At 35.5% G+C, this 72,089-nt stretch overlaps 2 protein-coding genes across 2 annotated transcripts in view; both read right to left on the bottom strand.

Moving 5' to 3' along the window:
• Nucleotides 1-32,216: 32,216 nt before the first annotated feature.
• LOC136043061 (inhibin beta A chain-like) lies at nucleotides 32,217-55,459 on the bottom strand. Its single transcript, XM_065727964.1, has 4 exons — nucleotides 55,382-55,459; nucleotides 52,935-53,171; nucleotides 36,822-36,960; nucleotides 32,217-34,078 (listed from the first exon to the last, which is right to left on the bottom strand). The coding sequence occupies exons 2-4, from the start codon at nucleotides 53,130-53,132 to the stop codon at nucleotides 33,351-33,353; spliced, it is 1,065 nt and encodes a 354-aa protein (XP_065584036.1). The 5' UTR covers nucleotides 53,133-53,171; nucleotides 55,382-55,459; the 3' UTR covers nucleotides 32,217-33,350.
• A 15,066-nt stretch (nucleotides 55,460-70,525) lies between these two features.
• LOC136043043 (ubiquitin carboxyl-terminal hydrolase 19-like) overlaps nucleotides 70,526-72,089 on the bottom strand; it is a 34,640-nt gene continuing 33,076 nt past the window's right edge. Inside the window, exon 4 of the mRNA XM_065727948.1 lies at nucleotides 70,526-72,089. This exon is cut by the window's right edge and continues 472 nt beyond it. The gene's annotated coding sequence lies outside the window, so the exon portion shown is untranslated.

Here is a 72,089-nt window from a genome sequence, read left to right on the forward strand (position 1 = left end):
ACTACATATAAGAATTTGTTTTGTTAAATCTATGCAATATCTTGAACTGTTTATATAACTTTTACAAAACTTAAGTATATATTTTTTAACACGTTTTTAAACTTTTGATAACTATGGGCTTGGTTTGTTCTTTACTAAGCTGCTAATTTGGCTGAGATGTTTAGCACTATAACGACAGGACGGTAAAGCTTTGGTTACTGTTTTTCGGCCATTTAAATTTGTATGGTTCTTTTTCCACGCTTCTTAGCATTTTACAATTAAAGAACCAAACACTATCAACATATGGATAGTAAGTTCTTTTTATTAAAATCATCCTGATAATGAGACGAATCGCAAAAAGAAAGAAACCCAATGCCAATTTCTACTTATTACGATAAAGAGTGTGAACTCTGTTCAAGACTCTGTTGTGTTGACTGATACTATGTTTATAATCAAAATGTCTGAAGTTTCTTGAATGCGTCATAAAGAATTGGTTTGGCGCCTATTTCCACAAAGATAACCTATTCGGTGTTTTACAACCAAGACTGTTAAAACATGTCAGTAAATATATGTCTACCAAGGTTCCTGGAAGGGTTCTTAGAAACAGAAAATGATTCATAGCTAGGACTCAAGTTAATCAAGCTTAAGACCATCATTAAGTTTATGGAATTATGACAAACGGTCTTAAACCTGTTAGTGGTTTAGGAACTGGCACGTACGCAGGGGGGCCTTCGGGCCCCCCCCCCGAAATTTGTGAAATTTTTAATTTCCCCATGCTTTTTTTGAGATTTCTGGCAGAAGTAGGACATTTATTAAAAATCTAGATACATGTGTGAAGCCTTTTTGGGAGGATTTTACATTATGCAATTATCCGGTCAAGTCACTCCCCAATTATTAACCATTTTCTGTCTAACTTTTTACCCTCTTTGAAGTAATTAGCGATTGTTCTGTTATTTTATTTTGTAAAGAGAGTTTGCTTTTCACAGCAAAATAGAATTATCCTTAATATTAGGGCGTTTATCCCCCCCCCCCTTTCAGAATAAAGTACAGCTTTTAATGGATCAATTTTTGGAAACTATCATTTGTCATTAAAATCGACGTTTTCGCTATAAAAGAACTACACCCCACAGCACCCATATTGCACAGTTAATTTCCCTTTCAGTGGGATATAATAGATTAATCACTGGTTCTAAATCGCTATGAACATAACCTGAGCCTAAAACGTACTTTTGAGGCTTCAGTCTTCTTCCCCCCCATCCGCTACAATTCTACAGATTAAAGTTAATCTGTATTTTCCGATACACGTGCTTTTTGCATTTATTTAGTTACTAAATAAAAAAAGTGCTACTTTATATCTGCTGTTTCGAAGGTTTTGGACCCCCCCCCCCCCCGAAAAAAAATTCTTGCGTACGTCTCTGTTTAGGAACAACTTCGTAAAGAGTAAACCACGGCCAAAAGTTTCGTTAGAAATGCGTTTTAGTGAGAAAAAGTTGTCATTCCTAGCATATTCCCGAATGGTAATTGTTATTTTGATACATCTTAAGGTACTTGTGTATTATCCTGAACACTCTCAGAAAGTGAGGTTAAGTTAATCACAATGTAATATACCAGAATAAGATGAAAATTTAAGAATTTAGCAACAAAACTATAGAAACTACAACGAAGAATTATGGAAAGCTGGCTGCCCAGAACGCACTGCATTAAATACCTAACCTAACCAGTAACCACCACTACATGTTAAATATTTAATTAAAATATACCTGCACCGTAGTTTTTCTCACTAAGACAAAGCTAATTATAATCAATTGCAGACAGAAGAAACTGTTTTTCTAAGATTAAACAGAGCAAGCGTCATGTGTGTGTTCGGCATAATACACAAGTACCAATCTTAACAGTAAAATGTTATTTTGAAAATAAATTTATATGAATTATGTAAAACAGCTTAGAGCCCCTCCAATATGACATCGGATGGAAAAGAAGAGTACACCATTGGAATTGTCAATCTAAAAAACCCTATAGGGGATATTTGGAGCCCCCAACCTTGAACAAAAAGGAAAATCACTTTTATCATGGGTAGTCCCCAAATGGGATGGAAATCCCAAATGCGAGTTTCTTTTGGGGATGTCAATAGAGAAACTTTAAATAGATTAAGGTAGAATAGGAGTGGGTGTAGCTGTGTTGGACTCAAGAGGCTTAGTACTGCAGTGAGCTGTTATGAGTAGTGCAGTAGCATTAACAGTATAACTAATGTCCTCTTTCTTTTTTTATTACCGCTAGCGTGGCACTGGAACATCATTGATTGCAATTTAAGAGCTCATTTAAAAGCTGATTTTTATACCTAATCGCTTTTTATAAATTCGACTATATAGCGCTATTATAGGGCACCCAAATATACACTTTGGATGACATTTCTTGAATGGAAAGGATGGGAAAATGATTGAGTACTATCATAATTTTCATTGTTGAACACCCTAGCCTGAGTTTTACAGATTTTCCTTCCAACCACCCCTCAATACGTTTATAAATTGTCCAGAGAACTAATAGGCTACTGCAGAATCATAGAAAGCTGGTTAAGCTCTCCATTAAAAGTTATTTTATATCTGCACAGTTAAAACTGAATATATATATATATATATATATATATATATATATATATATATATATATATATATATATATATATATATATATATATATATATATATATATATAAATAAGTTGTTTGTGTGTTATGTCTGTTACACTATGTCTGTTACGCCAGATTGTGTCTATATATATATATATATATATATATATATATATATATATATATATATATATATATATATATATATATATATATATATATATATATATATATATATATATTGTTGAACACCCTAGCCTGAGTTTTACAGATTTTCCTTCCAACCACCCCTCATACGTTTATAAATTGTCCAGAGAACTAATAGGCTACTGCAGAATCATAGAAAGCTGGTTAAGCTCTCCATTAAAAGTTATTTTATATCTGCACAGTTAAAACTGAATATATATATATATATATATATATATATATATATATATATATATATATATATATATATATATATATATATATATATATATATATATATATAAGTTGTTTGTGTGTTATGTCTGTTACACTATGTCTGTTACGCCAGATTGTGTCTTATATATATATATATATATATATATATATATATATATATATATATATATATATATATATATATATATATATATAAGTTGTATTTATTTTTGTGTTGAGTGTTTGCATATGACGTCTGAAAAATAAAAAAGAAAACAAACTAAAGTGTAAAACTGGGAATTGCATAAATATTTCGAAATATTTTGACAATAGATTAAAGTAATTCCAAAACCTTAAAACAGATACTTAAACTTTTTCAGCATATCAAAGAACACTATTGTTGAGGTTTCAAGTTCCTATGCATAAAAATGTGGAATTTTGCTTCTTTTTTTTTCTCCAGGAGATCGGTGACAGATGCGTGTTTATTTGTTTCTCTTTTCTGAGGAGGGATCGTATCCAACGAAAGGACCTAGGAAATAGGAAAAAAGGGTCATTTCAGTGAAAACTGAAAGCAATAGTGACCTTTTTGAGTTGCCAAAAAGATTATGCCACGGAAAAGTGGTTTTTTCGGCCATCTATGATGATTCCAATTTCCATCAAGGTCACTCACCTTCTGGGATGCTACCCCTCTGTTTTGAAAATCAGGCATTTTTTTTCAGGCTCGTAGATATTGGTGGGAAACATGAAACTTAGTAAATCTTATGTATTTGAAATGAGCATCAAGTGCCGATTCTTCTGATGCATTAATTTATATCATTTTGTATCTATTTTTAGAGTTTCGGCTTCTTTAGCCCAAGTCACTCCATCTGTTTGAAACACAATGCTGACTTCCCAAAAAAGCAGGATTTAATTTTAAGGAGGAAAAAAATCAACAATCAACCTAAAGAAATTATGTATCTTTAATGTATATTTGTGATTTTTTTTTTCACTTGGCTACTTTGGATAAAGGGGGTGGTCGTATTACATTCGGAAGAAGCCCATTCTATTAAAACCGAAATTTCTAGAGCCATTTTTAAGAATTAAAAGTGATCGGAGGCCAACTAGCCTCCTTCCCTTACCGTTTTTGCTGCCCAGCCTCCCTTAACCCGTATTCAACAGTCGTATCAGAGGGTCGGAAACAAATTGTTTTTAAAGAATGTTTTCATTCCTGTAATTTTAAGAGTTATGGTTTTTGTGTAGGTTTTGTTTTGAAAAATATAAAATACTTGTCGATCCGAATTCATATTGGAGGGGCTCTAAGCTGTTTTACGTAATTCATATAAATTTATTTTCAAAATAACATTTTACTGTTAAGATTGGTACTTGTGTATTATGCCGAACACACGCAAGACGTTTGCTCTGTTTGATCTTAGAAAAACAATTTCATCTGTCTGCAATTGATTCTTGTGTAGACCAGAGATTCGGGTGGTTTGGTTTCTTGGTATCCTGCTTGATGAGAACCGTTCGTTTAGAAACCATAAAGCCGTGATTAGGGCTAAGGTCTTCCAGAGTTTGGGCATCATTCGAAAACTTAGAGACACATTTCCTGGATCTATTCCGAAGCTTCTTTTTTTCTGCCTTGTCCATTCATATGTTTCTTATTGCCTCATTAAATGTATGTCTACTTTTTCGTCTACACTGCAGTCACTTTCTGTCATGCATAATAAAGCAAGGCATATGGTTATGGAAACCAACCGTTCCTCACCAACACCGCTCTTAAGTCTACAGTCTATTTGCACTATTTCTTGTGCTTCTTTTGTCTGTCATCAGCTTCAAGGCAATCTTCCAAAAAATATCTTCAAAAACTGCTGTGTTTATTTCTGATTCAGCTCCATATAACCTTCGTTCTTATATAATATATGTATTCTGCCTACCCCTAATATTCGATCAGATTTGCATCCCCTCATTCCTTGTCAACAGGTCTGGAATTCACTACCTTCTTCAGTACAGAGATGCTACTCATTTGCGGTTTTAAAAAGGATTTTTAAGGATCATTTAGTAAAGAATCAAACAGACTAACATTTTGTTTTTGTTTGATTTTGTGTGTTTTTTTTTGTTTTGTTTTGTTTTTCTTTTTTAGTTTCCCTTTTCATCTGAGAGCTCGATGTCCCCTGAGTGTTTTTTCATGGTGTATGGTTGTCCTCTCTGCGCCTTGACTCCCAGGTCTCAGGTATGTTCTCTTTTTCATCTTATATGTTATTTGGCTATCGTTCTCTTTTTTTTTGGTTGTTGCTTATATAGTATTTTTTGTATCCCTGGCCATGGAGCCTTTCGAAGTGGAAAAAGAATATTGTATTTCCATTTTGTATTTACTGGGGGAATTGGTAAAGAAAAATGTCTTAAAAAACGTCTTAGAAGGTCTTGAAACGGCTTGAAGAAAACACTCCCTATGATGTAACCCTTACGTTTGCATCTTGACTTGCGGCCCCTGAAGGTCTTTCCTGGCCCTTGCAAATTTTTTAAACAATGAAAGAAACTATGATGTAGTGTCTACGTTTGCATCTTGATTTTGGGGAGGGGCTCTGGACCCTAAAAACTCCTATTACATATTATCAAAAGAAATCATTTGCATAAGTAAACAAACCGCTATTACGTAGCAACCAAAGAAATCATGATTTGGCAGGGCGCCCCCTGGGGGTTTTTGCCTTCACCCTTAAGTTTTAAGCATATCAATCGAAGAAAATGCACTTTCTGTTATGTAACAAACACCTGTGTCTTTTAGGAAGCATTCTCTATAACGTAACAAGCACCCGCGTCTTAAGGAAAATTAGCAACACCTGTGTCTCGAGGGGATGGCCGTTAAATTTCTTCATGATCGTAAATCATTAATGAAGAAAAGAGAAGTGGCTATGGTTCCTGTGGAATAGATTGAACCGTCACTACTTGAACCCTAATGCATACATGCACCCGGGAAATCGTATTGTATATTCCCTCCCACCCAAATCCCCCAATTTTTCTTCATCTAAAAGAAAAATCTTACATCCACAATCTTTCTTTTGAGTCTATTTTTAAATAATAGCTATGACTCATCATGCCAAGACTCTTTTACAAACGCAGCTATCCCCCATTCCAGCAACTTTTATATAATGCAGTCTATTTTCATTTGTTTAAATATCTTCCGTCTCTTAAATATTAATAATAGTGGTCTCAGACCCTGGGAACAACCTTAGGAAACTGCACTTTGCAGCTATGGTGCAAAAAACTGTTATTTTGATTTTCTTTGATGTTTAAAGATGAAATCGCATGGTATATACCCTTCCTACTCAGCCCTCACCTATTTTTTTCGTTAAAAAAAACTCGTATTTTTCTGTTTTCATTCTGAGGTCAGTATCACTATATTTTTTAACGAGTACTTAAAGACCATCATACTAAGAAAGCTCAAAAAGACTGATTATATTTTCTTTCTTTCCCTATCTAATTTTGAAGAATCTTTATCTTCCCCAAAATACCCATCACTAGGTTTATTAGGGGGCCTAGAGGGTTTGAGATGCTCAGAGACAGGCTGATGGAATAAATGCGGGGTGCATAAAAGGCTCGTAGAAAGACCGAGATAGTTTTTAGCATCCCCATTATTTTATTGACTTATACGGCATTTAAATTTTCTTTTGCCTCTATTTTAAAAAGTAATCATTGCTAGCTCCCCGTTCACAGGGCCGTATAAAAGCCCACCCAAAATGTTTGTCCGATTCGTCAAAACGTAACAAAAATGGTCATAAACAAATTTTTGATGTATTTTTGAAGTTTTTTTTACCCCTTCCACTATAAAAATCCTTTTGTAAAACCCAACCAAAAAAACCTGGATACGGTCCTGCCAGTTCACATCATTTTATTCACTTAATTGGATATTTTGATTCTTCTTTGTTTCAATTTGGAAAAATTACCAATATTTAGTCCTCCCAAGACCCGTAACGCAGTTATATGCACTTCTTCCACTTAATCTACTTTTTGATAGCAACGCGTACTGCGGTCCCTCCTTGGCATAGAATTCCTCAAAATTGCAAAATATTTATATTTTACCGCTGCAGTTTCTCCCCTTCCTCCTTCCACATCATTTATTCGTATAATATGAAGCTCTATTTTCTGAATTTTATTCATATAGAAGATTAAAGCAACAATTACTCTTTATTCTACTAAGAGACCTATCTAACCTGATACAATTAAAAAGAAACCCTCACTCTCACGAGGACTGATTTTGCAAATCTCTTATTCAAATCTAAAATTGAATAATAATTATCCCCTTCCTTCAAGCACCACGATTTTTTATATGTGCGTTTTAATCCTCATTTTCTTCGCTAGGAGCTCTTTATCCTGAAGTTTTTATTTATTATCACCTGAAACAGGATCTCTTTGTTTGATAATTCAAAATCTTCTTCTTGGACTGGAATTTCATTTTGGGTGAAAGCTCTGCTAGCATTGGGTATAAGCTGGGCTTCTATTTTCCTAATTTGGTGAGTTGCAATGTCCACAACACTCCCATCCTACTCTTTATCCTTTACCTCGTTATTTTTAGTTTCTTGGATAGAGGTTCAGTCTCATCTGTCTTTTCTTCTTCTATTTCACCATAATGAGTTCTATTGATCTCCTCTAAATCTGTGTGGCGAAAAATTTTGCCATCCAACTCAATTTGAAAATAAGCAACAAAGGGGTCTTCATTACCCTTGGTATTAGCTTTGTTGGGCTCTCCAGAGAATTTATCCATTTGTAAAAGTATATTTGTTGAATGTTCACTGGTAAATTTAAAACTGAATTTAATTTTGGTCTTCCCAGAGCCTATGCAAGAGTAGATAATATGTAATGGACAATGTCCAAATTTTGAGGAATTCTAAGCTGATTAAAGTGAAAGCAGAGCAATTACGAGTGTTGCGAGGCTCTTAAGAACAGGAAATATCATTAATAAACTACATTTGATTTGAAAGAACGGTTAAAATCCAAAGTAGTAGGTAGATAGTATTGGGGGCTAGTGATATTTATTTTTAGAAAACGGCTAAATGAAATTAAATGATTACATATTATATAAAAATTATTTGGTGGGGGAGGGTAGTGTAGTCAATGTCCTAAATAATTTGTTATTTTTAGGCATCTAGGGGGTGCATTAGGCAATTCTTTTAAAGGTGAAATCAAGTGAAAGAAGCTAGCTTTGGGGTTATAATTGAATTTCAAAAACAGAGACAAAGCAACAAATAAAAATGTAATATTAAGTCACAAATCATAGAAGTCAAATGTCATATTGTCATGTTAACGGGAAGGGAAGCCATTTATTATTAATTGTTTAAATAGAGGCAAGTGAAAAATTAGAATTTCATACTAAATGAATAATGTGACGTGGAGGTGATGGGTCGAAATGGTCTCGGCATTTCAACGAGCAGGTGCTCGTCATCATTCCATCAGCCTGCCTGTAAGCCTCTCAAGTCCTCTGGGTTTCCTAAAATCGTGGTGCTTGAAGGAATGGGATAATTATTATTCAATTTTATATTTGAAAAAAAGAGATTTTTAAAATCAGTCCTCGTGAGAGTGAGGGTTTCTTTTTAATTATATCAGCCCTCTTAGTAGGATAAAGAGTCTTCTATATGAAGAAAATTCAGAAAATAGAACTTCATATTATACGAATAAATGATGTAGAAGGAGGAAAGGGAGAAACTACAGTGGTGAAATATGAATATTTTGCAATTTTGAGGAATTCTATGCCAAGGATGGAGTGCAGTACGCGTTGCTATCAAAAAGTAAATTAAGCGGAAGAAGTGCATATAACTGCGTTACAGGTCTTGGGAGGACTAAATATTAGTAATTTTTCAAAATTGAGACAAAGAAAAATTAAAATATCCAATTAAGAGAATAAAATAATGTGAACTGGCAGGGCCGTATCCAGGTTTTTCTGGTTGGGTTATACAAAAGGATTTTTAGAGGGGAATGGGTAAAAAAAAAACTTCAAAAACATATCAAAAATTTGTTTATAACCATTTTTGTTACGTTTTAACGAATCGGACAAACATTTTGGGTGGGCTTTTATGCGGCCCTATAAAAATCCGGGGAGCTAGCAATGATTACTTTTTAAAATAGAGGCAAAAGAAAATTTAAATGCCATATTAAGTCAATAAAATAATGGGGATGCTAAAAACTATCTTGGTCTTTCTACGAGCCTTTTATGCACCCGCATTTATTCCATCAGCCTGTCTCTGAGCCTCTCAAACCCTCTAGGCCCCCTGATAAACCTAGTGATGGGTATTTTGGGGAAGATAAATATTCTTTAAAATTAGATAGGGAAAGAAAGAAAATATAATCAGTCTTTTTGAGCTTTCTTAGTATGATAATTTTTAAGTACTCGTTAAAAAAATATAGTGATAATGACCTCAGCATGAAAACAGAAAAATATGAGTTTGTTAAACAAAAAAAATAGGTAAGGGCTGAGTAGGAAGGGTATATACCATACGATTTTATCTTTAAACATCAAAGAACATCAAAATAACAGTTTTTTCCACCATAGCTGCAAAGTGCAATTTCCTAAGGTTGTGCCCAGGGTCTGAGACCGCTATTATTAATATTTAAGAGACGAAAGATATTTAAACAAATGAAAATATACTGTATTATATAAAAGCTGCTGGAGTGGGGGATAGCTGCTTTGGTGAGTAAAAGAGTCTTGAAATGATGAGCCATAGCTATTATTTAAAAATAGACTCAAAAGAAAAATTGTGGATGTAAGAATTTTCTTTTAGATGAAGAAAAATTGGGGGGGATTTGGGTGGGAGGGAATATACAATACGATTTCCCGGGTGCATGTCTGCATTAGGGTTCAAGTAGTGACGGCTCAATCTATTCCACGGGACCCATAGCCACCTCTCGTTTCTTCATTAATGATTCACGATCAAGAAGAAATTTAACGGCGATCCCCTCTAGACGCAGGTGTTACTAATTTTCCTTAAGACACAGGTGCTTGTTACGTTATAGAGAATGTTTTCTAAAAGACACAGGCGTTTGTTACATAATAGAAAGTGCATGTTTTTCGATTTCTATGCTTAAAACTTAAGGGTGAAGGCAAAAACCCCCAGGGGCCCCCTGCCAAATCATGATTTCTTTGGTTGCTACGTAGTAGAGGTTTGTTTACTTATACAAATGATTTCTTTCGATAATACGTAATAGGAGTTGTTAGGGTCCAGAGCCCCTGCAAAATCAAGATGCAAACGTAGACACTACATCATAGTTTATTTCACTGTTTAAAAAATATGCGAGGGAGGAAAAATTTTCAGGGGCCACAAATCAAGATGCAAACGTAAGGGTTACATCATAGGGAGTTTTTTTCAAAACGTTTCAAGACCCTCTAAGACGTTTTTTAAGACATTTTTCTTTACCAATTCCCCCAATAAATATGAAACGGAAATTCAATACTTTTTTCCACTTCGAAAGGCTCCATGGCCAGGGATACAAGAGGGATACAAAAAATACAATATAAGCAACAACCAAAAAAAGAGAGCAATAGCCAAATAACATATAAGATGAAAAAGAGAACATACCTGAGACCTGGGAGTCAAAGCGCAGAGAGGACAACCATACACTATGAAAAACACTCAGGGGACATTGACTCCTCAGATGATTAAATAAAAAACCAAGTTTTTTAACAGAAAGTAAGAAGCGACATTAAAACTTAAAACGAACAGAAATTACTTCGTATGTGAAAGGGGCTGCTTCCTCATCAACGCCCCGCTCTTTACGTTAAAGTTTGACTCTTTCTCTTAACTCTACTTTTTAAAAATAGAAAACTTTAGCGTAAAGAGCAGGGCATTGATGAGGAAACAGCGCCATTCACATACGAAGTAATTTCTGTTCGTTTTAAGTTTTAATGTCAATCCTTACTTCCCGTTAAAAAACTTGTTTTTTTATTTAATTTCTGAACATTTTTGAATCAATGTATGTTTCGATTTTGGCTCTCCGCAGACGAATAATTAAAACGAAATTTGCATATATATTTTTTTGGCTAAATGGCTTTCTCATAGTTTGATCAAACGATTTTGAGAAAAAGGAGTGGGAGAGGAGGCCTAGTTGCCCTCCAGTTTTTATGTTACTTAGAAAGGCAACTACAACTTTTAATTGTTTACGAATGTTTTTATTAGTAAAAGATATACGTAACTTATAAATTAGCTTACGTAACAAACTTCTGTATTCTCATGTTTTTATTACGTATATGAGGGAGTTCACTCCCTCGTCAGTACCTCACTCTTTACACTAAAGCTTAGATTTTGTCCCAATTTCTTAAGAATGACCCCTGAATCACAAAAGCCATAGAATAAATAGTTGAAATTACTAAAAATACTTTAGCGTAAAGAGCGAGGTATGAGGAGGAGGTGAGCCCATCATATGCGTAATAATCTCTGTTTGTATTAAGTGGTTTTAATTCTGCTCCTTACTTTCAGTTAAAAAAAAAACTTTTTCGTATTTTTTTTTCATTTTTTTTTAATAATGCTAGAAAACCCTGCGCTCCCTTCATGGAAATTTTCTTCCCCCATGATAAATTCCTCCAAGGAAAGTTCCCCTAACATATCCCCCTCTTTTAAACACCCCCCCACCCCGAAACCAAAAAATTCCCCTGAAAACGTCTGTACATTTCCAAATAACCATTACTATATGTAAGCACTGGTCAAAGTTTGTAACTTGTAGCCCCTCCCACGGGGACCTTGGGGGAGTAAGTCGTCCCCAAAGACATAGTTATAAGGTTTTTCGACTACGCTGAATAAAATGGCTATCTCAGAATTTTGATCCAGTAACTTTGGGAAAATAATTAGCGTGGGAGGGGGCCTAGGGGCCCTCCAATTTTTTTGGTCACTGAAAAAGGGCACTAGAACTTTTCAAAAAAAAAACAAGCAAACGCGCATCCGTGATCTGCCTTCTGGCAAAAAATACAAAATTCCACATTTTTGTAGATAGGAGCTTGAAACTTCTACAGTAGAGTTCTCTGATGCGCTGAATCTGATGGTGTGATTTTTGTTAAGCATTTAACAAAAAGCATTTTTGCTTTTTAGGGGGTGTTTTCCCCTATTTTCTAAAATAAGGCAAATTTTCTCAGGCTCGTAACTTTTGATGGGTAAAATTGATTCTTTTGATGTAACTATTGTTATAAAAATTCCGTTTTTTAGAGTTTTGATTACTATTGAGCCAGGTCACTCCTTACTATAGTTCGTTACCACGAACTGTTTGAAAAAGAAAAGAAAAAAAGAAAACAATAAAAAAAACACACAAAATAAAACAAAAACGAAATGTTTGTCTGTTTGATTCTTTACTAAATGATCCTTAAAAATCCTTTTTAAAGTCCCAAATGAGTGGCATCTCTGTACTGAAGAAGGTAGTGAATTCCAGACCTGCTGAGAAGCAATGAGGGGATACAAATCTGATCGAATAGTAAGGGTAGGCAGAATACAGATATTATATGAAGAACGAAGGCCACTCATTTGAGTCAGTTGATAACTCAGTTGAGTCAGAAATAAACACAGGAATTTTTGAAGATATTTTTTTGGACGATTGCCGTGAAGCTGGTGAAAGACAAAAGAAGCACAAGAAATAATGTAAATAGACTGTAGACTTAAGAGCGGTGTTGGTGAGGGACGGTTGGTGTTCATAACCAGACGCCTTGCTTAATTATGCATGACAGAAAGCGACCGCATTGTAGACGAAAAAGTATACATCCATTTAATGAGGCAATAAGAAACATATGACTGGACAAGGGAGAAAAAAAGAAGCTTCGGATCAGATCCAGGAAATGTGTGTCTAAGTTTTTGAATGACGCCCAAACTCTGTGAGACCTTAACCTTAATCACGGCTTTATGGTTTCTAAATGAAAGGTTTTCATCAAGCAGGATACCAAGAAACCGAACCACCCGACTCTCTGGTCTACACAAGGATCCTTGTGACACCTGAAGGTGTGTAAGCTGAGGAAAAGCTATACCAATTTGAGAACAAATTAGAAAATATGACTTAACAGCATTCAAGGCCAAGTAAATCGCATTAAACCATGAAATAGCTCTCTCAAATATTGCCACAAGTTTGGACTTGTTGTCACATTCCATATTCTCAAGGATTCCAAAGGTGGTGTCATCAGCAAAAGCAACCTGAAAATCTTCATTAGAAGTAGTATCGGAACACGATCGAGCATCAGGATGACACAGCTTGCAGCACGCCTGAGGCTCGGTGTTTTTTTTTTGTTTTTTTTTACCGCCGAAGTCAGATCGTTAACATAAATCAGAAATAAAATGAGGCCAAGAACAGATCCCTGAGGGACGCCATAATATACTTCAGAAGGGCTCCGGAAGAGCGGATCAATGGAAATAAGCCTACCAAAAAATATGAATCGAACCAAGAAAAAGCGGTTGATCTTATACGCGATAGTTGATGAAATTCAAGAAAGCTGCGCAAGCATGCTCGGTAGAGAGACTCACTCGGAATCCAAACTGGAAATCATGCAAAAATGTTTTTTCATCCAGAAAACTAAGAAGCCTGGCTAGCATAGCCTTCTCAAAAATTTTGCTGAAAAAAGATAGGAGAAAAATCGGCCTATAGTTGGCAGGATTACTCCAAGAACCACCTTTATACAATAAGATAGCCTTAGCTCGCAGGAGATATTCAGGGAAAATTCTTTTCTCGAAATACAAATTGACAAGCTCAGTCAAAGGTGACAGAATAGCTGGCAGAATGCCACGGAAAACCCTTGTAGGAATTTTGTCTGATCCTGAAGACGATGATCCTTTAAGAGTAACGGCATCATTGGCGCATCACTGAAAGCAAATTACATCACAAATATTCTCTTTTCCAGTTATTACAGCATTGAATTAAAAATACATATTACACTATTCAAATTTTACTTACTCAGTTTTATTTATTATGAAAAGAATTTTGATTTTTCAATTTTGTTTGTTCAATTAGAATTAAACCTTTAGGCTCCATATAGCATATTAAACGCTAAATGCATATTAAATGTGTTCACAATCTTGAGGCAATCAAATGTTTCTCTTTGTACTACAGAAACATTACATTCAGATGCCACTGCGTGTGTGGGCGATTCTGACGGATAACAAGTTGAGCGCAATTGATGAAATCAGGTTTTAACCCAGGTTTTAAGCCTGCTGTTGAAATAGGTTCTGATCATAACTGCAATTATATAAGAAAAGGAGCGACCCAGCTTAATAGTAACCGAAACTCCAAAAAAAGAAATTTCTGATACCAATTGATACATCAAAAGAATCAAATTCTTATGCATGATTTCAAATATTTATTTTTCATCAATTTTAGTCTTATTCATCACAAGTTACGAGCCTGAGAAAATTTGCCATATTTTTGAAAAAAGGATGAAACACCCCATAAAAGACATAGAATCCTAATGAAAGTCACACCGTCAAATTTAGCGTATCAGAGAACCCTACTGTGGGGCTCATAGCTCATATCTGCAAAAATGTGGTATTTTTATTTTTTGCTAGAAGAAAGATCACGGATGCGTGTTCGTTTATTTTTTTTTGTTTTGATTATACCAACCCAGTGGTCCTAAAATATCGCTAGAGGGCTCATTTGAACTGACATTAAAAGTTCTACTGCCTTTTTTAAGTGACCGATGAATGGAGGGCAACTTGGCCCCCTCCCACACTCATTTTTTCCCAAAGTCACCGGGTCAAAATTTTGTTATAGCCATTTTGTTCAGCATAGTCGAAAAGTATAATAGATAAGTCTTGAGGATGACTTAATCCCCCATAGTCCCCGGGGGAAGGGTTGCATGTTATGAACTTAGCCCATTGTTTACTTATAGTATTGGTTCTAGGGAATCATAGAGATATTTTCAGGGGGGATTTTTTTGTGTGGGAGGCTGGGGGTTACGGTATCAAGACCATCAAAAATCGTGATTGCATCTAATGCTACAACTTAGTAAAGAACGAACCATAGCCCACTATACCAGAAGTATAAAAACGTGTTTTGAAAAAAAATATTTATCGAGAAAGTTTAGGCATTTGAATCTAATTCAAAAATGGTAATTCTTATTTCTATTTGATTTTTTCAGCATTACAAAAACACATTAATGAGAATTTCGAAAAAGAGCTTGGAGCCCATCGAACATTGCAGCAGGTAAATAATGAAAGGTATACCATTGCAAATACCACGGTTGAAAACCACCTGACTAGAGTTCCTGTCTCCTATTCAAAAACCTTATAAACGTATGTTTTTACTTATGTCTCAGTACTGTGTTGTTTTTTTTTTCTCTGGCGCTACTATTGCAAACGAACTTAAATCCTTCTAAAAACTTATTTTATTTTATGACAATTTAAAATATTAGTGTAACTGTTTCATATCCACTGTGGATCTAAGCGTTTTCAAATGATAACAAACAAGGATTGAGTATCAAAATAGGTTCCTTGAAAGAACCTCAAAACCTGTGAAGTGAACCTAACCGAAATTCAGAATTTGATAGAGTTGCAGAATTTCCCTAAAGTAATGCAATCGATTCTAGCCTCTTAAGTCTTAACCAGCACTATTTAAATATATCAAGTCCCGTGCAAATATAAAACTTAAGTCCTGTGGTGGCGCAGTGGGTTTCACCTTAGCTTGGTAATACGGGACCCAGAGATCGAATCATGCTGCAGCAATGCATTGCAGGGCCGACGCAGGGCCTCAGTAGTCAAAAAGCGTCGTTAATCTGATACAATACAAATGTAAAACTTAAAGAGTGGAAACTGGCACTAGTGTCAAAAATAAAAACGGTTAGTGCCATCTAGAGTTTTTTTCAAATTTTTCTAACCCAAAACTGCTGCAGTCCTGCCTTTTCAGGTTCTGATAACTGTGTGGTAGGGTAAATTAAGCCGAGCTCTTTCCTTAATAGTCATGCACAGCTTCAAAGTCAACTAGCCTACTTAACCCACCAAGCTTTTAACAAGCAGATCTAGGCCCACTTTTGTGCAGACTGGATTTTGACTTAAAATAATTCTTGAAAATAATATATACTGATTAATTATTAGTTACATAGGAATTTCAGCCCTAATTCTATCTAATTTTCTTGTAATTTTGAAGAACATCTTAGAAGTCTCATAAACACCCCATTCTCTTGGTCTCATAATCAGGCTGGGTGTTCTAACGGAATGATCTAAAAGAGGGCCAAATAGTTTTCAGAGGATAGTAGCAAAGGGAAAAAGTTCAGTGCATGCTGTGAATAAAGTTATAGCACAATTCAATAGGTTTGAGGATACCCAGACAGAGTTTGCTAAAACTGCATTTGATTGTATTATTTTAATGGCTTTTCAGTATCTGCTCTTTTTACTTGCAAGTTATGTAGAACTTGGAATAATTTCAGTTTTTCGTGTATAAAAGAAGTTACTTGACTTGAAATATTTTTGACCGGCCCAGAATAGCTTCGGTCAGGGGAGCTGTAGGTGCCTAAGGATAATATTGTTCGTTCGGTAAAACCTGTAAGCAATTTCAGATTGCCATTAGAACTTGAATTAATTTCCGCTCTGTCAATTAGTAAACTGGTTGACATGAATTCAAATGGAATGGTTGAATCAACATTATCAGATAAATGACCGTTTAAGCAAACCATTTAATCTGATTTCTAATTTGACTAATAAAATTGATGATATTGTATTGAACTTTACTTGAAAGCATATAAAACATAAGCATAGTGTAACTGCCTGTATCATCATATTCATGGGAATGAAAGCTTATATTGACTCCGTTTTTTGAGAGAACTTATGGCCATCTATTTTCCACTCCAAGAGCACCATGTCATTCCCACAGCATTTTGCCCCTCTCCTTTAGAGCTTAGATTTTTTTTTACTCCTAACTTTTTTTACTTATAATTTTTTTTAACTTTTGGGGGGGCTTAATACTTACATACTTGAAACAAAAGAGATTCACTTGTGATATTTTTGAAATACAAAATGAAACTGTGCAAATGTTTAACCCTAAGGCACTCTTGAGGATCAGTAACTCTTACTCAATCGATTTCTATAGTATTGAGTGTTAGTTGTACAATAGTTTAAACCTAAGGCACTCTTGAGGATCAATGACCTCTTGTACAATCAATTTCTCTGACCTTGAGTGTGGGCATAGAAGCTTGATGGAGAATCACTTAGAATTACAGACGTTTCAAAGATGTTTGGTGTTTTGATTGTTAAAATATTGGTTTAAGGAATTCCTCGTGTGGCGTAATTTTTGAGTGTGCGTATTTATTACTCAGTATGGACTTGAGAGAAGTGTCATGCTATCACTGGTATGCGAGTTATAATATACATGTTTACTATAGAGACTTGCGAAGTACTATTATGCTCCATATGAACAGACTAGGAGTCTATGACGGAGTGATTCCCCCACTCTATGGAGGTGGGAACGAAATGAATACTATTCAATATGAAGTAAAAGAAATATGTAATTTTTGGAGCTGAAGCATTGTTTTTCAAGGGGAATGTGCCTAAGGATAAACTTCTGATTCAAAAGTGCAGGTAAAATACTCCCTTATTCAATTTGGAAAATTTCAAGTGTCCTGCATATACTTATAGAACACACAACCCCGAGGTCAAGATACGATTTTTTAGTCCATAATTTCCAAGACCCATTCCTTTTTAAATATGTGTATAAGACATTCTAGGAAGAAGAAGAACAAAAGTCGTGGTATAAATTGGGACCACACGAAGCGAGTAATGAATGGTAATAAGTAGCAAATATTTTATGTATATATGCGTTTTTTTCTATTCATAACAGACTGGTGTATTATAAAACGACTTATTCTCAAGCATAAGTTGCCTCTTCAAGAGTGAGGTGGAGTTTTAAAGAGGGCGGGTGTTCTTTTAGTGTGGGTGATAATTTTTCGATATTAAGTCACACACACATATACACGATATTAAGTCACACACATAATATCCTTACAAAATAAAGAAAACCATGAAATTTATCAAGATTCAGCTAGACACAGACGCAAATACCAGCTCGCAAGTGGTGTACTAGAGTCTGAAATAGGTGAATAGGGTTCTTACCAAAGTCTGGCAGGCCTGAATTGTTTTTTTTTGTAGACCTATAGGTATGATAAAGTGGAAATTTATCAAGATTCAGAAGCAGGTGGTTAAGGAATTTTGAAAAGTCACACTACATAACATTTCCCCGAAGAAGAGAAAACCGCTCAGAAAGAACGTAAACATAAAAATAAAACTTGATGACGGGGGGCAACTTATTGACTGTTTTTAGAGTAAGAGACGCATGAAGTGGGAATTTATCAAGACTCAATCAGACATATACACTATTACCAGGCTCACAAGTGGTGTACTAGAGTCTGAAATGGATGAATTAGGTTTGTACCAAAGTGTGAGAGAAATAAATCCAATTCTTTTTAGAGTTAGAGTTATATGAAGTGGGAATTTATCAAGATGCGGAGGTAGGTGGTTGGAAATCATTACAAAAAGGTTACACACATAAGATTTTTCCAAAGAAGACAAAACAATGTAATTTTTATCAAAGTTCAGTCAGACACGTACACTACTACCAGCTCTCAGGATCAAGTCATACAAAGTGGGCATTTATTAAGATTCAAAATTAGGATTGGTGGAATTTTTTCAAAATTTACACACATAATATGTTCCCGAAGAGGAGGAAACCATTCAAAGAGAATACAAACATAAGATAACGAATAAACATAATATAGTTGATAACGAGGGGAAGCGCTTTGATTATTTTTATAATTTGAGACATATGAAGTAGGAATTTATCAAGATTCAATGAGAGACAGACGTTAGACCCGGGCTCACAAGTGGTGTACTAAAGTCTGAAATATGTGAGTTAGATTCTTACCAAAGCCTGAGAAATTGATCGGATTCTTTTTAGATTTGGAGACATATAAGATGGGAATACACATAATACTTTCCAAAAGAAGAGAAAAGCACTCAAAGAGAATGCCATAAAAATAATTTTTTTTATGACGAGGGACAACTTCTTGATAGTGCTTTAGGTAATAGGTTAGCTGTGGATCGTCATCTTTCGGATACTAGCATACAACCAAAGGGAAAACGAATAAAGGTATACTCTTCTACCAATACCATAAGCCAAATCATGTCCATATACGGAACTGTTACCTGTGTAAAAACAGTGTGACAATAGACAGCGAAATTGGAGGCAACGTCACTTCAGGGACACATTTCAGAGAGCTTGTTACCAGAAGTATTCGCACTGCCAGTTTTCAAAATAAGTTATTTTGGATAAAAATATTGAAATTGAAATATCTTTTTACTGCATTTGAAGCATGTGTAAAGGTCATTATCATCATAAAATAGATTCTTGTGAATCTAATGCATTCAGTTCAGAACAGATAGCTAGTGGAATAAATGAGGAGCATCTGAAAGGGATGAGGAAAAACATATTGAACAAAACTAAATCAAGCAGAATGGAGAGAAACTCGGTTTTAGATCAGTCAAGTAAAAAAACTAATGGAAACAATGGCACCCTTACCATCTCAAGAAAACTCAAAAGTAAAACAAAGCTATTAGAAAAGGCGGTATAGTATGCTAGAAAGGGATCAAGAAGAGCCTAATAATAAAAGATCGGGAAAAGCAGAGTCCCCCGCAGGAATTCTTCTAATTCTTTGAGAAATGACCGAGAGGAGTCATATAAAAGGCATAGGCCATACAAAAATCCGTCATCATCTCATCATTGGAAATTATCCAATTTATCAATTTATAATAGATCTTGGCCACCTCCAGAGTACTCTATGGTTATTTATCGACACTGCTTGGTTTATTCTGTGTTTTTGATCAATATTAATTGTGCACTGGAAGGATAAAAACTTACATCTTATTTGAAGATGAGAATCATCATAAGTGAAGATGAAATATCTCAAGAACATATGCATACATCATAACACTATTGTAGCATTGAATGCTGAAAAATATAAATATTTGACCTACGAGACAAGTACTAGAGGTAACACTATTGGAAACAAATGCACGCATTGTCCTGACAGTGAGGGATTGAATTTCTTTGGAGTATCAGATAAAATCAAGTTTTATGGTGGTAGATATGCGATTGTAATATTTCCTGATATGATATCACTCAAAGAGAATGCAAGTATAAGAATAATAGTTAATTAGGGGGCAACTGCTTCCCTATGGTTCTGGTAACACGGTATCCATTGATAAACCCTATCGCCATCCTTTTTTGTTAACTTTCAACTGAAAGCAAAGGGGAAAAGAAAGGAATACTCTTTTACCAAGATTATAAACCATATCTTGTCTATGTGTAAGAACTGTTACCTATGTAAAAATAATATGATAATAGACAGTGAAATTGAGGAAAAAATAAAAGGTCATTGGCTTATAACATCGCCAAGTACATTAAAAAATATTCAATGAAAAGCAATGCATCTCTGGATGTTAATAGCGTCATTTGTACTTTACAAACAAGTACCATGGTTGAACAGAACAATAAAAATGATGAGAAATTGAACATGAAATACTTCAAGAAAACATCTGCACATGATAGCGTCATGATGCCATGACACTGAGAAATTAAATTTCGTTGGACTACTGAAAAGATTCAACATTATTGATGGTAGATATATGAGAGTAATATTTTCCTAGAAGTTTATGCTCAAAGAGTTTGCAATCCTGAAATTAAAAGCTGATAACGATGGACAGCTTCTCACTTTTTGTTCTTGGTAATTTTTTTTTGTAACTTGTTACCTGTTAATAAATCCTATCGGCATCTTTCTGGTATTATTAATCAACTAAAATAAGTAAAAATAAGAAAAGCATACTCTTCTATCATTATCATAAACCATTTCTTGGCCCAGTGTCAGAACGAAAAATAATGTAGTAATAGACATTGAAATTACAGAGGCAAATTAAAAAAGAAATTGGCAGATAATAACACCATAGAAATTAAACACAAATCAATGAAAAACCAACCATCGGTAAATGTTAATAGTATCTTTTGTTGTTTACCATCAGATACAATCATTGCACAGAAAAACAGGAATGATGAAATGTGTGATGAGCTTGTAGGTGAAAACATGTTAAAGACATGAATGATCCCAAAATGAAATAAGTTTCAATTCAAGATAAAGCGCGATAAATTATTTTTTTTGAATGGGCTTGAAACTTTCAAATTTATTATGTTAATGTTAATGATATATAGTATTGTACATACCTTTGATTCAATAAGAAAATTTCACTGAATTACTGTTGTTATGTTTAAAATATTTTTTGGATACGCTAGCAACCTCATCATTTAGGATGTTTATTCAAAAGCCAGAGATGCAAGAGCAGGGATTTTCAGATACAGACACTTCTACCAGGTTCACAAGTGGTGTACTAGAGTCTGGAATAAGTGGATAAGGTTCTTACCAAAGTCTAAAAGAGATGAACTGGATTCTTTTAGACTTAGAGAAATATAAAGTGGGAATTTATCAAGATTCAGAGGCAAGTGGGTGTCAATTTTTCAAAAGTCACACATATTATATTTCCCAATGAAGAAAAAACCCTCAAAGAGAATTTTAAAATAAAAATAATAGTTGTTGACAAGAAGCAGTTTCTTGCTAGTGCTTTTGGTAACAAAGCCGTTGATAACCCCCATCAAAATTTTTTGGGCATTGTCATTCAATTGCATGTAAAAAGAAGATTAAGTGGAAATTTATCAAGATTCAGAATTAGGTGGGTCGGAATTTTTCAAATAATCACACACACAAAATATTTACCCAGAGAGAAGAAAACCATGGTATTTATCATGATTTAGTTATATACAGACAAAAGCTAATGGTGACACCATTGGAAATGTATATGTGTGTTGCCTTGACTATGAGAGATTAAATTTCTTTGGGCTACCGAAAAAATTGAACATTAGTGGTGGTGGATGTACGAGAGGAAAATTTCCCGAGAAGTTTGTGCTCAAAGAGAATGCAAGCCTGAAACTAATGGTTGAGGGACAACTTCAGGTTTAATGTTCTGGTAACTCGATACCTGTTGACAAATCATATCGCCATCTTTCTGGCATTAGTATTCAACTAAAAAAAGTAAAAATAAGAAAAGCATACTCTTCTACCAATATCATGAGCCATATCTTGTCTCAGTGTAAGAAATGTAACCTCTGTATACATATTTTGGTAACAGACGATGAAATCGGAGGCAAAATAAAAGGGGAATCGACATATAACATCACCAAGGATATAAAATACAAATCAATGATAAAAACATCGGTAGATGTTAATATTATCATTGGTGGCTTACCATTAAATGCCATCGTCGAACAGAATAATAGGAATAATGAGATGTGTGATGAGCTTGCGGGTGAAAACATTTCTAAAGGCATAAATGACGCTAAAATGAAATAAGTTCCAGTTCTAGGTAAAACACGGTGAATTGTTGTTTTTTTTGAATGGACTCGAAACTTTCAAATTTAGTATAGCGATATTAATAACATATAGTACTGCACACAACATTGTTTCAATAGGAATATTTCATTGAATTACTTTTTTTATGTTTCCAGTATTTTAAGAGTGCGCTTGCAACTCCATCATTTAGGATGCTTATTCAAAAGCCAGAGATGTAAGAGCAAGGATTTTCAGACCCATACACTATTACTAGGCTCACAAGTGCTGAACTAAAGTCTGGAATAGGTGGATAGGGTTTTTACCAAAGTCTAAGAAGGATAAACTGGATTGTTTTTAGAATTAGAGACATATGAAGTGGGGATTTATCAAGATTCAGAGGCAAGTGAGTGGGAATTTTAGAAAATATTTCAAAATAATAGCTGTTGACGAGGAGCAATTTAATGCTTGTGCTTATGGTGACACACTAGCCATTGATAACCTCTATTACCCTCTTTCGGGCATTTGCATTCAACGGCAGGGGAAAAGAAGACGAAGTGGGAATTTGTCAAGATTTAGAAGCAGGTGGGTGGGAATTTCTCAAAAAAAAATACATAAAATAATTATCTAGAGAAGAGAAAACCACTCAAAAAGAATGCAAACATATAAATAATAGTTGATAACGAGGAACACATGCTTACGAGTGTTTGTGATTACATATTAGTGGTTGAAAAACAACTATCGCCGCATTTCAGGTAGTAGCATTCAACGGAAGGTAAAACAAAGAAAACCATACTCTTCTACACCTATTTAAAATATAATTAATTTTTAAGCTAGTACAAATCTTGGGTTCTTTTTCTTATTTTGAATGAGAAATGAAAGAGGTGTATGTATAATGGTCATTATTTTCTCCCTTGTTAAAGGCGAACGTATTATTTTTGCTTATTACTTTGTTTGTAAACAGCAGTGTGAGAGTCAATTTTAAATAAACTAAAGGGAAAAAATCCAAAAATCTTGTGAAGTTTTGTACTTTGGATTTTTTTTTCTCAAAGCCAGAGACATATGGGCGTGGATAACAGTATTTTTAAATATTTCTTTCAGTCACATTCCTACTGCTACTATTCATTCATTTTCAGTCAAAGATGACGAAACCTTTCGACTATCCCAAGTGTTTAGACTTAGAGATCTATGGACTGGAAATTTATCGAGATTTAAACCTGAAGGTATTATTAACTGATTCATATTAGAATCTCTACTCCTGCCGTCTATTCATTAACAGTCATAGATAGCGACAAATTTTTTGTTGCCCCAAGTGAGCCATCTATACCAGTATAGTGACAGCACAATCGATTTTTTACCTGCACCGGGGTACCTGCAGCCTACATCCAACCACACAATTTTTCAAATAGCTTCATTCAAATTAGGTTCATTTAGGTTTACTTAGTGTGGCCAGCCACGCATGTTTATAACTATAAACACTTGAGATAGTTTAATGTTTCATTATCTGTTACTGAAAATGAATGGATAGCATTAGTAGGGACACTAAATAAAATATTTGAAATCCGTAATTCACACTCATGTGTCTCTGGATTTGATAGAGAAATCCAAAGTAGCAAGACTTCACAAGATTCAAGTAAATTTCAATACTATATCATAAATTCTATTAGTTTAATTTTTCAAATGAAACGGTTTACTTAAGAGTTCATTCCTTTGAGTTTGTTAATTATACCACTCCATTTAAATTCATGTAAACCGGTTTATTAAAGTGGGCATTCCTCTTATTAAGTGAAGATTGAATATATGTTAATCACGTCCTGGCAGGTATTAATAAGGTGGTAATTCCCCTTATTCAGTGAAGGTTGAATATATGTTAATCATGCCCTGGCAGGTATTAGTAAAGTGTCCGTTCCTTTTATTCAGTGAAGGTTGAATGTATGTCAATCATGTCCTGATAGGTACTACTAAAACGGTCATTCCTCTTATTCACTGAAGGTCGAATATATGTTAATCATGTTCTGAGAGAACTATGTGGGACATTCCTCTTATTCAGTGAAGGTTGAATATATATTAACTATGTCCTGGCAGGAATATGTTGGCCGTTCACTGTATCTAGTTGCTAAGTAAACAAGTTATACACAAGATTTATCCATGGGTCGTATTAAGGCCACACTACTTAAAATTGCCACAAATCACCAAAAATAGATCAAAACCAAAAACAAATGGAAGTTACAATAACTAACGAAGTTAAACTCAAAAGAAGCAAAAATAACATTTGTAGGGCAGAAAACCTGCTCAAGTGCAGAACGTAATTTGAACTTTGACCGTGGACTGTCAGTTAATATACATATTTGTCTTTTTCTTCTTCTTTTTCATATTTGGTAAATGACGACTTATACTTACTTACGACACGACTACCTGTCCATGGATTATTCTTTATGGTTGATTGTGTATGGCTATGCTGTTTGACGTATGTGATTGTATGGATAAGCAGGGTTAAGGCGTCTTTCAAGTACTGATCTATATTAATTACTAATGTAGGAAAACGGTCTTCCTTTTCTCCTTCTGTCTTTTTTTATATGTTTTTGCTGTTGCATTGGTGATTTCTTTTTTCATTATATACTAACATCTTAAAGTTTTAATACTTTTTATTTATTAAAGATAAAAAAGTGAGAATATTTAAGGTGTATTTTGTTTCCGGTAACGTACAAATTATGTTCTGGTCTTGAAAAGGCATGGTTGTCAACCCTAATCACGTTGATGTTTGCTCGTTTTGAGTTTGAATTGGTTTTTACGGCACTTGGTATTTACCAAGTGACATATAGTGATCGCAAATTCTGTTGGTCTGTCGGTCCTGGTTTTGCTAGTTTAGGCACTTCCAGATAAGCTAGGACGATGACATTTGGCAGACGTATCAGGAACAAGACCAGATTAAATTAGAAATAGTTGTTTCCTCAACTTGACTATCTGGGAAGAGTAGGTGGACGGTTAATTCGGAAAAATTAGAAAAAATGAAGTATTTTTAACTTACGAATGGGTAATCAGATCTTAATGAAATTTGATATTTGGAAAGATATCATCTCTCATAGCTCTTATTTTAAATCCCGATTGGATCCGGTCATTTTGAGGGCAGTTGGGAGGAGAAACCTAAAATCTGGGAAAACGCTTAGAGTGGATTAGGATGAAGCTTGATGGGGAAAATAAGCACAAGTCCTAGATACGTAATTTATATAACCGGATTCGATATATTTGGGGGATCTGGGTAGAGGGTTGGTTCTGAAAAATTAGAAAAAATGAGGTATTTTTAACTTAAGAACGGGTGACCGTTCGTGAGGCATTTTAAATTTGATATTTAGAAGGAACTCATGTCTCAGAGCTCTTATTTTAAGTCCCTGCCAGATCTGGTGACATTGGGGGGAGTTGGAGGGGGAAACTGGAAATCTTGGAAAACGCTTAGAGTGGCGAGATCGGAATGAAACTTGGTAGGTAGAATAAGCAAATGTCGTAGACACGTGATTGACATAACCAGACTGGATACACTCTCTTTGGGAGAGTTAGGGAGGTCCAGTGCTTCGGTGCTTCTGGACGTGCTAGGACGATGAAAATTGGTAGGCGTGTCAAGGACCTGCAAAAATTGACTTGATAAAGCCGTTCCCCCCGATTTGACCATCTAGGGGAGGCTGAAGGGTGTGGAAAAATTATAAAAAACGAGGTATTTTCAACTTACGAGTGGGTGATCGGATCTTAATGAATTTTGATATTTAGAAGGACATCGTGACTCAGAGCTCTTATTTTAAATCCCGACCGGCATTAAGCGTTTGTTTTTCCTTTTAAATTAATCTATTGATTCTTAGGATTTTGCTAGAACTGATGCCATATGAGCTCTTGGCTCTTAATTATTGTAATTTCTGTTTGTTTTGGGTTTCATTTATTTATTGATGGTGATTTGTGGTAGTCTTACGCTTGAAACATTATTTGACTTTATTTCTGCTCATTTTTGGTTTGGTTTTCTTTAAAAACTTGTTTCGTGGAAAAAGTTTTTTAAGCCAATCTATAAGGACGCTAATAATCCATTTTTCTAAAGTTAAGTAACTTAAATTTAAACATGTCCCCAAAGGAATTGGCTATGAACTTGCGTTTTCTGAATAATCAGTATCTGACATAACCATTATTTTTTAGGCCAAACATAAAGTACGGAAAGACACGTATTGGAAGTGGTTGAGTTCCTGTTAAAAACAAGATCTAAGACCTCATATGGTACTTGTGACGAGATCGGAAGAGCCAAGAGCTCATACGGCATGAGCTCTAGCAAAATTCTAAGAATCAATAGACTGATTTAAAAGGAAAATCAGAGGCTTAATGTCGGTCGGGATTTAAAATAAGAGCTATGAGACACGAGGTCCTTCTAATTATCAAAATTCATTAAGATCCGATCACCCACTCGTAAGTAAAATATATTTCATTTTTTCTAACTTTTCCTCTCCCTTCAGCCCCCCAGATGGTCGACTTGGGGAAAACAACTTTATCAAGTCAATTTGTGCAAGTCCCTAACACGCCTACATATTTTTAATCCTAGCATGTCCAGAAGCACCAAACTCGCCAAAACACTGAACCCCATCCCCTAACTGCCCCAAAGAGAACGGATCTGGTCCGGTCACGTCAATCACATATCTACGACATTTGCTTATTCTACCCACCAAGTTTCATCCCGATCTCTCCACTCTAAGAGTTTTCCAAGATTTCCGGTTTCCCCCTACAACTCCCCTTAATGTCACCGGATCTGGTCGGAATTTGAAATAAGATCTCTGAGACATGAATTCCTTCTAAATATCAAATTTCATTAAGATCTGGTCGCACGTTCTTAAGTTAAAAATACGACAATTTTTCTAATTTTCCCGATTTAACACCCTCCGCCGTCCCCCCAAATCCCCCAAAGAAAGCGGATCCGTTCTAATGATGTCAATCACATATTTAGAACTTTTTATTATTCTTCCCATCAAGTTTAATCCCGATCTCTCCACTCTAAGCGTTTTCCTAGATTTCCGGTTTCCAAGATTTCTGTTTCCCTCCTCCAGCCCCTGTGTCCCCGGATCCGATTCGTACTGAAAATGAAGCATATGAGACATAAGATCTTTCTACATATCAAGTTTCACTAGGATCCGATCACCCATTCGTAAGATAAAGATACCTCAATTTTCACGTTTTCCAAGATTTCGGGTTTCCCCCTCCAACCGTCCAAATGTAACCTCAGGATTTAAAAAAGGACTTTAATCCTGACAAGATTTAAAATCTCTTCGGGATTTAAAATAAGAGCTCTGATGCACAAGATCCATCTAAATATCAAATTTCATTAAAATCTGATCACCCGTTCGTAAGTTAAAAACATCTCATTTTTTCTAATTTTTCCAAATTACCCCAACTCCCCCAAAGAGAGTCAACCCGTTCCGGTTATGTCAATCACGTATCTAGGACGTTTGCTTATTTTTCCCACTAAGTTTCATCCCGATCCCTCCACTCCAAGCGTTTTCCAACCCTTTGGGTTTCACCCTCCAACTCCCACCACCCACACGTCTCCGGATCTGGTCGGGATTTAAAATAAGAGTTTCGAGACACGATACCCTTCTAAATATCAAATTTTATTAAGATCCGATCACCCGTTCTTAAGTTAAAAATACCTCATTTTTTCTAATTTTTCGAATTAAGTCCCCCCCAATCCCCTCCAGATGGTCGAATCGGGGAAATGACTTTATCTAATTTAATCTGGTCTGGTCCCTGATACGCCCGCCAAATTTCATTGTCCTAGCTTATCTGGAAGTACCTAAACTAGCAAAACCGGGAGCGACAGACAAACCGACAGAATCTGCGATTGCTATATGTCACTTGGTAAATAACAAGTGCCGTAAAATCCAGTGATATGCATTAGTCTACCGATGCTATGCATCAGTGCCAAGACGTAGAACAGCCATGTCTGAGTCCTAAGACAACCTTAGTTACTTGCGAGAAAACCTTAGTGAATTGTTGTAAAAAGTGGAAAAAAATTTGGTCCTTTGACCTAGCAAATTTCTTCCAACAGGACCAAAACTCAATCAAAAGGTCTTCCGTGCAAGCCTCTTTAAACCTGCGTTTTATTCACTGTTCTATCAATCATACATTTAGCTCCACAAAAACCAATTTCATTTTTCTCTTAATTAAAAAAAAATTCAGATACGACCTTTTTGCTATGACACGCCAACATACTATTTATTACAGGACTCGTAGAATTTATCCCGAATTACTTTAAATCGTAATCCCTATGTATTATATTTAATAAATTATTTACCTGCTTGTTTTATTTGTTTTTCGTTCCAAGTACGCGTGTACTCCGCAATGATAATTCAAATTATAATATTTGAATGAAAACGAATAACCAATAAATTACCTGAAGTATGTCAAACACAGGGAGATTATTGTGTTCTGTTTTCTCACGCATAACCTGTTGCGCAAAAAAAGATGTATGAATTACAGCATTATTACCTTGGAAAATCCCGACCAGTATTACACTAAAGTTTGGCGACATGATTTAAAAAGGAATTTTAGCATAAATTTTAAAAACACTAGCGCCCACATTGCGTGTCTAATTAAATGCGCTTTAAAGAACAAAGATAGAACAGTTACAACCATAGCTGGTTTTGGAAAATCCAATCTGAGAATTGCTCAAACTTCGGGAAAGCCAAAGCATGTCTTAAGAATTCAGTTTCTCTTTCAGGTTAATGGCTAATTCATTTTACGTGTAAATCCCGAAAAATAGGGAACACAAAGGGTCAATAGCTGACTTCTACAGTAGAAATGCTGCATTGCAATCGCTTGGATTCAAACGACTTAAGAACATTTCATTCAAAGTATAAGTGGGAAACGAGTATTAGTTTTTAGTCGTTTGTTAAGTACGTTTGTTGGACAATGGTTGCGTTTGCCACTAATTATCAAAAGTAGTCTTAAAAAAATCCCTGAATGCTGATGATTTCTGAAGTCTTCCTCCAAACTACCGTCTTCTTATGCCTCTTTCAGGATTCAAGCTTGGAATATTAAGATATATGGGGACCAATGAAAAATACATAAGCCACCTTGGTTCTGGATAAAAAAAATGAATTAATGATTTTGTTAATGTACGAATCTGAGTTTAGTTCGATAATTACAACCAGCGCTTCCGAATTTGAGATTTTTCAAACGAGGTCTAAGTTTTTGTTACAGTCACTGGGTTTTAAGTATCTTCCCCCGTAACTTTGACTCTCCTTGTACTTCATTCGCTAGATACCAATGAAATGATTTAAATAAACTTTCATAGCACAGAACAGTTGTATACAACTATTTTTGAAAGAAACAGTTAAACAAAGTGCCTAATTCTTCTGACCAAATTAGAATAATAAAAGACTTTATGCCGAAAAAGTTTAGTCTGTCAACCTAAAGGGACGAGCTTCGCTGAGGCTGAAATTTTAAATTGCTCCCATCATTTTAACTTTAAGTTTTAAGTTAAAATTCTCATAAAATTTACCATTCCTCCCTCGTTAATACCCTCTCTACCTACAGACCTTACGGAGCCACCGTACCTGGTCTTTCAAACTTATCTTTCGAATGTACCCCTATACTGTGTAAAAATTGTTATCTTTTTGAGACTTGAAATTCAGCAGCTATGCAAAACTTACGCGAAGAGCTGTGAATCCATAAAGCCAATCGTAAGGCATTTGACGGTGCAATTGCTTTCTATTTTCCAAATTTATTGATACATAAACCTATTTATCAAATCCATTAGAAACAGAAGCCGGGATCAAAGAAATCGTAATTTCCCATTACCTAAGTAAAGAGCGATTTAGCTCCATTGAAATAAATAAAAGGAGTTTTTCAACCAAAAGTAAGGAGTAGTATTAAAACTTGAAACGGTCGTTCTGTATATGAGGGGGCTGTCCCTTCCTCAACTTCGCTCTTTACGCTGAAGTCTTAAAGTTTAAAAAAAAATACTTTTCATTCAAAATCAAGCACCTGAATTCAAAATCAAGGATCTCAAAATGAAGGACCAAAATCCTGCCTGAGTAGTCTTTCCTAACGGATCAGGAGAAAAAGCCGAACTTTAATGTAAAGAGTGAGGGTTTAGGAGGGTCAGACTCATATGCAGAACGATTTCTGTTCGTTTTAAGTTGTAATGTTGCTCCTTACTTTCAGTTGAAAAATATATTTTTTTAACACTCTGTGCACTGCTATTATTACTACTACTGCTACTACTACTACTACTGCTACTACTATTATTATTATTGTTATTATTATTATTACTATTATTATTAATGCTACTACTACTAGTACTACAAGAGCTGCTACTACTGCTTGCTGCTATTACTACTACTACGGCTACTACTACTACTACTAAGGCTAAGAATATTAAGCTGAACCTTTCAGGGGTATGTTTAGGGGCATGTTGAACTAACCAAAGGCACCAAGTGCATACTACTATTATTTTTTTTTTGGGGGGGGGGTTGAACTAAACAAAAAAGCACAACAAACAAATCTTTCAATTATTTCATTCTGTTGGAGATTTGGACTACTATGGCTCATTTACCGGGAAAAATATCCTTCTGAAATTTAGATGCATATTAAATGAAAGTTATTGTGGATTCCAAACTCCACCTAGATTAGTTACCCTTCCCTTTGTTTGCCGATATTGTAACAGTAAATTCTTTTTCTTTTTCAAGGTGATTAATGCAAACAAAAATAAAAATCTTTTTTTCCCATCCCCTATAAAACATAAAATAAAAAAAAAAACATGTTCGAAAAAAAAGGTGGATTGCATAGAATATGTATGAAATTCATGGAAAAACCATAACAAATCTTAGTGTTTGAGAAGAAAAGGGGAAATAGACCCAGATCCATCTTTTCCTGTCCCCCTTTCATTAGCATAGTACTTTTTTCGAATTTTGCAGTGTCAGAATACGTTAGTGTCTCTATCTAAATAACTGACAACTTATAGGAGGTTTTATCAACTTTATAATTTGCCATGCATCCAAACTAATACTTCTATCTGACCTTACCATATCCTCCATCTCATTTAACCTTTCTATAAAAGCCATAACACAAGCTAGACTCTTCATCTTTTTCTCTAGGCTTTTTTCAAGGTGTTGACGATTATCTTTCTTCATTCCTTGGGTATCCTAGCTAGAATTATAAATTGTTGGAATATTGGGAATCATGACGATGTTGAACGAACATCACCATCAGACTGTACTTTTACTTTGTTTTGACCAAACTGCTCGTATTTCTTACTCTTTTCTCTTTGGGAAAAAAAAATTAAAAATTACTGTTTTGAGGTTTATGTTCCCTCTGAAACATGTAATTTTGCGATGAGTATACAACTAAATCCTTTACTGAAGGGCAAGATATTTATACCGTTACATGCATTAATATCAAATCCGTTAATTCACCGAGTCAGAATTATATTATTGCTTCAAATTTTCTTTGAGATTAATATAAATTTGCTTAGAAAATTAGAAACTTTTGACAACTTTCAGCCAATTTTATCAATACATTTGAGCCGTTTCACAGCTTTGAGTGTTCTTTGTGGTTCTACCCGCTGTGATAAATACCTTGCTGACAAATCAGACTAATTCGGTAGATGGATGAAGCCGCATCTTAGCTATCGAATAATAGCAAAATATTTTCTTTAGCTTGACAATTAAAACTTGAGGACTGCAGAAAATAACATGCCAAATCTTGCACGAAGAACATTAACCTTAAATTATGGCTATCTATTTCTTAGTTCTCAATATAGAAGTTATTCTTATAGGATTAATAAATTGATAAATTAATAATTGTATGTCAACAAAATCTGGCCATTGTAAACAAATTCGGCTGATCACAGAAAATAACATTTATTCTTAACTATAAAAATAAACAACAATGCGATTGCATACCAACAAAACAAATCTGGAGCGAGGTAGAAAAATAGAGACAATAAATAACAGTTCCAAAAGCAACTCGACAAAAATGAGTATTAGCGATTACGCGAATAGCCCCTGACATTATCCTGGTTTTGATTGAAACTAAAAAATTATACACACGTAATACTGGAAACAATTTGCAAGGGTTAGAGGGGGAGGGCTTACCAAAACTAAAAAAATAGGCAAGTAACACGAAAAATATAGGAAAATACTTACAAAAACACAAGATTAAAATATAATGGAAGGAATAGGTCCAAAATTTCCCCCTCTCCAATCTGAGTATGTGCCTGTCGCATAACCGTTTCAATTAGACTAGAATAACTATCCAAAGATATGGATGCAATTAGAACAAACATCAGTTAATAAAAGGTGGAGCTCCTGACGCTTCTATATTTCTACTTAGATTTGTAGAAAAGTTCTTAAACAACAACATAGGCTATTTGATACCTTATACTTAACCTATTAATAAACACTTAATGTCAAAAATTTTTCTGTTAAGTTTAAGACAAGGAATGTATCCAAAGATTGTAAGGTAAAACTTAGACTCTCAACCACTCCCCCTCCCGAGAAAAGAATACAAAATGTATCTAAAGGTAAATCTGTGTTCATTAATTGCCAACACACTATTCAAACCTTACTTAAAGGATTGAGGTTCGAGTTAAACATGCTCAGCCTCAAATTAAAGATTATATTCTTATTTTCCGAAGCACTTTCATATTGAAAATATGTCGTAGATAAAATTTGAGTTTTGTGTTTCGACATAAAATTTTAACTAAATGCGTCTTGTAAAGAATATTCTATCACATCAGGTATAAAAATGTAAAAAAAAATGACAAAATATACATAAGTATTACAAATATGTACGACAGATTATGACATACTAGGCACACTGATTAAGTTCATTGTTGCCAAAATCACTTTACACCGTTGAAAAAAGAAGATTTCGCTAAAATATTTACAATATCCACAACAAAACAATGTTTATGAGATGCTAGGCACGTTCACTTGGTTCATGACCAGCCTACGTAGTGCATGAACAAAAAGTTGTCTCAAGAACAAGCACATTCGGTGACAATGACTTTCTTCCACTTTGTCACAGTCAACTTTGTCGGATCATTCTCATCTAAATGTAAAATTTCAAGGTGCTTTAATTTTGTGGGAGCACAGCAAGGTTTCGGAACAGACTTTTTACCCTTAGAATTCAACATAAATTGTAATAGTGCGTGATTATGGGCAGGATTATACCTTGCAGGACAGTTACCACCACAGAAAAAGGCATTGAACTCCAACGGTGCCAAAATGAACTCAAAGCCCTTCAACTCCCTAAATGACACCTTCATTGGATGTCTACAACAATTTTTGCCGTTTTTCTTACCTTTTTTGCAGTCTGTTCTTCTTTTACCTCGGTGGAGCTTAAATGCGTGGTCCATCTGTGAACGCTTAACCCGATTTGTTGTCAAGGACTCAACTGCTAAACGCACTGATTTTATTGAGCAATGACTGGTAAAAACTGAAAACGTTAGTTTGCTACCTAGCTCAGTGGTAGCCATGATGGATGTGTTGTATTGACTAGATGAAATAAGTTCTCGTTTCAATAAAATGTTCTGCCTGTCTACCTTTTGTATTATTCTGACTCTCTTAGGCTTTGTGTTGAGGGTCCAATTCTCAAAATTAATGTAAAGAACAATATCAGAGATCTTCCAGCTAAGAATTTTCGGTGGAATATCAAACTTGAGTGTCGTCTCTGAATAGTAATGCCTTCTTCTATGTACATTAGCTAAAAAAAGATATGCATTTATGATATGTTAAAAAACCTAAAATCCATAAACGTTACGCTAAAATTACCCCTTATGCTGTCACTTCTCACCTCAGTTTTCAGGTGTTTTTTGAAAAAGGCTGAAGTATTTGGACAGTGTGAATTCTGAATGCAATTCTTACTTCATAATATCAGAACAGTTTTAGTTACCACATTTTGCATCCAGGCCCATGGACACCGGGAGGGGGCAGGAGGGAATTGAACCTGTAAAGTAATTATAAGGAACCCAAGCAGAATAGGGAAAAACTGTGGAAAAACTGTGTGCTGCCCCATTGTTGGCTGCCTGTCAATAGACTTTGACCTTTAATAAGGAAAATATCAATTATAATTTGTGACGAGGAACCCCTTTCCAGCTTTCCATAAACGAGTTTTCTATATGATTTGGTTGGAATAACAAAAAAAATCAAATTCTTCATAGCAATGATTGGTAATTAAATAACGACCCTTGTCAATAACGAAAGTGTAAGTCCAACCATTGATAACATTAAACCAAAGAGTTAGCTTTTCATGGTGATCCTAAATATGTATTTGTTTATTCGTAATTAGTGCGGTTATTAGTACACAAGAAAGTTCATATTATTATAGAAAACAAAACGAAAACCACTTGATAAGGGGCAATTTCGGTAAAAAAAAAAAAAAAAAAAAAATATGCCGTCAACGTTTACTTACATTGCAAGAGTACCCAGTAGCTGATATATGAAGTCACTATGATCAGAAATGTTTCCCTGAACGGAATGCTGGGAATTTCTATATTTTCCTCCTGAACAGATACATTTTGTGTTTTAATATCATGTATTTATTTTTCTCCAGGAGTGATTGTTTTTATCTAGTGTCACTTTTGAAAAGCATTAATTTTTTGCAGTTATAGAGTATAAAGCTGTTCAATATATTGGATTTTCGCATTCAAAAATAAAATAAAAATACTGAATTAAAATTTTGTATTTGTTTTTTTTAATCTTATTTTTAATGTTTTACTTTGAACAAACTACTTTCATAATGTGTTACTATTTACAAACACTGGGTCTAAAGGCATTTAATATTTTGCTGTTTGATGACCAAGTTCAAAAACGATGTTATTACAAAATATCCATCCAACACTTCAGCATTGCTCAATAAGACTGAATGCTGGGAGTTTATTTCTTAGTTTTTGTAAGTAGGCTATTGTTTTGTATGTTTTCTGTAATTAATTACTTTTTTTATTTTTATATACTTTTACTTTAATTGACATACTTTTTCCACTGCCTATAGAAAAGCTTTTGTCTCTTATCTTCATTAAACCAAAAAAATACAAGCTTTTTTCAACTGAAAGTAAGGAGCAACATTGAAACTTAAAACATACAGAAACCATTACGTATACTAGGGGAGTTACCCCCTCCTCGACACCTCACTCTTCAAGCTAAAGTTTTTCGGCATTAAAAAAAAAGTTAATTATGGTTCTAAATAAACGACCCTTGTGTTTCGTTTAAACTTTAGCGTACAGATCAAGGTGTTGATTTTCTCAGGCTTGTAGCTTTTGATGGGTAAGACTAAACTTAATGAAGCTTGTATATGTAGAATCAGTATAAAAAGCCGATTCTTTTGATATATCTACTGGTATCATTCTGTTTGTTATTGGTAAATTCTGTTTTTTAGAGTTTCGGTTACTATTGTGTCGGGTCGCTCCTTACTTATAGTTCTACCAGGAACTGTTTGATTACCAATCAAAATCCAAACAGAGATCATTGAAATATTGATCGTTTTTTCTGCACTACCCAAAGTATTGTATGCATAAAACTTTACAGTTTCATGAAATGTAATTTAACAAATAGAAAAGGTTTTTCAACTAAAGTAAGGAACAAGTTTTCGCATACAATACAAAGTATTGTATGCATAAAATCACAGTTTCATGAAATTTAATTTAACAAATAGAATAGGTTTTTCAACTAAAGTAAGGAACAACTTTAAACAACTTAAAACAAATTGAAATAACTCCGTATATAAGGGGGACTGTCCCCTTATCAATACCTTGCTCATTAAACAAAATATTCTTAGTGCTTTGAAAAATCATTTTTTTTCAATTACAAATTTTCTTACAAAATTTGGACAAAAGCCAAACTTAAGAGTAAAGAGTAAGGAGGAAACTGTCTCCTTTATATAAAGAATAATCTGCTCAAATAGGTTTCAAATCTGTCCCTTACTTTCAACTGAAAAGTATTTTTTTTATTTAGTTTTTTATTGTGTTCCAAATCATACCCAGAAATAATTTGAAGTATAGGTCCCTTAAATCCCTGGTTAGTTGCTTTTCAACCATCATAGTTTGCATAAAACGAGCAAGCTTGTGCATATAATTGTATTGATAAATTTTTTCATGAGAACGCCTACATTGTATTTTTTTTTTCTTTGAAAATTGACACCATGGGATTTTCTAGCCTGAAAAAAAATCTACATAGGCCAGGGGTTAAGGAAAGAAATCATTTAGAGCCTTAATTTTGGGGGTAAAATTGGATCTGACAAACAACTTTCAAGCAATCAATTTTATTGCCCAAAGGGAAAATAAATATATTCATGTCGGGTCTAAATAAAAGTATAAGTAAGAGTAACCCCAAATGAGCAGTGTATATTTTAGATGGATAAACGCTTAATAAAAAAAAAAAAAAATAAAAAATAAACAACAGAAAATAAGCAAACGAAGATTTGGCGATTTTGACATGTGAAAATTACTTACTCTTTGTTGGAAAAATGTTGACAGATATTAAGTCTCCGTCTTTGATATCTTCATTTTCGTCTTCCAATTGTCGGTCTTCATTAATTCGACTGAGATATACTTTATATGCTCGATCATATTCTTCAATTGAAACATTCATCTACAAAAAAGTTAGTTGGAAGAAGAGCAGATTTCAGTTGGGAAAAAGTAGAGTGCAATTCAAAACTATATGGTCAGAAAAAAGAACAAAATACAAACATGTTACATACAAATTCTGTTTTTACAAGGCTTGATTAATAGAAAAGACAAAACTACATACAGAAAAAGAATCAGACAAAATTGGTGAACGAACATGTAATTGATAGTGTTCCTTCGTCCTATCAATTTTTATATCCAAAGGAACTTTGGAAAAAAACCATTACAAGATTTATCTTTTTTAAAATATTTTCAGTGTAAGTAGTGACCAGTGACACAAAGCCACTGGAAAAAATAGCCAAAAGGAATTAAATGGTGTGTTGGGTAATATATTTAGCGCTATTTTTTCTTCAGGGGAATATTCAAAAAAATATATATTATTTTCCCAAAATTTCTTTCTTTTTAGTTTTTGTCCTAACACCTTAAACTGTAGATCCGGAAGAGCATGCAGTATATTATTTGTATACATTAGGGAGGGGAATATATAAATGAAAAACAGTCAGGAAAAAGCCTTCGTCTTTGTTTTAGCTGGATATAGTAAAGAACGAACCACAGTCACAACTAACGTCATCTTCTAGTTTCATTCATGAGCCTTTGCACAGTTCTCTATGATATCCAAGTACCCCGCTAGCAGTGGATAATGAGAATGAAGAGGCAAAATAACGATTTTCCTTGCTTTTCAAGTCAACCAATATTATACTTCTGTTTCAATCCGACGCCATTTTCTAATTTGAAAATATTTTTCGGAATTTACACAAATTTATTTTCGAAGTAGCGTTTTACTATTAAGATTAATCGAGATAATAGTTACCATTCTTGAATCAACAACAAATGGCAATTTTTCCTCACTTGGGATCTGTTTTGGGATTTGTTTGGGATTTGTTTTTTTAAGTTTTCGGTTACTATGGGCCGTGATTGTTCCTTTACTAGGTTGCAGCTTCCATTGAAACCAGAACCACTCCTAGGGCTGGTTGTGCCAGGGCAAAAATTAATTACAGCGCCCCCTTCCGACTCAAATATAAGCAAAAACAGCCGAATGCAAGTGAAAAATTGGAACAGACTGGGAAATCCCTCAGTTGAATCATTCCACCCCCCAAACCATGGTGTCTGGAGCAACTGCCCTGGTTGCCATCAACAACTATTGCCACGAAGAACAGCTGTGAGTGCAACCATGATGAGACCAACACAGTCGTGTTCTATGATGAGTATGGGGTAATCTGAATATTAAGGAGAGGCCTGTACTAAAATCTTCTCCATATGTTTTGCCGAGTTGAGGATTCTTAAACCAGTTCACATAAGGTTTAAGTTGATGGTATGTTATTTTAGTTCAGTACTACAGTTTAAATGTTTCAACATAATATACGGCAATATTTGCTATCGTTTGATAGCTTAGATTCGGTCTTATCCATCTAAATTGATTAGATTTTTAAAATTTCCTTTGTATTTGTTTTTCAGATTAAAACATAAATTGAAAATATCGCTTGTCGCAAAATCACATGCTTCTACAGACTTTGAACTATTTCAATAAACAATCGAACAGTTAAAAGCGTTTAAAAAAAGCAGAAATAAAACTACATGAGAAGGGAAGTTTTAGTTGAACAGAAACTAGCATGAATTCAAAGGTGTCAATGAAGGAGGAGGTATGTGCCTTCTGAATCCCCCTCTAGATATCCCACCTAGATTTTGAAAAATTCGTTTTTAGAGTATTTTGTTGAAAATGCCTTTTCTTTGGTAATTTCATGAAAAAAAAATTGAAGAAGACAAATTTGACTCTCCTAGATGTTAAAAATATATTTTACCTCTACCCCTAAATTGGCGCAATTTAACAACAGTGTGTGAATGAATAGCTGAAACCTAAAACGACCAAAAATCAAGATAAAATCAACTCAAACTTGAGAGCAACAGAAATCGCCACACATAAAAATCAGCTGAATCCCTCCCCCGGTAAACGATAGATTGTCGCTTGCTCTTTACCTAAAGCAAAATGTATTTTGAACAGTTTTTCTTTTCTCATTATAACATCTAAAAGTTATTACATCTCAAGCTTCTGTGATTTTTTTTATATATTTAAATTTTCTATTGTTGAATTTGAATTTTCTCTATTTATATATTTTCTACATATTTAAACATTCAACGGGGGCTCGCTAGTGTATCTTTTGATGAATATTTATCAATATCTTCCCTTTCAAATCCTTTCATTTCTAATAGTCCAGAAGGTTTTGACTCGACTTTCGAGCAGCAGAAAAGTTGTTGGCACCAAAATGTTCAGAAAAATTCGTTTAATAGCATATCCAAAATTGGTCGTGCAGAAATACCCCTTTTTCAAGAAAAAGAGGGGGAAAGGGAGGAAACCTCGAACCTAAATTTCAGTCTAGTTTTCTCGACAGTAAAAGGTTTTTTCCTATTAGTTCACGTCTGGGGAGACAGAAAATGGCATCAAAATCGAACAATTCCCTCATTTAGTACCCTATTTTCACCCCAAGCAAGGTCGGAGGGGGATCAAAAAACGGAATCTTATTTCAGGAAGTATTTGGTGGATTGAAAGGTCGTTTATTATTAGTTCATAGTCTGGGAAGATTGAAAATGACATTAGAATTGAAAAATTCCATGACTTAGTAACCCATTTCCACCCTAAGCGAGGTCAGAAGGGGTAAAAAATACCATATGTGTTATTATCATACTATAATACATAATTCAAACAAGATCTAAGAGCTCATATGGCACTTGTGACGAGGCAAGAAGAGCTAAGAGCCAAGAGCTCGTATGGTATGAGCTCTAACCAAATTCTAAGAATCAATAGATTGATTTAAAAGGAAAATCAGATGCTTAATGCCGGTCAGGATTTAAAATAAGAGCTCTGAGTCACGATGTTCTTCTAAATATCAAAATTCATTAAGGTCCGATCACCCACTCGTAAGTTATAAATACCTGATTTTTTCTAATTTTTCCTCTCCCTTTAGCCCCTCAGATGGTCGAATCTGGGAAAACGACTTTATCAAGTCGATCTGGGCAGCTCCCTGATACACCTACCAATTTTCATCGTCCTAGCACGTCCAGAAGCACCAAACTCACCAAATCACTGAACCCCCCCCCCAACTCACCCAAAGAGAGCAAATCCGGCACGGTAACGTCAATCACGTATCAAGGACATTTGCTTATTCTATCCACCAAGCTTCAGCCCGATTCCTCAACTTTAAGTGTTTTCAAAGATTTCCCCCTCCAACTCCCCCAATGTCAAAAGATCTGGCCGGGATTTGAAATAAAAGCTCCGAGACATGAATTCCTTCTAAACATCAAATTTCATTAAGATCCGATCACCTATTCGTAAGATAAAAATACCCCAATTTTTACGTTTTCCAATAATTCCGGTTTCCCCCTCCAACTCCCCTCAATGTCACAGGATCTGGTCGGAATTTAAAATTAGAGCTTTAAAAACAAGACAACATCAAATCAGACATCCTTCTAAACATCAAATTTCATTAAGATCTGGTCACCCTATCGTAAGTTAAAAATATCTCATTTTTCCAAATTACCCCCCTCCCCGACTCCACCAAAGAGAGCGGATCCGGTCCGGTTATGTTACTCATGTATCTTAGACAGGTTTTTATTCTTCCCATCCAGTTTCATCCTGATCTCTCCGCTTTAAGTATTTTCTAAGATTTCCCCCCCCCGCCCCAATGACGCTGGATCCGGTTGAGATTTAAAATGAGAGATCTGGGTTATGAGGTCCTTCTAAATATGAAGTTTCATGAAGATCTGATCACTCCTTCGTAAGTTAAAAATACGTCATTTTTCTAATTTTTCAGAATAGCCCCCCCCCCCCGCAGTAGAGCGGATCCGTTCCAATTATGTAAATCACGTATCTAAGACTTCTGTTTATTTTTACCACCAAGTTTCATCCCAATCCCTCCAATATAAGGGTTTTTCATAATTTTAGGTTTCTCCACCCCAAACTCCCCCCAGTGTCACCAGATCCAGTCGGGATTTAAAATAAGAGCTTTGAGACACGATATCCTACTAAATATCAAATTTCATTGATATCCGATCACCCGTTCGTAAGTTAAAAATACCTCATTTTTTCTAATTTTTAATAATTAACCCCCCCCCCCCAACTACCCCAAAGAGAGTGGATCGGTTCCGGTTATGTCAATCATGTATCTAGGACTTGTGCTTATTTTTCCCACCGAGTTTTATTTCGATCCGTCCACTCTAAGTGTTTTCCAAGATTTTAGGTTTTCCCCTCCCTGCTCCCCCTCAATGTCACCAGATCCCGTCGGGATTTAAAATAACTGCTCTAAGACACGATATCCTATCAAAAATCAAATTTCATTAAGATCTGATCAACCGTTCGTAAGTTAAAAATACTTCATTTTTTTATTTTGTCCGAATTAACGGGGCCCCCACTCCCCCCAGATGGTCAAATCGGGATGAAGACTATTTCTAATTTAATCTTGTCCGGTCCCTGATATGCCTGCCAAATTTCATCGTCCTAGCTTACCTGGAAGCGCCTAAAGTAGCAAAATCGGGACCGACAGACAGACCGACAGAATTTGCGATTACTTTATGTCACTTGGTTAATACCAAGTGCCATAAAAATATGTAATTGAAAGGTCGTTTCCTATTAATTTAAGTACGGGAATAATGAAAATGGTATCAGAATTGGAAAATTACATCACTCAGTACCTGATTTCCACCCTAAGTGAATTTACTATTAATTTAAGTTTGGGGAGACTGAAAATGAAAAAAAAATAATGTGTGGGTTTTAGTCCAGTCTATTTGCCAGTTTGTTTGCACGAGAAAAAATTACGTGACTTCAGAGGATAACTGATCTAAATACGCATAATGTTGCTACAATTCATTGAAACTTATCACGCCACCCAGGAAACAGTGAGCTCTCATATATATAATTAGTATTCGAGCTTCTTTATTATTCAGCCATACATGAAATCAGTAAAAATAAAATGACGTTGATTATTAAAAGAGAACAATGTGAACAATTGATATTAATGTGTTAAAAGAGCAAGGGTTCAGAGATAAAAATCTTACAGAATTATGTGTGTGCTATCAGATTATGCAAATGTCAATAAATATAATTATCGTTGCACGTTTTCATAGTGTAATTGTCATGTAGAAGCCGGTTTGCTACCATTTGCTGGCGACTTGATGAGTGTATCCGCGCTCTTTTTTCGTCACAACCTATGTCATCAAGAAATACATATAAGGTGATATATAGTAAAAGTAGTTACCTCTCTTATGCTAAATTATTATATTAAGGTTGGGAAACGCCAACCTAATCTTACCATCAAAATAAAGACAAGGTTTATTAAGTTTTTTGAATTACTTCCAATTAAGAACACCATTTGGGAGAAAGGTGGATGGGGATATCCCACAGTTTTGTAAAAAATGAAATAATAATAAATTAAAGACTCCTAGGCACAGCAAAGTTCAAACTGCTCATAACCGTGCGATCAAGAACGCGTTCACTAGGTGTAAATCAGAAGGTCTTCCCGTCTGAAGTACCTTCAAGGGATACATATATATATATATATATATATATATATATATATATATATATATATATATATATATATATATATATATATATATATATAAATAAAAACTCCAGACAGAGTCAAACATTTAAAATTGATAGAACTCTTGATTCCAAATAAGATCTGAAGCCCCATTAGGTTTTTTATTATTATTATTATTTCCCGTTGGCTTGGTCTTCTACCGACAGCTATAGTACATGATACCAGTTCGCCCCTTGCGATCAAGAATGCGTCCACTATGCGTATAGCAGAAGTTATCCCGCCACAAGTACCTTTAAGGAACTTTTTCTAGCTTTTTCTTAACATTTCCCATGGACTTGTTCTAGTACCGACGATTATAGTACATCATACCAGTTCACCTCCTGCGATCGAAACTTCGTCCACTAGGCGTACATCAGAAGCTTATCCAGTATGAAGTACTTTTAAGGGGCTTTCACGATTTTTTTCAACATTTCCCATGGACTCGGTCCGGTACCAACAACTATAGTATGTGATATCAGATCACCCCTTGCGATCGAGATTGCGTCCACTAGGCGTACGTCAGATGGTTATCCTGTCTGAAGTACCTTTAAGGGGGCTTTCAGTAATTTTTTTTAACATCTCCCGTAGAATTGGTGTGTTACCATCAAATTTAGTACATGATACCAGTTCACCCCCCTGCGATCAAGATTGTGTCCACTAGGCGTACATCAGAAGGTTATCCCGTCTTAAATACCTTTAAGGGACTTTATCCACTTTTTTAAGCATTTACCGTGGACTTATTCTAGTATTAATTAAAAAAAACTTTCTCCACAAAATACGTTTTTTCAAAAAGAGTGAAGAACCCTATTAAACCTAAACTGAACAAAAAAAGAATCAAATAATCTACCAAGCATACAACTACAAAAATCAGCATAAAGAAATTAAACCCAAAACGAACAGAAATTGCAATAAATAATGAAGTCAGTCTCAAAATTAGGAGAAATTAACATGAGTAGGGTTCAAAACCCCTATGCTTTCTAAAAGCCACAATATAATTTGCATTTTACAGAGAAAAGTTCAAATGCATGTGTATTGTCAGTTTAATATACAGATACTGGTATTAATCCTTAGAACCTTAGTTATTTTTTAATTTCTTAAAGTTATAAAAGTGTAGGAAAAAAAAAATCAGTAAAGTGTAAATTATATTCTGGCTTTTAGAAAGCATAGGGGGTTTTGAACCGTATTCAAGTTAATTTCTGCTTGTTTTGAGTGTTGTTGTCTCTAAATTTTTATTTGTAAATTGTTGTCTCCAAATTTGCATTGGACGTTTTAAGGGAAATGATGAGCATGGAGGAAGGGGGGAAGCTGGTTGCTCTCAAATCACTTTGACTCTTAAAAAGGTCACTATAACTTCAAATTTCAAACCAAATAAGCCCCACCTGAAGCTTATATGACAGCCCATTCCATAAAAACCTTATATGCCCTCATGGCATAAACTAAAACCCTATACCCGGGTTGTTGAGGGGTTGTTTCACCCCTTGAAACATTATTATATGTACTTTGAACTATTTTTAATCGCTATCTCATAATTTCAATCAGATGCGTTTGGTGAAAAGAGGGGTTGTTGGGTAGGGAGGGAGGGTGGCTAAATGCCCTCTGTCACTTTTGATGCCTAAAAAAGAACTAGAATTTCCAATTTCCAACCAAATGAGCCTCTGCTAAAGTCAAACAGCCATCCCTTCCCTAAGAACTTTAAATACTCGCGGCATAACTTACAATCCTCTCCCCTAGACTATAATGGCTTGCATCAGCCTCAAAAGCATTGTTACATGGTCTTTGGACTATTTTGAGTAAAAAGGACTGTCTTGAACTTTTTAATCGATACATTTAGGGGAAATTGATGGGGTTTTTTTTTGGGGGGGGGTATCTGTCTTCTCATCACTTTGACTCTTAAACAGGACACTAGAAATTCAGACTACCGATCCAATGAGTGCCTCCAAGGTACATAAGACCACACTTTCTATAAAAACCTTACATGTACCCGGGGCATAACTTACAACCCTTTTCCTGAGAGCTTTGGGGGTGGTAATGTCTTCCTGAAAGACATAACTTCCAGAATCTTCAACTACAATGAACAAAATTTTTATTGGAAGTCTTTGGGAAAATGATGAGCGTGGAGGGTTGTTGTTCTCACATCACTTTGACGCTTAGAAAGGGCACTATAACTTTCAATTTCAAATCAACGCGATCACCCATTCCATAAAAAACCTTATGTGCCCCAAGGACGAGAATTTCAACCCTATCCCCAGTGCACTGGGGGGGAGGGTTGCGTCAACCCTAGAGGCATTGTTTTAGTTCTTTGGACGATTTTGAGAAAAATCGCTATCCCACAATTTTAATCAGATTCGTTTGGTGAAGAGGGGTAGTCGGAAGATGGGGGAGGCCGACTGCCCTCCATCACTTTTGACTCTTAAAAGGGAGCTAGAATTCCAATTTACACTAAATGAGCCTCCTCTGAAATTTATGCAGCGATCCCTTTAATAAAAACCTTAAAAACCCCCGCGGCATAACTTACAAACCTTGCTTCTAGACTCTGGGGTTTGTTTCAAAACCAAAAGCCTTGTTATATGATATTTAGACTGTTTTGAGTAAAATGGCTGTCTCAGAATTTCTATTAGATGCATCTTGGGATAATCCGACTTGTATGTGTGGGGAGATGGGATAGCTGCACTCCAATCACAATGACTCTTAAGAAGAGCACTACAACTTCTGATTATCAATCCAATGAGTCCCCTCCGAAGTTTAAATGGCCACGCTTTCATTATAAACCTCATTTACCCCCTGGGCATATATCACTTCCCTTGCCCTAAGGGCTAGGGGGATTTTTTATCCTCAAAGACATAATTTCCGGACCTTTCAAATACGTTGAACAAAATAGCTATTTCAAAATTTTGATCGGAAGTGTTTGGGGAAGTGGGAGGGGTGCTAGTTGTCCTCCAATCACTTTTAACTATTAAAAATGGCACTAGCCCTCTCAATTTCCGATCGAATGTACCCTTTTTTGAAGTTTCTACGAAAACTACTACTACTACTACTACTAATAACTCACTGCAGCACCAAGCCACCTGAGGCCAACACAGCTACGCACGCTCCTCCTCCAACCTAATCTATTTAAAGCCTCCCTCTTTACACCCTCCCAGGAAGTTCCCATTTCCTTTAAATCCTTATTTATGACATCCTCCCAACCCAGACAAGGACGACCTGCTTTCCGTGTAGCCCCAGACGGTTGGCCAAAAAGGACAATCTTCGGTAATCTGTCATCCTTCATCCGTAGAACGTGGCCTAGCCATCTCAACCTTTCTTTCATTATAGCCCCAGAAAGCGGGATTGAACCACACTTTTCGTACAACCTACTGTTTGAAATACGGTCAGTCAGCCGGGTACCCAGAACAATCCGTAGGCAATTTCTCTGGAAAACATCTAGTAAATTTTCATCTGCTTTTTGGAGTGTCCATGCTTCAGAGCCATATTTGACCACTGTCATCACTGTAGCTTCCAATATTCTAATCTTGGTTTGTAGGCTTATCTTTCTATTCTTCCAAACTTTTTTTAACTGTGAAAAAACACCCTGAGCTTTAGCTATTCTACTTTTAACATCTTCACTGCTCCCACCATCTTTACTAATAATACTACCAAGGTAACTGAAGCTCCCAACCTGATCAATCTTTTCGTTACCTAAGGTCACCTGTTCATCTTCACTTATTCCTAGCCTTAGTGACTTAGTCTTCTTAACATTAATTTTCAAGCCTATTTTAGCACCCTGAACTCGTAAAACCTCTAAAAATTCATTCATTTTGCTCACACTTTCATCTAATATGCTTAAATCATCAGCATAATCTAAGTCCAGGAGCGTTCTTCCTCCCCATTTGATTCCATGGTCTCCAATTGCCTTTCCTGTGCTCCTTAAGACGAAGTCCATCAAAATGATCCATATAAAGGGGGATAGAACACAACCCTGCTTAACTCCTGATTTAATACAAAACCAGTTGCTAACCTCATTTCCTACCTTAACCGCAGCAGTATTATTCTCGTACATAGCGCAAATCACTTTAATGTATTTTTCTGGTATACCATATAACGATAAGGCCTTTGTTAACGCTGTTCTATCAACAGAATCGAAAGCTTGCTCATAATCGATAAAACTAAGGACCAAAGGTGTTTGACAACGAAGGGACTTCTCAATTATTAACCTAAGAGTGAAAACATGGTCGACACATCCTCTACCTTTTCTAAAACCGCATTGTTCTTCCCTTAAAACTTTGTCTACAGCATGTCTCAGTCTAAAAAGTATCATATTACTCAGTAATTTGCTACCTACAGAGACCAGACTAATGCCTCGATTATTACGACATTCACTCTTGTCACCTTTCTTATACAGTGGTTTAATTAAGGTTTTCCTAAAATCATTGGGTACTTCCCCTTTGTCAAAAATCATGTTCATAATCTTCAGTAGCTTATTCCTAACCTCAGAGCCACCATATTTAAGGAACTCATTAATCATACTATCAGCACCTGGGGCCTTATTATTTTTTAATCCTTCTAGTACTGTCGCTAATTCTTCCTCACTAAACAAATCTTCCTTCACATCCAAGGTATCACAAACTTTTTCATTTTCATCTATATCTTTTCCTGCAACTGTATCTCGGTTTAGCACATTCTCAAAATGTTCCACCCATCTTTCTTTAACTTTTTCCTTATCACTAATTGTGGCCCCATTTCTATCTTTAACTGGGACTAGTCCGGATCGGCTACTCCCTTTCAATTTATTAACATGCCAGTATAACAGCTTCTATAAAAACCTTATATGCCCTCAGACCATAACTTGCAACCCTTGCTCTGAGGGCTATAGGGGGTTGTCATCCTCAAAGACATAATTTCGGATCTTTAAACTACGTTGAACAAAATGACAATCTCAAAATTTTGAGTGATTGTGTTTGGGGAAATTGTGGGCATGGGAGGGGTGTTAGTTGCCCTCGAATCACTTTTGACTAAAAGTGCCTGTCTGAACAAAAAATTAATAACACATTGTGACAACTTCGTTCGTTACTTAGGCAGCGCTATTGCGCTGCCTATAATTGACCACTATAGTACGCGATTCCAGTTCACCCCTTGCGATCGAGGACGCGTCCACTTGGAGTATGTCAGAAAGCTCTCCAGTCTGAAGTACCTTCAGGGGGCGTCTTTTGTTAATTTAATTTCAATACAATGGAGTCAAACTCCGAGTCAGAACCAGGAAAATTTAAGCTTAACAGTACTTTACCAATTAAATTCTACCACCTTTATCTCACCCTGCTATGGCCACTCAGCCCCAAGCCTCCGACCCCCTCCCCCCAAAAAAAATGAGAACTAAAAAGAATAAAATAATTCCTACACCACAAATCTGAAAAAAAAAAGTTTTTTGAAGTGAAAGAAAAAGCAACATTAAAACTTGAAAAAAAAAACAGAAATTATTTCGTATATAAGGGGAACTGTCCCCTCCTTTAATTCTCGATCGGTGCGCTAAAGTTTTCAAGGCTTTCAAATAGCCGTTCAACAATCATTTCGATCGCTTTAAAAACCACTAGAACTATTAATTTCTGTTCGAATAAGACCTCTCCTGGTCTTCTAGGATCTTCATTTTGGTGTGATCGTCCCTCGGAAAAAGAAAAAAACAAACAAAACAAAAACACGCATCTGTGATCTTTCTTCCGGGAAAAAAAAAATACAAAACTCCATATTTTAGTGGATGGGAGCTTGAAATATTCGAGGTTGGGTTCTCTAATTGCCACAGTAGGCAAATTTTCTAAGGCTCGTAGCGTTTGATGTGAAACGTTAGATTTGATGAACTTTATATGCCTTGAATCAAACAGTTCGTAGTAACAAACTGTTTAACCTGATTCAATATTAACCGAAACTCTAAAAAGCGGAATTTTGACACCAATATATACATCAAAAGAATCGGATTGCATTGGTAATTTTAAATATATAAGCTTCATCAAGTTTAGTCTTACCCATCAAAAGTTATGAGCTTGAGAAATTTTGCCTTATGTTTGAAAAAAAAGGGGATACATCCCCTAAAGGTCATAGTATCTTAATGAAAATCATACCATCAGACTCAGTGGATCAGAGAACCCTATTGAAAAGGTTTCAAGCTCTTATCTGCAAAAACGTGATTTTTTTTTTTTTTTTTTTTTTTTGCCAAAAGAAAGATCATGGATGCCTGTTTATTTGTTTCTTTTCCAGGGGTGATCGTATTGACTCACTTGTCCTAGAATGTCGCAAGAGGGCTCATTCTAAGGAAAACTAGAAGTTCTAGTGCCTTTTTTGATTGTCCAAAAAATTGGAAGGCAACTAGGCCCCCTCCTACGCTCATTTTTTTCCAAAGTCTCATGGGTCAAAATTTTGAGATAGCCATTTTTTACGTGGGAGGATCTTTCCATGGAGGAATTTATCGTGGGGGAAGAGAATTTCTATGAAGGGCGCGCTGTATTTTCCAAAATTACTTAAAAACAGTGAGAAATTAAATAAATAAACAATAGTTGTTTTCAACTGAAAGTAAGGAGTCACATCAAAACTTAAACGAACAGAAATTATTACGTATATGAGAGGGTTCGTACGTGGGAGGATCTTTCCATGGAAGAATCCATCATGGGGGAAGAAAAATGGAGGGTGACAAGCCCCCCTCCCCGTCCCTCGTTTCTCAAAATCGTCCGATCAAAACTTCGAGAAAGCCATTTAGCCAAAAAAAGCAAAAAGTAATAAGCAAATTTCGTTTTAATTCTTCATGTGCAATTAAATAAAAAAAACAAGTTTTTTCAACTGAAAGTAAGGAGTGACATCAAAACTTAAAACGCACAGAAATTACTTCGTATATGAAAGAGGCTGCTTCCTCATCAACGCCCCGCTCTTTACGCTAAAGTTTGACTCTTTCTCTCAATTCTTCTTTTTAAAACAGTAAAAAACTTTAGCGTAAAGAGCGGGGCGTTGATGAGGAAGCAGCCTCTTTCATATACGAAGTAATTTCTGTGCGTTTTAAGTTTTGATGTCACTCCTTACTTTCAGTTGAAAAAACTTGTTTTTTTTATTTAATTTCTGAACGTTTTTGAATCAATGCATGTTTTGATTTTGGCTCTCCGCAGAGGAATAATCAAAACGAAATTTGCATATTTTTTTTTTGGCTCAATGGCTTTCTCATAATTTTGATCGAATGATTTTGAGAAAAAAAGAGCGGGGGACGAAGCCTAGTTGCCCCCCGATTTTTTGGTTAATTAAAAAGGCAACTAGAACTTTTAATTTTATTTATTGGTAAAAGATTTACGTAACTTATAAATTAGCTTACGTAAAGAACTTTTGTATTCTCATGTTTTTATTACATATATGAGGGGATTCGCCCCATCGTCAGTACCTCGCTCTTTACACTAAAGCTTAAATTTTGTCCCAATTCATTAAGAATGACCCCCTGAATCACAAAAGCCGTAGAATAAGTAGTTGAAATTACCGAAAATACTTTAGCGTAAAGAGCGAGGTATTAGAAGGAGGTGAGCCCCTCATATGGGTAATAATTTCCGTTTGTTTTAAGTTTTATTGCTGTTCCTTACTTCCAGCTGAAAAAGCTTTTTCACTTTTATTTTTTAATTGTTTTTTTTTTAATAATGCTAGTAAATCCTGCTCTCCCTTCATGGAAATTTTCTTCTCCCATTACAAATTCTCGAAGGAAGTTCCCCAGCATATCCCCCTCTTCTCAACCCCTCCCCCAAACCAAAAAAATCCTCTTGAAAACGCCTGTATACTTCCCAATAACCATTACTATATGTAAGCACAGGTCAAAGTTTGTAACTTGTTGCCCCTCCCACGGGGACTGTGGGGGAGTAAGTCGTCCCCAAAGACATAGTTATAAGGTTTTTCGACTACGTTGAATAAAATGGCTATCTCAGAATTTTGATCCGTTGACTTTTGGAAAATAATTAGCGTGGGAGGGGGCCTAGGTGCCCTCCAATTTTTTTGGTCACTTAAAAAGGGCACTAGAACTTTTCATTTCCGTTAGAATGAGCCCTCTTGCAACATTCTAGGACAACTGGGTCGATACGATCACCCCTGGGGAAAAAAAAAAAAAACAAAAAAACAAAAAAACAAATAAACACGCATCCGTGATCTGCCTTCTGGCAAAAAATGCAAAATTCCACATTTTTGTAGATAGGAGCTTGAAACTTCTAAAGTAGGGTTCTCTGATACGCTGAATCTGATGGTGTGATTTTCGTTAAGATTCTATGACTTTTAGGGGGCGTTTCCCCCTATTTTCTAAAATAACGCAAATTTTCTCAGGCTCGTAACTTTTGATGGGTAAGACTAAACTTGATGAAACTTATATATTTAAAACCGGCATTAAAATGCGATTCTTTTGATGTAGCTATTGGTATCAAAATTCCATTTTTTAGAGTTTTGGTTACTATTGAGCCGGGTCGCTCCTTACTACAGTTCGTTACCACGAACTGTTTGATAGGGCAAAATCAAAACCTGCATTAATTCAAAGACATTCAGAAATTAAATACAAAAAAAGTTTTTTAGCGGAAAGTAAGGGGCGACATTAAAACTTAAAATGATGAGAAATTATTCTGTATATGAAAGGGACTGTCACCTCCTCAACGGCTCATTTTTTACGCTAAAGTTTGACTCTTTGTCACAGTTCTACTATTTAAAACAATAAAATACTTTAGCGTAAAGAGCAGGACGTTGAGGAGGGACAGCTTCTTTCATATACAGAATAATTTTTTTTCGTTTTAAGTTTTAATGTCACTCTTTACTTTCAGTTTAAAACAAACTTTTTTTTTTAGTTAATCAGCATAAGAATTCAATTCTTTTGATAGATCCAAAAATTTCAAAAGCTCAAAGACTAGAAAAATTCAGAATCTTTTCGTTTAAGAAATAATTGCAGATAGCTATATTGTGTTGTCATACCTATTTTAAATTTTGAATCACTTTTTTAGGTTTTGGTTTGGATATGAAACTCTTATTTTAATATTTTGTGGCAAATTTTAAATTTGTCGAATCAAATTCCATTTATTTAAACCACTCTGTCTCCATGAGCTAACAGAAGACTGGTGGTAGCATCTCTGACGGCAGAAAGAGACCTTGACACGAATCAAACAATTTTGCCAAGAGACAACGGAAGTAGCCTACGGATATTGGGGAAGCATAGGACAAGAGTTACTCTCAGGTGAGAGGGGGTGAACGAGACAAGAACGGAGGAGCAAAAAAATTAGAGTTAAGTTTGCAGATATAAAGTTGCACGTGCATGGACCAGACAGAGCGCAGCGCCTTGGTGTATACTCTTACAAAGTTAAAATAAATAAAAGTTCTTAAAGAAGCCTAAGATCCATAGCACTTGAATCAATAATTTGGACCTAGGAAAAGCTTATGTCTATGGCGCATCATATGCAAAGAAACGTTATAGCTTAATTAATATTCTAGGAGTGTATGCTTAGTACCTCCTGGCCCTATGTTTGCAAGCTTACATGTAAGACAAGGCCGTACCAAGGTAGGTTAGGGAGGATTGAATAACCTCACACGAAACGCTAGACTCATTAAAACGTAATACAAATGCATAAAAACACATTTGATGTTTTTTTTCTTTCTGTTAAACCCTCTGAAAAAAACATCCTTCCCGTCCGAACAAAAATTCTGGATGCGGTCTTTATGTAAGTATCCTTTAAATTTTACTTAGAGGATTAAGAACCAGAATATGTTCCACTCGCATAAATAACAAATAACTGAAGTAAAACATAAAAAATAAAGGTGGACATGATAGTTCAGAGAGAACAGAGGAAAACTTAAAGGGGTTGTAACTTAACATCAGTAATCCAAAGTTTACGTACCAAGCATTTTATTTGCAGATCTTTCTTCAGAGGTCCGGAATAACAAACTGGCAAGGTCACACTTCTGTTATCTTAATGTTCTTTAGTAAGTTTCCAGGGTTTTTAAATCTTAGGAAATATTAAAAAAAACACACACAATTTCATACCGGAAAGTAAATTGATCATGGTTTTACGATGCTAATTCGTTTTAATTTTGGTGCAGGAATCTATTTTAGAAGGGAAACTCAGCAATAAATAAAAGGAATCATTTTAATAGTTAAATATTTTTAATATATTATGTCTTTGATATCTGACTAAATAATTATAACAAGTTCAGGAACAAACAATAAAAAAAAGTAAGTGTTTGATAGGTATTCCTTATTTATATATTCTGCCTTTAATATCAGACTAAATAAAATAAACCCATTTCCCGTACGAAAATGGGAAGTTTTAATAGTTGCCTTGAAATTGAGGTCGTAGCCACTTTTTAAATACCGATCATTTTTTTTTTTTATGTTAAGATAAAACCACAGTACCTTGCTGACATCTGGCGTCCGTCTCAAATTCAAGCCATTGAGTAAGTTTTGACGGAAAAGTTCAACTTCTTCTTCAGTTGGTGCATAATACACGCTTGAATCCATTGCTGAATCAAGAGGTAAAGATACGACAAACTGTACAGAAATTAGTAGACACACAATTGAAACAATTCCAAATGCTGTTGTATAGAAGGCCATTACCGGCAATCACAAAGCGATTATTGATAAATAAAAAATCTGAAAAGGAGAAAGATCGTTTGAGAATGATGCTTTCAGACGTCAAAATTGAAATGTCATCAACTTCAAACACCTCCGTGGTTTTACCCGCTACTTAAATATCCTAAAATATAATCGTGATGTTTCTTTAGATATGCTGTCACTCATTCTGAATGAGAACTTTGATTTACTCAATTGCGAATATGAAAAGGAAAGGTAAATGTAAAGAGGTTTCGTTTTTATTTTTCTGGGCAACTATTTATTTTAATCTGTTCAACTAGAAAAATATTCTCTGAAGTCCTATTTAAAGAAAAATTTCCAGGATTTATTGACATAATGACTAAAACTCCGTATTTCAAGTGTTTATCACCGTCTATTATAGAGCCATTATACTCGTTTCAATGATCCAAGTTGGGGAAAGTGAGGAGGGCTCTGAGCCGTTGGTCTATTGATAAGACCAGTGTGTATTAGAACAGTTATGTCCCCCCACACGTCTTTTCTGAAGCTCCTTTGTATAGTAGCCCCTTAGTCACGTCTATGAATATACAGTTCAATAAAAACACGGAAAAAATTAAATAGAAAAATAAGAATTGGCTGTCATCTAGTTTAACTAAAAGTATGATCGGGATTTGTTTTAGTTTGCAAGCGTACACGCAGGACTCTGTGAAAAGAAGTTGGCAGAAAATAAATTAAGCATTGCGTCCTCTGCTTCGCAGGGGCACATATGTGGAGTGAAGCGGAGGGATTCCAGTTACCCCTGCTTCCTCAACCCCAAAAAGATCCTATGTGTATCTGATTAATTGTAATAGTGTTATATTTGAGAACTAGTTAAATATCAATAAAACGCAATAATAAAAATGTACACTTGGAAGATCAATGGAGGGGGGGGGGATTATAAACTTAATCCTGCGGGTCAACTTCAATTTCAAAGTACTTTTGTTCGAAGCTGGACAGTTTATTTTCTTGAACTTCCTATTAAAAGAGTACTATTTGTGGAGAAAACAGCTGAAGGCTACTGTCTTCATGTAATTATCTAGAAATGAACGACACCAAAAAGACACGTTACGAAAAAGACTGTTTGGTATCACGATACCTCTTGAAAAAACCAGCTCTATCTCGCAGGTATCTAGGCAGGATTGGCTTAGTCTCCTTCCACCAAATCTCAAGGTTTAATGCTCGTAATCAATAATTATTAACATGCTTGATACGATCCACTTGTCTTCTTCTTTGTTTTTCTTGGTCTAAGGGAAAGCCCCTCTCAAATAGACTCTTTCACATATATCTTCTGTTCCAGGGTAAATTTACAAAAAAGTTATCCGTGTCTACAAGACTGTATTCAAGGGGGGGGCTAAGGAGTTTGACCCCCCCACCCAAAAAAAATGTTTATTTGACTCGAAAAATGTAAGAAAATTGAATATAAACAAATTTTGGATGCGCTTAAAAATAAATTTATACCCCCCCCCCCTCCCCGAACAGAAAAATCCTGGATACGCTTTTGCATGTCCCTCTACAGACGAAGAAGGCTTGTCCCCTAGAAATATGCCTTAAAACAGCACTGACTATCCTTCTGATAAGTAGCAGCAATTCATATAATTCAGTAATAACTCAATAGCTAAAACTAACGGAGGCTAATTGGCTAAAAAAAAGCGCAAAAATCAGACAAAGTTCTTGAGGACTATGATATTTACAAGAAATATCCAACAACTTAGCATTTGGGGAGTAAAGACCAAATCCACTCTTTCATGTTCTGTCAGTTTTGGGATTGACAAAATTTCGTAAAGTAAATTGTTAATCAAGCATAGCTGCGACTCCAAGCCAAATCTCAAGAACTGACAGTCTAAATTTTTGATGATAGTTTGGCCTAGCTTATGATAAGCATTTTACGATATGTCTGACAAAACGCTCATTAAATCTCTGATACATTTGTTTACAGGCATACACGGAGAAATTAGTTCAATGGGGCGGGGTCAAATATGTCAAAATAAGTGATTTTTTAAGTATAAATTTGTTGGCTGAATTTGTGGGATAATCGAAAAAATCGCAAGATATCAAGGAGGATAGGCCTCTATAACCTCCCTTCTCTTAAAAAAAATCCCCTTAAAAAATTAATGACGGATCACGTAGTTGGGTAATCTGACTAGCTTCAGTTTAACACAATAGGGTTATTTCGTAGATAATCGTTTTAGATGACTTTTATCCTACAACCACCTTAAACTACAAACCACACTTACCACCATTGCTAAATACTCATTCCAGCTATGATTAACTTTCTTTTGACTTCAACTGGTTAGAACATAAAATTAACTAGCTCTATTAAGTAAGATTCACTAACCTTTATATTTTCATGATGTATCATTTTCTTGCGATGTAATTGGCCGAGCAGATCCGGCAAGAAAAATCTTAGACAAGCGCCTTGAACTAAGATGGAACAATGTTGCTGTAACAGGCCTTCTGAAAAAAACAACAAAAAAACATTTATATACCACGAGTATAAAACTAATCATATATATAATAATAATGATCATTCGCCATGTGTAATACGGTGGACCGGAGGAACATTTTGAATGAGAGAATAATTTTGTAACATATTGAAAAGTGTAATAAATATTTGTATTTGCGAGAAAAATTTTAATTTTCTGCAAGAGGAATCCTTTTCGCAATATGGGACGGGAGTTAAAGATGGAGAATCGGACCTTGAGAGAACTGAAATCTGAGTCCAAGGGGACAGTGAATTTAAATCCCCTTCTCTTATGTAGGATTTAAACGATTTAAACATTTTATCAGATGAAACTGATAAAATGGTCGAACTTAATAGTGAAGAAGAGGAAAATGGAAATCTATGCCTACTTGAAATTTAACCCTACAACAAAAACAAAAAAGGTTACTTATCTGTTATAGCGCCGACATTCAAGTTCTTATCCATTGACACACTGTAGAACCGGTTTCTTTCGTTAGTTTCTTTCAGCTTAGCGTGAGACAAGACAAAGACAAGGGACAGAATGTATGGGAAATATATAACTTCGGATATATACTTTTACATTAGGGGGAGGGAATTAAATATTTTGATAGTGTAAAGTTAAAAAACAATTCTTACTTCATAATATGCAGAATAATTTTACATAAACACATTTTGCATGCATACCCGCTATACTTTACCCTTTCGCCCTTATATACAAATATATAGCTCAAATTTGTTTCTAAAGTATTATATTTGCATCTTACTTAGGTATTACATAAAAAAAACTAGTTTTTCTAACCGAAAGTAAGGAGCGACATTAAAACTTAAAACGAACAGAAATTACTCCGTATATGAAATGGGTTGTCCCCTCCGCAATCCCTCGCTCTTTATGCTAAAGCTTTTAATTGTTTTAAAAAGCAGAATTGTGGTAAAGAGTCAAACTTTAGCGTAAAGAGCGAAGGATTGCGGAGGGGACAACCCATTTCATATACGGAGTAATTTCTGTTCGTTTTAAGTTTTAATGTCGCTCCTTACTTTCGGTTAGAAAAACTAGTTTTTTTTTATGTAATTTCTGAACGTTTTTGAATTAATGCATGTTTGATTTTGGCTCTCCACACATAAATTATTAAAATGAAATTTACATTTTAATCCCTTTTTTGGCTAAATGGCTTTCCCTTAGTTCTGATCAGACGATTTTGAGAAATATGGGATGGGGAAGGAGGCCTAGTTGCCATGCAATTTTTTGGTTACACAAAAAGGCAACTATAAATTTTTATTTTTAACATATTTTTTTATTAGTAAAAAATATACGTAACTTAAGAATTAACTTACGTAACAAACTTTTATATTCTTTAAATTTTTATTATGTATATGAGGGGGTTTGTACCCTCGTTAATACCTCGCTCTTTACATTAAATCGTAAGTTTTGTGCCAATTCTTTAAGAATGACCCCTGAATCAGAAAGGCCGTAGAATAAATAGTTGAAATTACTAAAAATACTATAGGATAAAGAGCGCGGTATTTATCTCCTCCTAAATACCTCGCTCTTTATGCTAAAGGTATTTTTAGAACCCCTCATATGCGTAATAATCTCTGTTCGTTTTAAGTTTCAATGGTACTCCTTACTTTCAATTGAAAGAATTTTTCCATGTTTATTTTTTCATTGTTTTTTTTTTATAGTAATTTTAGAAAATCCTGCGCCCTTTTCATTGAATTTCTGTTCCCCCATGACATATTTCTCCAAGGAAAGATCCTCCCACATAGCCCCCTCCCCTCAACCCCACCCCCAAAACCAAAAAAAAAATCCCCTGAAAACGACTGTACACTTCCCAATAACCATTATTATATGTAAACACTGGTCGAAGTTTGTAACTTGCAGCCCCTCCCCCAGGGACTGTGGGGGAGTAAGTCACTCCCAAAGACATAGGTATTATGGTATTTGACTATGCGGAACAAAATGGCTATCTCAAAATTTTGATCTGTTGACTTTGGAGAAAAAATGAGCGTGGGAGGGGTCCTAGGTGCCCTCCAATTTTTTTGGTCACTTAAAAAGGGCACTAGAACTTTTCATTTCCGTTAGAATGAGACCTCTTGCAAAATTCTAGGACCACATGGTCGATATGATGACCCCTGGGAAAAAAAAAACAAATAAACACGCACCCGTGATTTGTCTTCGGGCAAAAAATACGAGATTCCACATTTTTTTTAGATAGGAGCTTGAAAATTTTGCTATACGGTTCTCTGATGCGCTGAATGCGATGGTGTGATTTTCGTTAAGATTTTGTGACTTTTAGGGGTTGTTTTCCCCTATTTTCTAAAATAAGACAAATTTTCTCAGGCTCGTAACTTTTGATTACAAAGACCAAATTTGATGAAACTTCCGATTCTTTTGATGTATATTTTAGCATCAAAATTCCGTTATTTAGAGTTTCGTTTACTATTGAGCCGGGTCGCTCCTTACTACAGTTCGTCACCACGAACCACGAACTGTTTGAAAAGAAAATAATTGGGTATTTCGGGGCTTCTGACATTATTACTCCTTTGCGGAAGTTAGGCTCAAAATTGAAAAAGGATTATATTTTTTCTCTGGGCCCCTTCCACCTCTTAGTTTGTTTATTTTCCCGTTAGTTTTCACCTGTTTTCACTTTACAGTTGTGTTATCTCTAGCTCTAGCTAGTTCTTTCGCTAGTTGAGTTATGGTTGTGGTATATATGTTTTATCGCTCGTAGAGTTGTGTTATTTTCAAATTATACTCCATAATAGAGAGGCTCCGAACACCCAGCATTGTATATTAAGCTCTGAATTTGACGTTCTTTTCTAATGTGACCAGATTCGTAAATAGCGACGAAGACCACACTGCCTTTCCATAACAAACAAATACAACGTAGAGACAATAGGGAAAATTTCAAGACAGTGGAAATTATTTCTGTAGATATTTCGGCCCTATGTCCAAGGGCCGTTTGTTATGGAAAGGCAGTGTGGTCTTCGTCGCTATTTTCGTTTAGCTTATGGGGAGCAGTTGACCTATGATATCTTTTATTTTATTAGTCTAGGTAAAAAACATGCTAATATATATATATATATATATATATATATATATATATATATATATATATATATATATATATATATATATATATATATATATATATATAGTTTCTCTCTTATTCTTGTATTGTGCTGAAGACGGCCCTTGGACATAGGGCCGAAATATCTACAGAAATAATTTCCACTGTCTTGAAATTTTCCCTATTGTCTCTACGTTGTATTTGTTTGTTATGGAAAGGCAGTGTGGTCTTCGTCGCTATTTTCGTCCAGCTTATGAGGAGCAGTTGACCTATGATATCTTTTATTTTATTAGTCTAGGTAAAAAACATGCTAATATTATATATATATATATATATATATATATATATATATATATATATATATATATATATATATATATATATATATATATATATATAGTTTATCTCTTATTCTTGTATTGTTCTGAAGACGGCCCTTGGACATAGGGCCGAAATATCTACAGAAATAATTTCCACTGTCTTGAAATTTTCCCTATTGTCTCTACGTTGTATTTGTTTGACCAGATTCGTCCTGCACCCTGCACCCTTTTCATTGAATTTTTCTTCCCCCATGACATATTTCTTCAAGGAAAGATCCTCCCAAATAGCCCCCCCCCTCAACCCTGCCCCCAAAACCAAAAAATTCCCCTGAAAACGTCTGTACACTTCCCAATAACCATTATTATATGTAAACACTGGTCGAAGTTTGTAACTTGCAGCCCCTCCCCCAGGGACTTTGGGGAGTAAGTCATCCCCAAAGACATAGTTATTATGGTTTTCGACTATACTGAACAAAATGGCTATCTCAAAATTTTGATCCGTTGCCTTTGGGAGAAAAATGAGCGTGGTAGGGGGTTTAGATGCCCTCCAATGTTTTTGGTCACTTAAAAAGGGCACTAGAACTTTTCATTTCCGTTGCGACATTCTAGGACCACTTGGTCGATGCGATGACCCCTGGGGAAAATAAAAAAAACAAAACAAAAAAAAACAAATAAACACGCACCCGTGATTTGTCTTCTGGCAAAAAATACAAAATTCCACATTTTTGCAGATAGGAGCTTGAAACTTCTACAGTAGGGTTCTCTGATACGCTGAATCTGATGGTGTCATTTTCGTTAAGATCCTACAACTTTTAGTGGGTGTTTCCCCCTGTTTTCCTAAATAAGGCAAATTTTCTCAGGCTCGTAACTTTTGATTTGTAAGACTAAACATGATGAAACTTATATATTTAAAATCAGCATTAAAATGCGATTCTTTTGATGTAGCTATTGATATCAAGATTCAATTTTTACCACGAACTGTTTGATATATTTCATTAGGATTAACCTAACTTCACTTCTTTAGTGTCGGCGCTGTAGCAGATAAGTACCACGAAAACAATAGTAAGCAAATCGTTAGCAAGACTTCTCGAGTATTCTTTTATGTCACGGGAATATAGGAATAGCATAACATTTCTATCGTTATTTTCTTCAAGTTTTCTCAAAATGAGCAGAAATTGCGTACAGCAGTATCCCAGAGACATACATAGGGGAAGGACAAATCATGCATGTTGCTATTACAAAAAGAAGACATTGTATCAAATTTCTGCCTATCGCTTGAGTGAGACACCCTCTGTAAAGGTATGTTTTCATTGTCATAAAAAAAAATCAGCACAAAGTTATTCCCAGCAATTTATTTTGGAAATTAGCCAAAAATTGCTCCTAAGGCATGGTGGTGGATTTTTAAACAGTTTGTTGTAACGAACTATTATAAAGGAGCAGCTAACCGTAGTAGTAACCAAAACTGTAAAACAAGCATTTAGACAACAATATTTGCATCAAAAGGATTGTCTTTTGATGAGTACAAATATATGAAATTCAAAAAGCTTGAAGCGACCCATCATCAGCTACAAGCCTTTCGAAAAAGGTCGGATGTCGGAAAATATCCTAAACCAATAAAAATATTTGACATTTTGAGCACAATTTTGCGACACATTTGAAAAAGAGTTTAAATGTAAAATTTTTGGTGGATGGAGAGTAGGAATAGTATTCACACAAAGGGATTGCAAACCTGCACTGTGTTGACTAATTTCAAGTTACATCCTTGAATAGAGACGAATATTGTTTGACTATTCTATTAAGGGATTGTCTATGGAAAGTTTTGGATACCCGTTTGACTGAACGCCTGTCAGACAACAAGCTGGATAAAAAAAATGGTTCTATCAGACTTTTTAGGGCTATAATGAAAGAAAGGCTGAGATGAGTGGAACACGTTTTAAGGATGAAGTACGACATATAGCCAAAGGTTGCTCTTTTTGTCCATCTATTGGTGGCCAAACGAAAAGCAGACCGTGCTCGAACGGAGTAGGAAGAGGTCATAAGGAGGGATTTGAAGAAAATTGGAACTTTCTGGAAGGGTGTAAGGAGAGAGACTTTGAATAGATTGGAATGGAGAAGGAGCTCACGTAGCTGTGTTGGCCTCAGGTGGCTTGATGCTGCGGTGAGTTATTAGTAGTAATAGTTGTAGTAGTGTTTCATTTCAAGAATTTTTTTACATTATATTTTGTTATAACTGCTTGCTTGCATAAATAAATATATTTTCTTCTCATGTATTAAAAAGATTTTTTTTTTGTTTGCTTTAAAAATAAAATGGAAGATAGGTTGTCACGAATCAATGCAACCATATTTGTTTCCAGTAGGGGTTCCCTTGGTTCTGAAGCAATAACTGATGCGTTTTCATGGCCTGAAATCTTAAACTGACCAGTATAAAGAAGGAATACTTTGCAAAAAGAATACAAACATCTATACTTTTCATCAAAAATTTATTTCCTAAAAAAACTTCCCTTATTTCCCCAAAGTCAAAATCCACAGTTTTCTTAACCACTTGGTTCAATTTTCCCTAAAAGTACAGCTTGGTCCCTCAAGCCGTAAGTTTTTCACATTAGCTATACTTGAGATATTTGAGACACTTCTTATCAATAACTTTTATGCACACAGTCTTTGTTGGTATAGCTCAAATGCTCAAGAGTCAGGCTAAGAGTCCTCTTAGCCGTCCTTGAGATGACTCAGATACGCGATTTTGGCAATTTTTCTAGGGATATACATGTTCCAGAAATATTACAGCTTACCATAAACAGCGTCTTTTACACACACATTTAAGCTTTAGCTTATTGCTTTTAAAAGTTCCTGATATATGGCAGATATGCCACAGCCCGAATGAACCTAGTGTCTTTTTATTTAGTTCAAACTCCCTCCCTTCCCAATATTTTCTAAATGGTTCAACTTAATGCCCATACCTTTTCCTGATGTGTTGTTGATATACCATTTAAAACATATGTATGTAAGTAGTGTCTTTGATTCAGTTCGAACGTGCATTTCAACATTCCCTCAAAGTAAAGCTTTGTAACTGGCGTTTGGCGGTTGCCAAAAAAAATTGCAAGTCCTTAGCAATTCTCACAATATTGCAGATATTGCCTAGCTTATGGGGAGCAGTTGACCTATGATATCTTTTATTTTATTAGTCTAGGTAAAAAACATGCTAATATTATATATATATATATATATATATATATATATATATATATATATATATATATATATATATATATATATATATATATATATATATATATATATATATATATAGTTTATCTCTTATTCTTGTATTGTTCTGAAGACGGCCCTTGGACATAGGGCCGAAATATCTACAGAAATAATTTCCACTGTCTTGAAATTTTCCCTATTGTCTCTACGTTGTATTTGTTTGACCAGATTCGTCCTGCACCCTGCACCCTTTTCATTGAATTTTTCTTCCCCCATGACATATTTCTTCAAGGAAAGATCCTCCCAAATAGCCCCCCCCCCTCAACCCTGCCCCCAAAACCAAAAAATTCCCCTGAAAACGTCTGTACACTTCCCAATAACCATTATTATATGTAAACACTGGTCGAAGTTTGTAACTTGCAGCCCCTCCCCCAGGGACTTTGGGGAGTAAGTCATCCCCAAAGACATAGTTATTATGGTTTTCGACTATACTGAACAAAATGGCTATCTCAAAATTTTGATCCGTTGACTTTGGGAGAAAAATGAGCGTGGGAGGGGGTTTAGATGCCCTCCAATGTTTTTGGTCACTTAAAAAGGGCACTAGAACTTTTCATTTCCGTTGCGACATTCTAGGACCACTTGGTCGATGCGATGACCCCTGGGGAAAATAAAAAAAAAACAAAAAAAAACAAATAAACACGCACCCGTGATTTGTCTTCTGGCAAAAAATACAAAATTCCACATTTTTGCAGATAGGAGCTTGAAACTTCTACAGTAGGGTTCTCTGATACGCTGAATCTGATGGTGTCATTTTCGTTAAGATCCTACAACTTTTAGTGGGTGTTTCCCAGTGTTTTCCTAAATAAGGCAAATTTTCTCAGGCTCGTAACTTTTGATTTGTAAGACTAAACATGATGAAACTTATATATTTAAAATCAGCATTAAAATGCGATTCTTTTGATGTAGCTATTGATATCAAGATTCAATTTTTACCACGAACTGTTTGATATATTTCATTAGGATTAACCTAACTTCACTTCTTGAGTGTCGGCGCTGTAGCAGATAAGTACCACGAAAACAATAGTAAGCAAATCGTTAGCAAGACTTCTCGAGTATTCTTTTATGTCACGGGAATATAGGAATAGCATAACATTTCTATCGTTATTTTCTTCAAGTTTTCTCAAAATGAGCAGAAATTGCGTACAGCAGTATCCCAGAGACATACATAGGGGAAGGACAAATCATGCATGTTGCTATTACAAAAAGAAGACATTGTATCAAATTTCTGCCTATCGCTTGAGTGAGACACCCTCTGTAAAGGTATGTTTTCATTGTCATAAAAAAAAAATCAGCACAAAGTTATTCCCAGCAATTTATTTTGGAAATTAGCCAAAAATTGCTCCTAAGGCATGGTGGTGGATTTTTAAACAGTTTGTTGTAACGAACTATTATAAAGGAGCAGCTAACCGTAGTAGTAACCAAAACTGTAAAACAAGCATTTAGACAACAATATTTGCATCAAAAGGATTGTCTTTTGATGAGTACAAATATATGAAATTCAAAAAGCTTGAAGCGACCCATCATCAGCTACAAGCCTTTCGAAAAAGGTCGGATGTCGGAAAATATCCTAAACCAATAAAAATGTTTGACATTTTGAGCACAATTTTGCGACACATTTGAAAAAGAGTTTAAATGTAAAATTTTTGGTGGATGGAGAGTAGGAATAGTATTCACACAAAGGGATTGCAAACCTGCACTGTGTTGACTAATTTCAAGTTACATCCTTGAATAGAGACGAATATTGTTTGACTATTCTATTAAGGGATTGTCTATGGAAAGTTTTGGATACCCGTTTGACTGAACGCCTGTCAGACAACAAGCTGGATAAAAAAAATGGTTCTATCAGACTTTTTAGGGCTATAATGAAAGAAAGGCTGAGATGAGTGGAACACGTTTTAAGGATGAAGTACGACATATAGCCAAAGGTTGCTCTTTTTGTCCATCTATTGGTGGCCAAACGAAAAGCAGACCGTGCTCGAACGGAGTAGGAAGAGGTCATAAGGAGGGATTTGAAGAAAATTGGAACTTTCTGGAAGGGTGTAAGGAGAGAGACTTTGAATAGATTGGAATGGAGAAGGAGCTCACGTAGCTGTGTTGGCCTCAGGTGGCTTGATGCTGCGGTGAGTTATTAGTAGTAATAGTTGTAGTAGTGTTTCATTTCAAGAATTTTTTTACATTATATTTTGTTATAACTGCTTGCTTGCATAAATAAATATATTTTCTTCTCATGTATTAAAAAGATTTTTTTTGTTTGCTTTAAAAATAAAATGGAAGATAGGTTGTCACGAATCAATGCAACCATATTTGTTTCCAGTAGGGGTTCCCTTGGTTCTGAAGCAATAACTGATGCGTTTTCATGGCCTGAAATCTTAAACTGACCAGTATAAAGAAGGAATACTTTGCAAAAAGAATACAAACATCTATACTTTTCATCAAAAATTTATTTCCTAAAAAAACTTCCCTTATTTCCCCAAAGTCAAAATCCACAGTTTTCTTAACCACTTGGTTCAATTTTCCCTAAAAGTACAGCTGGGTCCCTCAAGCCGTAAGTTTTTCACCTTAGCTATACTTGAGATATTTGAGACACTTCTTATCAATAACTTTTATGCACACAGTCTTTGTTGGTATAGCTCAAATGCTCAAGAGTCAGGCTAAGAGTCCTCTTAGCCGTCCTTGAGATGACTCAGATACGCGATTTTGGCAATTTTTCTAGGGATATACATGTTCCAGAAATATTACAGCTTACCATAAACAGCGTCTTTTACACACACATTTAAGCTTTAGCTTATTGCTTTTAAAAGTTCCTGATATATGGCAGATATGCCACAGCCCGAATGAACCTAGTGTCTTTTTATTTAGTTCAAAATCCCTCCCTTCCCAATATTTTCTAAATGGTTCAACTTAATGCCCATACCTTTTCCTGATGTGTTGTTGATATACCATTTAAAACATATGTATGTAAGTAGTGTCTTTGATTCAGTTCGAACGTGCATTTCAACATTCCCTCAAAGTAAAGCTTTGTAACTGGCGTTTGTCAAAAAAAATTGCAAGTCCTTAGCAATTCTCACAATATTGCAGATATTGCCCTCCTGCTACATTGCTGACATGACATTTCAATAACCTGGGTGCAAATAGAGTTTTCTTTGATAAACTTTAACATCCCCCTCAAATTCCCCGAACGTTCAAATTAATATCTTTAACTCTTCCGAAAATTTTGTGGAAGCGCCATTTTGACAACCTGGATATAAATAGCGTCTTTTAGTTTAGTTCAACATCCCCCTTATTATTCTTGACTTAAGTCCCATCCGGCCTTGGTGGTCGTGTCGGGGCCTCTCTCTTCACGAGCAACTGTATTTGTCCCCTATACTGCTCTCTGTTTTGTGCCAATCTTAGAAGATCAAGGAGGTTGCAGTCGGAGTTCTCCTTCCAGCGCTTCGGAGGCTGACCGCTGGGCAAGAACCCTGGATGCAACCTTTGAAGGCAATTTTCGATAGTTGGTCGTTGCACATGCGCTGGACGTGGCAAAGCCACCTGAATTGTTGGATATGAACCCTGTTCAGGATGGTTTTGTCATACTGCAGTCTTTTGAGTAGGTCGGCAATTGAGACTTAATCTACGTATGTTATGCCAGCAATTCGACACAACATCTTTATCTCAAACGTGGCGAGTTGCCTGGAGTCATCTACTCTGACTGTCCATGTTTGAAAACCGTAAATAGCTATAGAATAATAATGGAGCAGAATAGTTTAAGTTTTAGCTTCACGGAGATTGTATTTTGCTTCCATATTGGCATCAGAGTTATGAAGATGGCGCTACACAGAGCGAGGCGTCTTTTGATATCCACTGAGTGATTATTGTCGCTTGTGATCTGGCTCCCCAAATATGTGAAGCTGTCTACCTATTCTACTTCCATTCCATTAAGCTTTACTTTTGGTGGGGTTGGGCTATTGAACCTTGACAAGCGCATGGCTTTCGTTTTATCCTCGTAAATTTTCATTCCTTTGGTTTGGAGTTCAGCGACGGATCCAGTGAGCATGTCGATGTCGTCTGCGTATGCCAGATTGTCGATTACTATCCCTTCTATCATTGCCCTATTAGTTGCTTCAACATGCGACATTACAGAATGGAGAAAGATATTAAACATGTGAGATGAGAGGATGCATCCTTGCAAATTCACCAACAAAAGTTTGGAATTCTTCGGTAGTTCCCTCAACTATTTGTACTTGGCTTCTGAACCGATTGTACATGTTACGAATGAGTGATACAATATTTGATAGGACGCCATAATGCAGTAGTAAATGCCAAAGACCCTCTCTCCAAATTAAGTCGAAAGCTTTTTTTAAGTCAATGAAGAGTTGAAAGAGGTCTTGACCGTATTCAAGGTATTTTTCCATTACTTGACGGATAACAAAATATGGTCTATCGTCGAGCGGTACGCTCCAAAACCCACCTGATACTCAGGGATGATGTGACTGGTTAGTGCTTTTATTCTGTCCAGTAGCATCATGGTCAACACTCGACCATGGAATTATGATAACAGTACACAACGTTTTTGGGAAATATTCCCTACGCCATGCAGCTGAGGCAATTCTGTGGTAGAGGTCTGTTACGACTTCCGAGTCGACTTTCAGGAGTTCTGCTTGCAATCCATCTGGTCCAGGCGATTTATTTGATATGAGGGACTTCAAGGCAGCTTTAACCTTTCTTGTGAGTGGTAAGGGGCTTGGTTCCAATGGGGAGATGGTTAAATTCCTAAGAGTGGCAGGGTTAGGATTGATTGGGGGGTTTATCGTTTCATAAAAATGTTGTTCCCACCTCTCTCTTATTCAATGTTGCGTTGTTGATGGGAGTCTGGTCCTTATCCAGGAGTACATTTGTTGGTGTAGTTTTTTGCCTCGATAGATCTCGTATTCTTTTCTACACGGCATTGGCCTCATCATTCCCTGAAGGTTTAAATTCAATACCCATAGCCGTTACTGATACATTGAAGACGCGCCAATATGGCCATCTGGATGCTTTCAGTGCATTTGATTTAGCTCAACATCCACCACAGCATTTCCTGAAAGTTTCAACCTAATACCTGCAATTTTGACAATCTTTCAGGGGATAAGCTTGTTCCACGGATATTACCGCTACCCACAATCAGTGACTTTTACCTGGACAATTCGCCTTCAGCTAGTTACCCTTAAATGTTCTTAATATATTGCAGTTATGTCATTTTGTCAACTTGGATGCACCTAATGTCTTTTGATTTAGTTTGAAATCCCTCTATCTCTAACATTTCCAAAATGGTTCGAAATAATATCTGTATTTGTTCCTGAAATACGACAGGATAGCCACTTGGACAAAGTGCAAGCACGTGGTGTCCTTTGATTTAGTTCAACATTCCCTCAAGATGAAGCTTAGCTCCCTTAGCCTCTCCCGAGATCTTGCAGATACGCAGTCATAATCATAGTAGATGTTATATTAGTAGCAGTATGGCCTAGTAATAGTAGTATTAGTAGCACTACTAGTAGGCACATACTGCCTTTCGGTCAGTTGAACATCCCCTCATCATGCTCTGGAAGTTTTAACTTAATACTCTAAGTCGTTCCTATGATATTGCTGATGCGTCCTTTTGACAGCGGGTATGCACATAATGTGTTTTGAAATGGTTCAACTTTCCCCGTGACATTTCCTGCAATTTCCACCAATATCCTCAGCTTTAGTAGTAGTCGCAACAGAAGTAGTAGTTATAGTAGCAGTAGGAGTAGTAGTGATAGTAGCAGTGTGCATGTATTGCCTTGTGGTCCATTGATCCCTCCCCTCATCATTCCATGGTAGTAGCAGTGTGCGTGGACTGCCTTGTGGTCCATTGATCACTCCCCTCATCATTCCCTGAAAGTTCCAACTTAATACCCTAAGTCACTCTTGGGATATACCCTTTTGACAATCTGCTTGCACATCGTGTGTTTTGATTTACTTCAACATTCCCTGAAAGCTTCTTATAAATGCCCATGGTCTATTGGGAAACCATGTGTCAAACGTTCACCCTTTTCCCAATAACTAGCAGTATATAAAAAATGGGTGTATTGTATAACTTACAGCCCTTGCCCCAAGGGATCTTGGGGGGGGGGGTATACCTTTTGACTATGCTAAACGCGGTTATCTAAACATTATTGACAAGATGTCTTTAGGAAAAAGGTGCATGGGTGAAAGACTGGTTGCCCTCCAATTACTTCTGACTCTTAAAAAGGGCACTAGAAGGTTCCATCTTAAATGGTGCGAGACTTTCTGAGTTTTCTACGACATCCCCTTCCCTACGAGCTCTTGGTGAAGAGAAAAAAAATATTATGCCCGCAGTACCTCTTTACTTGGGCAGTGCTATTGCACTGCCTATGAAACTACAGTTTTTGTCAAAAATTTAGACGAGATATCTCCCAATATTCTACGACAACTGAATCTGTGCGATAGACCCTGGGAATAAACAAAAATGAAAAGAAGGGACACATCACTGATTACCAAGTAAAAAAGCGATTTCCCTTGCTTCTCAAAATGGGAGACTGTAATTCTTTTAAATTAATTATGATATCATGTCCCTACTCGAAAGGTACATGTGTATAAACATTTTATAATATATATAAAGGTTTTTTTTCTCTTAATGTGGACAACATTTACAACTGATGGTAATGTTTAAAAGTTGTCTTGAACTTCAGAAAAGCGCATTTCGAAGTCCAGATATTTAAGTATTTCTACACCATTGTTTTCAATAACTTTCGATGGGGTGGGAGGAAGGTCATTTGGGCAAACATTTTTGGATAAAACCCATTTGACTCCTGTCTACAACTCTACTTAGGTTTGCACCTAACTCAAACACCGTTTAACTCAACCCCCACTCAATTAAACCCATGCCACTGAACCAGTTCAGTCCAACCCCCGTGTAAACAACTCAACTCTCCTTCAACTCAACCCCGTTTAACCCCATTGAAATCTTAGGGCAGGTTGGATTGAGCTAGGGTCGTGATTGAATTAAATGACAGTTGAGTAGCATGGGGTTGAAATGAATGGGGCTGGGTTCTATGGGGGTTGAGTTGAAGGGGAACTCTTTTTACAATGTCTTCTTTTTGTAATAGCTTCATGCATGATTTTTCCTTCCCCTATGTATGTCTCTGGGATACTGCTCATTTTGAGAAAACTTGAAGAAAATAACGATAGAAATGTTATGCTATTCCTATATTCCCGTGACATAAAAAATACTCGAGAAGTCTTTAAATTCAAAAAGCTCGAAGAAAATGTGCTTCAATAGTAACAATGAATACTTGTGCGCGGTACCTGAAAAATCACTATGCGGGTATCAACGTCGACTGATCGCCAAAGAGACAAAGCACTACCGAGTTCTCCCACAAGACTATCCATCATTAAAAGCATTGAGAATCTGTTGTGGGACTAAGAGATTTGATTGAAAAGACAATGAGATTTTACGTGCCTTTTGTTGGATAGCTTGTCAATGAAAGCGGGCAGCCCCACGGGAAACTCTCAAAAATGCAAAATAGCCCTAATGATATTTACTTGGAGCCAATTTACTACTACTAATACTACTAATTCATTGCAGCACCAAGCCAACCGAGACTCACATCGCTACGGGCGGTCTTCCTCCATTCAAATCTATTCAAATCCTCCCTCTTTACACTCTCCGAAGAAGTTCCCATTTCCCTTAAATCTTTCCTTGCAACATCCTCCCGCTCAATTCAGGAACGACCCGGTTTTCGTTTGACCGACAAGGACAAGGTTTGGGAATCTGTTATCCTTTATTCGTGGAACATGTCCTGGCCATCTCATCATTTCTCACATTATAGCCGTAGGAATCAGGATTGAACGACATTTTTTGCACAGCTTATTGTTGGAGATACAAACATCAGTGTCCTCCATTTTCAGAAGAGCCCACGCTTCAGAGCCATATTTGACCACAATCATCACTCTAGCTCTCAATATTCTAATCTTGGTCCAGAGATTTATCTTTATATTATTCCAAACTTTTTTAACTGTTAAGAAATACCCTGGACCTTTGCTATTCTACTTTTAACATTTTCACTGTACCCACCATTTTTACTAATAATAATACCTAGATATGTGAAGCAGTCCACTTGATCGATCTTCTCATTACCAAACATCACCTCTTCCCCTTCAATTATTCCGAGTCTTAACGACTTAGTCTTCTTGACATTAATTTTAAAACCTATTCTTCCATCCTTTCAATCTGAATTTTACCAAAAACAGGAAAAAAAGAAGTAAATTCTACAGACTTTAATTGAAAGGTTGCACAAATGCATAGTAAAACATAATATTTCAAATTTTGAATAAAAATCATCACAATACAAACTTTGAGACAGATAGCAAGCACTGGCAAGTCATAAAATAACACTCTCTATTTAAATAATATCACTGACCACAGTAAAAATAAATGGTTTCTCAAGGAGGACCATGTCTAAGTTTACAATGCATAATGCCCAGCCAAAGAGTGACAAGTTAACTTCTAAGAATCAATTCATCAGATCAGAATTTCTCCTTTTTTGCATTTATTTGTCTTTGTAGGGTGATAATAACTTAAGATTTCGAGCTTTAAAGCCAGCTTCAGAATTGCGAAAGATAATTGGCGTAATAGGGCATAATTGTGCAACTCTCAAGGAAAAAGTGGGTTTCTTTTTAATAAGATTTTTTTTCTGGAAAATAATTTTTCTAAGAGCTCGAAGCATTGAAAGATTTTGCGCTTTAGTGAAAGTCACACAATTATGTTTTATTCTAACTCACGGAACCGTTAAAACAACACATTTAATTATACAAATCGAGAGATTTTTCGAAAAAGAATAATATACTTTATTTGGGACACCCTACAAACGTCGCTTGAATGCAAAATTGGGTCCAGGTTTTTATAAAGCGTTTATTTTTTAGCCTGCTTTGAAAAACACTACAAGGGAAAACTTATACCTCAACTTCGTAAACAAAAAGTAAATTTTTCTGTTAGTTCTGCAGACAATGCTATGGAGCTAGGACTTGTTAATAAAAGAAAAAAAAAACGGAACACTTTATAACTTTGGGTTTATTCCAAATGAACTTTTAAGTCTGAAACTCCCCCCAACAATTTAAAAGGTTTCTCAATTAAAAGCCACATCAGATTAAGAGTGATCCATAATTCTAAAAATTATTTATTCATAACAACTAAGTCATGGGACTAAATATATTTTCCTCTTAGCTTATCATCATTCAACTCGTTGAGATATGAGCCGTTCACAAGGTAAACTGGCTTAACTCATTCCTAAAGTATTTTTCAGTTTAGTGTTAGAGGACTTGAGATTGGCTCAAAGCTTTGCATGTTTACATTGAAATCCTTTGATAATAAAGACTAATAACCGAAGATGATGTGATACTGATCATTTTTTTTTTTTGCCAATTTCACTTATTTCCCACTTAAATGTAGTTAAACTCATTCCACTACTTGAATATATAAGTAAGTGAAAAAATGTTTCCCGCCAAATGATTTGTACATTATAGTCAAATTCAGCATAAATGAATATTGTTCGTTACTTTTGTTCTCTCTTTGCTTAATATAGTGATTAGCAACTGAATGGCTCAGATATATGGACAGAATTGCACACATTTCAATACTTTCGACAAGAGTAGCGTCAATGCATGTAAACGAAGGGGGTGGGCTTGGGCTTTTCAGAATCTACGGGGAGGGAAAGCAATTTTCTTATTTTTTTCCATTTTGTGATGAAGCTACCCCCCTCCATAAAAATACTATCTTCAATGGATATAACAAATAAAGGCTATTTTCCAAGGGGAGAAGGACAAAGGA

The sequence above is a fragment of the Artemia franciscana genome, unplaced genomic scaffold (genome assembly GCF_032884065.1).
Source record: "Artemia franciscana unplaced genomic scaffold, ASM3288406v1 Scaffold_289, whole genome shotgun sequence".
NCBI lineage: Eukaryota > Metazoa > Arthropoda > Branchiopoda > Anostraca > Artemiidae > Artemia > Artemia franciscana.

What these genes read in the sequence shown, in the direction of transcription:
- LOC136043061 (XM_065727964.1), bottom strand. Translation starts at nt 53,132, where the DNA reads ATGGCCTTCTATACAACAGCATTTGGAATTGTTTCAATTGTGTGTCTA. An exon ending in GGACGCCAGATGTCAGCAAG is followed by an intron (nt 36,961 to 52,934) that starts GTACTGTGGTTT and finishes ACTTTTTTGTAG; the next exon opens with ATGAATGTTTCAATTGAAGA. An exon ending in CAACATTTTTCCAACAAAGA is followed by an intron (nt 34,079 to 36,821) that starts GTAAGTAATTTT and finishes ATCTTTTTTTAG; the next exon opens with CTAATGTACATAGAAGAAGG.